The 72,089-nt window shown below is 35.6% G+C and overlaps 2 protein-coding genes, 1 non-coding gene and 1 pseudogene across 3 annotated transcripts; all 4 read left to right on the top strand.

Annotated features, from left to right (window-relative positions):
* The first annotated feature begins 19,675 nt into the window (after positions 1–19,675).
* On the top strand, positions 19,676–19,780 carry LOC114912934 (small nucleolar RNA R71). The gene has a single exon (XR_003798947.1). It is a non-coding gene; the product is annotated as a small nucleolar RNA R71 (small nucleolar RNA).
* Positions 19,781–28,858: 9,078 nt separating this feature from the next.
* Positions 28,859–32,337, top strand: LOC105033670 (probable LRR receptor-like serine/threonine-protein kinase At2g24230). The gene is made up of 2 exons (XM_073262305.1): positions 28,859–29,266; positions 29,348–32,337. The coding sequence occupies exon 2, from the start codon at positions 29,574–29,576 to the stop codon at positions 32,124–32,126; it is 2,553 nt and encodes an 850-aa protein (XP_073118406.1). The 5' UTR covers positions 28,859–29,266; positions 29,348–29,573; the 3' UTR covers positions 32,127–32,337.
* Positions 32,338–38,826: 6,489 nt separating this feature from the next.
* LOC105033671 (eukaryotic translation initiation factor 5A) lies at positions 38,827–48,674 on the top strand. Its single transcript, XM_010908562.4, has 5 exons — positions 38,827–39,046; positions 45,100–45,222; positions 45,314–45,370; positions 45,468–45,542; positions 48,278–48,674. The coding sequence occupies exons 1-5, from the start codon at positions 38,924–38,926 to the stop codon at positions 48,377–48,379; spliced, it is 480 nt and encodes a 159-aa protein (XP_010906864.1). The 5' UTR covers positions 38,827–38,923; the 3' UTR covers positions 48,380–48,674.
* Positions 48,675–63,009: 14,335 nt separating this feature from the next.
* LOC105033679 (chorismate mutase 2, cytosolic-like) lies at positions 63,010–66,306 on the top strand (annotated as a pseudogene).
* Positions 66,307–72,089: the final 5,783 nt, after the last annotated feature.

Genomic DNA, 72,089 nt, shown 5'->3' with positions numbered 1-72,089 from the left:
TGTTATTTCAACTAGTATGAATCTGATCCAATTCAATGACTTAGTGAAGTCAGTGGGAGAATTATGGTTTACTGGTTGATCTCTTCTCATCTCTTCTCTAAATTGATTCTTAAATCCTCAAAATTATTAGATCCATAAAATGAGCTAATTATGGAGATAACTAGATCATAGCCTTCCATTAAGATGAATGATAATGGGTCCATTATTTTTTATTAACATTGCAGGTGCCATCCGTCTGGTATTTTCTCTGAATGATGAAATTATCATTCATCATATGATGACTCTATTGTACTATCTGATGATGGTTGGATTGACTGAGCCATCTTCGAACCTGATCATTCATTAGTTAAAAATACTGAGTAAGTTCATATTAATGGTTTGACCTAATCGAAACTTTCAGCAGAGACCCATCGTATACTGAAATAAAATTTGGGATAAAATTAATTATTAAAAATTATTTGAAAAAATAATTGGTTGAGAACCTATCTTTAGATATATATGGGTTGATCGAGCCATCCTCGGACTTATATGCAGTCTATGTGGATTCTAGTACCCACTAAAAAATTAAGTAATACCTCAGATTGGAGATAGAGGCTACCAATTCGACTAAAATAGTGGGAGAACCTTTAGACTAAAGTCCAAATCTTTAGGTTTAATCAATTCATAAACATAGAGGTCTTGTGTTTTTTTTTTCAGTTATGGCTAGATGTACGTTGCTCCATTCACTGTTTGACAGTGACTGATTTATAAGATCCAAACTTTGATAATTAGTATCAGAAATTGTGAATAGTTCTAGAGCATGAATAGATCCTACATATGATTATGGATCCAACATCTGAAGTTCTCACATCCAATCCATATGATGCGATCAAAGACACTTATCAGAAATGGCCAAATGATCATATCACCGTATGGTGTTATTGAGAGTAGCAAAGAACACAAATTTAGTTGTAAATTCGATGATGCTTAGTGAAAAATTTTTTTTTAAATATTGAAGGAGTTCTTTCGCACCTCTGAAGATGTATTTTCAGTGGGGTAATAAATCTTTGAGAAAGAAAAAGAAAAAAAAGGTGCAAAAGAGTCGTACTTGGGCTAATGAGCTCGAACTGATAAAAGAGTCTAAGATTAACCTAGTCTGGCAGAGTCTCTTGATTCGAACAGGCAAAGGAAGTGAAATCGACAAAGGATTGCTGAACAAGGTACTTATATGATAACACCTTATGATTTTTCTATCTGTGACTCTACTACCTGGATATTGGATATCAGAAGTCTATGCAAATTATTGTAATGACTTCATGATAGTAGAAAGTTTGAAAACAGCAAGAGTTTCCTGAATATTGGAGATGGAAGTTATGTTCCAATCTTAGTTTTAGGAATCGTCGAGCCTATTTTCAATTCTAAAAATATCATTTTAGTGATTGTCACTATTGTCTAATGATTTTATGATATTATTATGAATGATGTCAAAATCATGTGGATAAATGAGAAATGACATTTATAAATAAACACAGTCTGTTAGTGTATTATACACAATCAAACAAACTCTCTAAAGTAGATAATGTCATGGAAGCCTATCTTTGACAATTTAAGCTTGATCATATAAATAAAAATAAGATCAATAGAAGATAATTTTTGAGGTTAATGATTATGAATTATTGTCAATCTGTCAATCCTATCTCCTTAGTAAAATGAGCAAGTCACTTTTTATTGAAAAAGGTAAATGAGCCAATGACATTCTGAATCTGATACATATTGATGTATTGGATCCACGAACATATTTATCATAAATTTAAATTATTTAAAATATTTAAATAAATCTATAATAAGGTAGAGAATCAAACTTGAAAAAACATTAAAATTTTTCGATCGGACCGAAGAGGAGATTGCATATCAAGTAAGTTTTGACATATCTAAAAGAGAATAAGATTCTCTCCTGTTGTAATCGACTTTGTTAGACATAATTCGATCTATGATAGAGTTTACAAGTCTACCAATCTCTATTTAAGGTTATGCTCTTAAGACTACTTGTTATGTTCTGAACTGGATTCCAAATTAATCAGTCGCAATAACTCTATATAAAATATGGACTAGGCGTAAGCCGATATTCTCTTACCTTAAGGTTTAAGAGTGTTTGGTTTATGTCAAGCAATTACAAACCAATTAGGTTGTATCTCGATCCTATATATATTATTCTATAAGGTATCCCAAAGAATCTTGGGGATATAACTTCTATCTTGCTAAAGAATAAAAGTTGTTCGATATTTCTTTCAGAAAAAGAGTACCTTGGTGAAGGTACAGATACTTTTAATATAGAACTTATGAAGTTTGACAGATAGAAGAACCAACACAATCTGATAAATCCATAGAATCAGATTTGATTAGATCAAACCTGAAATCCATTGTAGAGGCACCATTAAGGAGATCCGATAGAGTATCGCATCCGTCGAACAGATACTTTGGTATCTAGATTTTGAAATCTGATCCTATTGAACTTGATGAGAACAACAAAGATTTGATCACCTACATCGATGTCATGCAGAGGTTCGACTTCGATTAGTGGCTTGGAGCCATAGGTCCGAAATGGAGTCCATGAAGGTCAACAGTGTATGGACACTCGTTGATCCACTTGAAGGGATAAAATCTATAGAGTGTAGGTGCAACGCCAATAGGATTAGAGTAACACAGACGAGAAGGTGGAATGTAGAACTTATGAAGTTCGACAGATAGAAGAACTAACACAATCTGGTAAATCCATAGAACCAGATTTGATTAGATCAAACCTGGAATCCATTGTAGAGGCACCATTAAGGAGATCCGGTAGAGTATCGCGTCCGTCGGACAAATATTTTGGTATCTAGATTTTGAAATGTGATCCTATCGAACTCGATGAGAACAACAAAGATTTGATCACCTGCATCGATGCCATGTAGAGGTTCGACTTCGATTAGTGGCTTGGAGCCATAGGTCCGAAATGGAGTCCATGAAGGTCAACGGTGTATGGACACTCGTTGATCCACTTGAAGGGGTAAAATCTATAGAGTGTAAGTGGATCTCCAATAGGATTAGAGTAACGCAAACGAGAAGGTGGAGACCTACAAAGCTTGTCTAGTTGCCTAAGAATATTGTGAACATTATGGTATTGATCATAACGAGATATTTTCTCTTGTGGTAATGTTAAATATTTCAAAGTTAAAACGTGCATTTTGATAAGTGATCAAAATGCATGGCTTCGTTGAAAACGAAGAAGAACCCTGCAAATACAAATGGGTTAATAGTTCTATGAGTGTATTTCTTGTCTTATATGTGAATAAAATTTTCTTAATCGAAAATGACATTCCTTATATTACAGAGAATAAAGATTTCGCTATTATCATAGTTCTCCATAAAGGACTTAGAAAAAGTATCTCTCATCCTAGAAATGAAGATCTACAGAGATAGATCTAAGAGGCTGCTTAAGTTTTTTCAGTACAACATATATAGGATGTTTATGAATAGAATTTGTTCTATCATTACACCATGTATGAGATCGAATATGGTATACTCATCCTAGGATAGTGAGTGGATACTTACAAGGTTTGGGTGAGAATCACTGGAAGGTCATCTTTAAGTATTTGAGAAATACTAATGATCGGTGACTCGGTTATGGAGAATCTGACTTAAAACTTATGAAGTATGTCTTCAGTTTTCAGTTGGACATAATAATAACAAGAATATGTCAGAATACATCCTTACCTTAAATAATAGAGTAATCTGCTGGAAAGGTTTCAAGTAGAAAAATATAGCCAAATTCAAATTGCGAGGTAGAATGTATTGCAGCATTCGATGTTTGCAAAGAAGCTATGTGATTGTACAGGTTCACTAGTAAGCTAGGAGTGGCACCCTCCAATGATAGTCCTGCTATATTGTACAGCACCGGAGTCATAGCTCATGCCAAGGAGCCAAAGTCTCATTAGCTTACTAGGTATTTTGTATTGCTATCACCTTATTCGAAAAATCTGTTTAGGTGACGTCAATCTTTAGAAGATCGATGGAAAGAAAAATATGATCAATCCATTTACTAAAATCTTGGTATTTAAGAGTTTTGAGATGATAAATCGAAGATGGATATATAATACTATACTGATTGGCTTTAGTCCAATTGGGAGTTGTTGAAAATTATGTCCTAAAATCAATCATTTGACGATTGTGCTGATTATAAATGTATATGAATTGATAAATAATAAAAATTATATGATATTTTTTATCACAAGATTACATCTTCTAACGAACTCCTATATTGTGATGAAGTTCTTAGGACTACTTTAATCGATAAAGGAGGATTTATCATGTAGTCCTTAAATTGGTTCGTGACCAAATGATATGCTATTACTAGGACAATAGCGATATCAAGTGTAGGTTATTGTGTGCCATATGCATTGGTTGTCCTCGTAACCAAATGGTATGAAGACACTGGTGTGACATGCAGGTGAGATGTAGGAGTACATCGTCACTGAACATGACCAATTACGAAGCACTCTGCTATCAAAAGTAGCTTGCGAAAGGTATGGATATAAGTGTCCCTCCGACCTAAGATCACCATGATGACTTGCAAGCAACTCACTGTACTTTGGTGCCGGACTAACTGAGTTTTTAATTCAGTGATGAAAGATTTTTGGGTGCAGTCAAGTACTTGTCAAGTCAGTGCGGGAGTCAAGATGGGATTGATCCCTCCGAATTAATAGGAGATATGCGTCAGTGTATTTCAATTTAGCAAAATCTGGACCCGGATAATCAATGTGATGGATTTGAAAAAGATTGAAATATAATGTGCATGACTTATCTAGGATTGATAGTAAAATCCTAGGTCATCCTCGAGTATTAGGATCAAAGAGATGAATTATATGGTAATCATATGCCAATAGGTTCTTGAATGTTGCTTTGCCATCATTCGACCTATCCAAATGTCGGGTCATCATTGCAAGATGGTTACATCAATTGATTTAGAAAGGTGTTCCTGTGCTACTGGCTTAAGTTCGAATCTATCGGGTCATACTCAAAAGAAATTTTTGACTGATTATGTGGCTGATCAACGATTGAGAATCGTTCAAGGGCTTAATTATCAATTTGATTGATGATTAACTTTATGCAAAAATTATAATAAATTAATTTATCAAGTGTTAGTGAATTAATGAAGGATTAATTAGTAATTAGATTATTGATTAGCTCAATTTGATTGAACAAAGAGGATTAAATAAAATCTAATTGAATTGGATTCAATTAGGTTTGACCCGATTAGGTTATGAGATGATCTAATCGCTAAGAAAGAATTATCTCTGATTTGATTAGGACTTTAGTTCAATCGATTCCTAATTTGATTAGAATTTGATTAAAAATTTATAAACCTAATTAGATTGAGTTTCATATATTTTATTTGGGCTAAACCAGATATGATTTGGTCTGGATTCCAATAAGAAAACTTAGGGTCCTTATTGGAATAGGACTCTTCTCCCTACGCCAATTCAGTTTGCAAGTCATATATCTCTATATATAAAATTATTTTATGTGAGATTTTTTCACACCAAAGAATTATTTTTCTTATCTATCTCACATCCAAATCTAATTTGGTTTTGATAAAAGAAAGGTTCTAAAATTAGATTTCAAAATATTCCTTATCAAGAGAATCTATTCTCATCTAGATTAACCTCTCTACATTAATAAATTTCTTTCTCCTTATATATATAATATTTTGAGAATATTTTTTATATAAGATCAGCTAGAGAATTGAGTTATTGTAAAAAAATATGAAAATAGGCATCTCATATTTTTTTGATATGTTTTGGGATATAGAATTGTAAAGAGAAGCAGAATCCTGTATGAGTCCAGGATCACTAGGACTCTTCACCCCACCTCTTTACATGCCTATAAAAGGGGCTTTTATGGTTTTTTTTATGTGTGTGAGATACCAAAAGAGAGCTCTTCATGTGGTAGAAGTTTGGGCATGGTTCATGATGTGAAAAATAGAGAGGAGGATCTTCTCTCTTGAGGTGTGCGTAAAAATCTGAATTTCAGATTTTTGATCCTTTGGGTTTGGGAAGAGAGAATAAATTAGAAAAATATTATTTTATTCTCCATCTTTCTTTCACCTCTTTATCTCCTCTAAAAATCTATCTTTAACTTCTAAAAAAATTTTAAAAATTTGAAGAAAGAATCCAGATCGATCAAGAAGAAGGTCTTCATGCGAGCTAGCACTCCCAAGAAGACCGATCAAATCGGAGCTTCGAGTGAATTTTTCGTAGAGGTCGGATGCATGTGTGGCTGTGAACAACCAGTAAAGATTCTCTCCACCATATCTCTCAGCAATGAAGATCGTCGACCTGTGATCAAGTATGGAGTTTTGAACTCAGATTAGAAGTAGATATAATTTACTGCTCATATGCATGTATGCTGATTTTATCTTCATATTATTTTAGATTTTATATGCAACATAACATGTCATAGATCCTAGAGTAGGTTGATTTGATGATTAGATCATATGCATATTAGATTAATTTGATTAATCAAGTTGTCTTCCGCTGTAATTTTTTTTCGAAAAAATTTTGAAATACATGCATGAAATCACCTACACATCCAAGCAAAAAGTATATCTGATTATATTTTTACCTTATATAGTGGAGTGATATGTTGAAAGAATTTCAAACAACACATAATAGCTGATTCTGTATGCGAAGTGGAATACATTGCGGCATCCGATGCTGCCAAAAAGGCAGTTTGGTTGAAGAAATTCATCAATGAGCTTGAGGTGGTTCTCTCTGTTGATGGTCTAATTCTACTGTATTATGATAGTACTTGTGCCATAGCTCAAGCTAAGGAACTCAAGTCCCATCAAAGAATCAAATATATTCTGTGTCGCTATCATCTTATTCAAGAGATCATTGACCGAGGTGACGTTGAATTACAGAAGATCAATGAAAAGAAAAATTTAACCGACCCCTTTACTAAAGCCCTCGAGATCAAGAAGTTCGATGATCACAAGTAGAAGATGGATATTAGTTACAGATCTGATTGGCTTTAGTACAAATGAAAGTTATTGGGACTATGTCCTAAAGTCAATTATCTAAGTATAGACAGTTATATATTTGTATATTAATCATAAATAAATTAATAAATATTATTTGGCAGTTCATCATATTTTGTATCTTCCTTATAGAACTCTTATTATGATGAAGTTCTTAGAACTATTAACAATCGATAAAGGTGATGAGGATTTATCGAGTAGTTCTTAAATTTTATTCGTGATCAAATGATATGTTATTAAGAGAATGATAATTCTTATCAAGAATAGGTCATTGTGTGCCATATGGGTTGGTTGTTCTCACAACCAAAGAGTGTGAAGATACTGGTATGGTATGTAGGTGAAATATAGGAGTATATTTTTACTAAATATGACTCAGCTGCGGAGCACTCTACTGTCAAGAGCTGATCATAAAGGATATGAGTATAAGTGTCCCTCCTACTTGAGATCACTATGATGACTTACAAATCACTCACTATACTTTGGTGCTGGACTGTCTATATTTATAATACAGTGATGAAAGATTTCTGGACACAGTCAAGTACTTGTGACATCTGTGTGTGAGTCAAGATGGAATTGATCGCTTTAAATTTTAGGAGATAATACTTCACTATATTTTAATTCAGTAAAATCTTGATCGAAATAATTCATGTGATCAGTCACAAGATTTATAAGGTTAAAACACAATATAGATGACTGATTAAGGATTTGACAGTTTAATCTGAAGTCATCCTAAGCACTGAGGGTCAAAGAGATGAATTATATAGTAACCATATGCCAAGGTTCTTGAATGTTGCTTTACAATAATTCGATCTATCCAGACATCAGATATCACTGCTAGATGGTTACTTTGATTAATATAAAAATTAATTCATATACTACCGACTTAGTATTCAAACCTATGGAGTCATGCACATTGACAAGCGACGTGGAAAAGGATTTGATCTAAAATCTATATGTTCAATTTGAAAGTAGGTGATTTGATTAAACAAATAGACTTACTTAATTAAGAATTAAATTTTGGATCATACAGGATTAAATAATGATTATGTCTAGCTAGCACTAGGCATTAGCTGCAGGATTAATTCTGGGGATGAACTTAAATGAATTTGAATCTAAGGATATGAAGGGATTGAGTTTGAGTCCTAATTTGGTTAGGACCCGAACTTATGATCAGTGTTTGATCTGTAAAGAGAATGGATTTGAATCTTAATTAATTTAAATCAGATTTAATTTAATTAGGCTTGATTTGATTTAAGACTAATTGGATTTAATTAGTCAAGTTGGACTTGGATCTCAACCCTAATTAGATTAGAATTGACAATCTTTTTGAATTAGATTCGAATCGAATTCGAATTAGATTCGAATCAGATTCGAATTAAATTTGAATCAAACTCAAATTGAAACCAAATTAGATTTGGTCATCTAAGCCTAAATCCCTAAATTTCTCTCTCCATGTTGGCCGACCAAGAGAGAGGAGGGGCATTGAAAATCATGTCCCCTTTCCTTCATGTCCGTGAATGGATGAGAAGGCGCCTCCCCTTATCTCCATGGGTTTCAAATTTTGAATTAGAACTAATTTAAAATTAAATTCAAATTTGATTTAGAATTATTTAGAATTGTGTTCTTATCAGCTTGGGGCATTGGAACTGAATTTGTGTGACAAAAATAAAAAGGGGGCGTGAGGTTTGGCATTGAGGATCTTTTCTGTGCATGGGTTTTGGAAAGTCTTCTTCCCGTGTATCCTCAACTCCATGCCCCTTTTGCTTCCTTTCTAAATCAGTGATGTCCCGAGGTCTTTGTCCCACCTTTTCTTTAAAGCATGGCGTGCATGCAAAATAGAGGAGCCACACCAGTAGCTCTCGCGAAGCAGCTTCTTGCAATCTGAATCAGTTTCTTCCACTACAAATGAAGGTATACTAATACCTTAGTTAATTAAATTTTAATATGGAACCCATTTATTTTTTTTGGTAATTTGATAAATTTAGATTCAGATCAGATCTTATCCTTCAGACTCCTCATTGATCAAATGGCTAAGGTATCGAAATCGTTGTAAGGTGACTTGATAGAAGTCTTTGAATATTGACAAATCTTTGACATTGGTCGTACTTCTGTACTAAATCGACAGCAAGCTTTTGCATGGTTGGCCAATAATATTCTTATCGGAGAATCTTGTAGGATAACGATTTGCTTCCCAAGTGGTTATCATAAATACCTTCATGTATCATCTGAAAAGTATAGTCAGCTTCAGAATGTCGAAAACACTTGAGCAAGGGTAGAGATGCCGATCTTATATAAAGCTGATCATCGATGATCACATACTGAGCTGCTAATCTCTTCATTCGACGTGCATCAATAGGATCAGCTAGCAATATTTTTTTAGTCAAAAATTTGACGAATGGGTTGACCCAGCTCGGCTCATGACCGACTTGGATTTGGTGCACTTCTTCTTCGAAGTCAATATTTGGATACTTAAGATGTTCGATGAAGATTTTTTTCAACTCATCGCAATCAGGAGTAGCAAGTCGAGACAAAGAATCAGCTCGAACATTCTCGAAGTGGAGAATGTGAAAGATCTCAAAGTAGTCAAAATTTGTTTGTAGAGATCTAAGCTTCTATAAATACTTGAGAAGAATAAGATCTCGGGCCTAATATTCTTCTCAAGATTAGCCGACAATCAGCTGAGAGTCAGTGAACATCTTTAGGTATTTTACATCGAGATCTCTTGCGATCTTCAGTCTAGCTATCAGAGCTTCATACTCAGCTTGATTGTTTGACGTTTTGAAATCAAATCGAAGAGCATACTCGATCACCATCCCATCAATGTTGGTTAAAATGAGACTCACACCGTATCCTTGAGCATTTGAAGCTCCATCCACACGAAGGATTCATGCTAGCTCTGAAGTCTCTTCGTAGGGTTGTTGGCGTACATTCGATAATAAAGTCGGTAAGTATCTGAGCCTTCATCGAGGATTGTGGAATATAAGAAAGATGAAACTCACTGAGTTCGACTGCCCATTTGGCTATTCTTCCTAAAGTGTCTGACTGTTGGAGTAGAGTTCTTAAAGGAAGATCAGTCAGGATCTTTATCAAATAGACTTAGAAATAAGGGTGCAGTTGTCGAATAGTCATAATGATTATGAAGATGACTTTTTCAATTCGAGAATATCTTATTTCAGCCCTGTGTAAGACTTAACTTATGTAGTAGATGGGTCTTTGCACTTTATTTTCTTCTCACCAGTACCGAGCTAACAGCTTCAGAAGTCGTAGCCAAATATATAAAAATCTCTTCGCCTATATTTGGCTTTGTCAGTGGTGGAGGAGAGCTTAAGTACTGCTTCAAGTTGTCGAAAGCCTTTTAGCACTCTTCTGTCCAAGTAAAGTCTTTCATCTACCTGAGAATTTTGAAGAAGGGGAGGCACCGCTTTGCAGATTAGGAGATAAATTGGCTTAAAGATGAAATACGTCCGACCAATTTTTAAATATCCCATCGAGAAGTTGGAGGCTTTATGTCAAGAACTGTCTTGATTTTCTCTGAGTTGGCCTCAACACCCTGCCTTGTTACTATGAAATTGAGAAACTTTTTCGAAATGACGTCGAAGGCGCATATAGTCTAGTTCAGTTTTATTTGATGTCTCTTCAAGGCGTCGAAAGCTTTTGCTAGGTCATCAATATAGAGAGAAGCTTCATTACTCTTTATGAGCATGTCGTCGACATGAACTTTCATGTTGCAACCGATTTGATTCTTGAAGACTTTGTTGACCATCCTTTGATATGTTGTTCTGACATTTTTGAGACTGAAAGGCATAACTTTGTAATAATATAAGCCTTTATCAATAATAAATATCATCTTCTTCTCATCCTCGAGCACCATTCGGATTTGATTATATCTAGAGAAGACATCCATAAAGCTTAGCAGCTGATGGTCTGAAGTCGCGTCGATTAGTTGATTGATCCGTGGAAGTGAAAATCTATCTTTTGGATAAGCTTTATTCAAATCAATGTAGTCGATGCATATCCTCTATTTGTCATTAGCCTTCTTGACCATGACGATGTTCGCAAGCCAATCAGGATAAGTTGCCTCATGAATGAAGTCGGCTACAAATAACTTATCAACTTCTTTGTCGATGGCCTTCTATCGCTCGAGAATGAAACTTCTTTTCTTTTATCTCACCGATTTGTGCTTTGTGTCGATGTTTAATCAATAGACAATCACATCAGAAAGGATGCCCAGCATATCTGAGGCAGACCAGACGAAAACATCAATATTCTTCCTCAGAAAGGTCACAAGTTTCTCCCATAGATCGTCGCTTAAAAAAGATCTGACTTGAATAGTTTTAGTCGGATCTTCGTCATTAAGGGATATAGAGGTGAGTTATTCCATGGGTTCTCTCCGACTTTCTTCTTCTCTCTGGTCCAATCCATCAATAGGAAGAGCTTCAATTGGCTTCTTTTCTTTGATCACAGTTAAGTAGCAATATCAGACCAATTATTGATTTTTCCTCATTTCACCAGTCCCATTCCTTGTCAGGAAGTGCACGAGTAAGTGATATGTTGAAATAATTGCTCGAAGAGCATTTAGTCCAGATCGTCTCAAGATAACATTATAGGCAGAAGAAACTTGAACCATGAGAAAGTTTAGTTGCACGGTCGATTGCCAAGGTTGTTGCCCGACAGTAATAGGGAGTTCCATCTCTCTTTCTATTTTGATCGAGTCACCAGTGAACCTAATTAAAGGAATGTTGACTGATTTTAGTTGGTTAGTAGAAAGTCATATTTAGAAGAAGCATCATAAAAAATTACATCAGTGGAGCTTTCATTATCAACAAGACACCGTTTTACATCATAATTAGCTATTATAATAGATACAACCATAGTGTCGTTATAAGGAGTTTGGACTCTTTATAAATTTTCTTTGAAGAAAATGATGTCGTTGTTTGTCCGCTGATATTCAAAAGAGCTTTTCGAGTCGTCTGCCCCCATAGTCTCGATCCTGTCGAGATCATGTTGATCACATCTATCATAGGTTAAGTGTGAGTTTCTTCCTCGGGATGCGGCTGTGATGGTGGATCATAGGCAACTGCACAGATCGATCCTGTAGGTAATTTTTGAGATATCCTTGCCTAATTTGAGCTTTGATCTCATTCGTCAACTAGATGTACTATTCAGTATCGTGATCGTGGTCATGATGGAACCGACAGTAGTGCTTTCTATTGCGAGATGACGGCTGCGACTTCATCGACTGAGATCGTTGAAGGTAACTCTCCCCCTCTATCTCTATAAAAATCTACGCACGAGAGGTAGTTAAAGGAGTGTAAGAGTTATACCTACTGTCCAAGTTTTGAGACTTCGAACTTGATCGAAAAGGTGGAGCCTCTCTCAATGCGGGTTCGATTGGGCTCCATGGAGATTCCTTTCTTCTTCATCTTCTTCTTTTGACCTTTGCCCTCGGATTGGCATCGGTCAATTGCACATTCCTCAGCATGAATGTACTTTTACGTGCACTTGAGGAGCTCGACGTATGTTTGGAGAAGTATTTTATCCAGAAAAAAAGTGAATTTGGAGCTTCACAATCCCTGCTTCATGGCTGCTATGGCCATTGACTTGTTGAGGTCTCGAACTTTGATGCGTGTCGTAGCACATCAAAATTAATTCTATTCACTACTATATAGATAGGATGAGTCGAGATCGTATCCGCAGAGATCTTAGATCGATTATTTTAAAAATATAAATAAAAAAAATAATAGACTGTAAGAAACTAAGAAAGAAACAAAAAGATTGCAATAAAAATATTTTTCATTGATTAAATAAAAAAATATACAATGGAAAAGAAACAAAAGTTCGATATAAGAATAATGAAATCAAGTTGATCTTTTAGCTGTGCCTGACAGTGGATATATCTCCTTGAATCCTTCATCTTCCTCCGTACAGACAACGGCAGGATGGCTGGAAGGCTTGGTTTAGGAACTCCAAGGAAGAAAGGTAGATGAAAAAGGATATATAGAAGAGAAAAGATAGCGGCACTAGGATTAGGACCTCTTCTAAATTTTTTTAAAATATAAAAAAGAGATCTGTGAAGGAATATGGTATCGTGCTAGGGTTAGTACCTCCCCTAAACTTATAGAGAAGAGAAAGAAGGTGAGAGAGAGAGAAGCTTGAAGAGAACTTAGGGTTGGCTTGATTCGAGAAGATAGAGGCTTTGGGGTTCTATTTATAGTGGGGAGGCTAGGGTTTAATGAAAAAAGAGGTGGGAGCGTGAATAAGAACCCTTGGATCTTCATGAAGAGTGATCTTTTAATCTGAGCCTTTGAAATTTAAGTCGTGTTCATACTTAGTTCCATTTATCTTCTAATCTAGACTTTTGATTGGAGAGGCTGCTTCTTGATCCTTGATCTTTAAGTTACGTTCACACTGGAATGAGAGCTGGTTGCCTGGTTCACTCAAATCTGATCCGATTTGAGTCTAAATTGAATTATATAAATCCAAACTCTCTATCACCTGCAAAATAGACTAGAGAGCATCAAATTCTTAATAAATAAAGTATAATTAAATAGAATTATATGCTTCTAGTGGCTTAATAATTCTTCTAGTGGCTTAATTCAAATATTCATCACACCCCCCCCAACTTGAACTTTACTCATTCTCGAGTAAAATAGATACATTAGCATTGTGCATCAAATTATTCTTGAATCAAAAGTTATCCTAGACATTTCTAACTGTAGTAAATATCTGACTAGATCATTACAAAAGTACTTTATTAGATTATCAATTCGATCCAATTAGTGGTTGAGTATTAGCCATAGTAATTTTTAGAGATCTCCTTTCACTAACTTTTCACTCTACTCTTTAAGTCCTCTAACTTGATGTGAGTAGAATTTATTATCTTCTTACAATTTAGTCCTCTTATTATCTATTTTTTTTTTTTTTTCAAAAAGAATGTAATGCAATATCTTAGCCTCTTGATCTTTCTAGCTGACCTTTGTAGCAAGCTTTCAGCCAATGACTCTCAAACCAGTTGGCTTTAGGGCATTAGGTGTAAAACATCCCTCAAGCTTGCTGACTCGAGTCCAAAAAAAGCTATAAGGTGAGACAGACTCTATAACAATCTTTTAGCATCTCCACCTTTTGACGTGAACTATAATGCTTAGATGAAGAAGCTCGATTACTCAGTGAGATAATGTTAATTTTTTTTTTTATTTTATCTTTTTTTATAATAAAAAAAATTGCATACCTTGATCCTTTTACCCATACCCCCATGAAGCAGATTCTTTATTGAGATGATAAAAAAATCATTCTAGAATCACTCCAAAATTTAATCTGATCTAAATTCTTCAATTAATTGGGTGTCCTTAATAATTTCTTCCTTGATATCTCTAAAATTATCTAGACCGTATCACTCATTGATTAAGATGCCTAGTTAACTTCAAATCGAGACAGAATTCAGATACACAAAATTAATTATTTCTGACCATACTCAAAGACTTAATTAAATTAGTTATTCTCCCCCAACTTAATTTTCATTGTCTCTAATAGAAGAAAAGGAAAAAAAATACAAAAGGAGGGATACCACCCGATTTACTGTTGTTTGCAGGTTCTTTCATATTTTTCAAGAGCCCTCATCAACTGTTTATGATTTTCTCCCCTCAACTTAGCTAGTTATCTTTATTAGATTCCTAAAAAATTAAAAAAAATAGATAACTAAAAAATAAAAAATTGGGTTGCCTCCCAACAAGCACTAAGTTTAAGGTCTTCAGTCAGATCAAGTCAAAGTTTCATTGTAGATTGGATACTGCAATTTAATTGAGTCAACTTGCTCACCATCTCTGATTTCATTCACATAATGTTTCAATCATTGGCCATTTACTTTGAAGATATTTTTTGGTTTAGGATCTTTGATTTTAATTGCTCCATGAGAGAATACCTGAGTTATGACATATGGTCCATCCCAACATGAATGGAGTTTTCTAGGGAATAGTCGCAACCTCGAATTATAAAGCTATAGTTTTTTATTAGATTCAAATATTTTTTGTGAAATGTATTTATCATGGTAAGCCTTAGTTCGAGCCTTATAAATTGGCAAACTCTCATATACTTCATTGCGTAGCTCTTCTAATTTATTCAATTATAGTCGACTATTACTATCCATATTTTTCATGTCAAAATTGAATTGCTTTATAGCCCAAAATGCGTGGTGTTCTAGCTCTACGGACAGATGGCAGATTTTTTCAAAAATGAGCAGGTAAAGAGACATTCTTATCGAGGTCCTGTATGCAGTATAGTAGGCCCATAATGTATTGTCTAATCATTCAGACCGATCTTTTCGATCAGACCTAACCATCTTCTCGAGAATTCATTTGATCTCCCTATTGGAGATTTCTACTTGGCCAATAGTTTGGGGATGGTATGGTGTGGCAACTTTGTGAGTAATTCTATATTTCTTCATTAAGCTTTCAAAGTACCTATTCATGAAGTGTGCACCTCCGTCATTAATAATGGCTCCTGGGCAATCAAATCGACTTAAGATATGCTGTTGGTGAATTTGATTACCACCTTATGATTATTTGTTCTGGTTACTGTAGCCTCAACCCATTTAGATACGTAATCTACCACAACCAAAATGTATTCGTATCCATAGGATGGAGGAAAGAGGTCCATAAAATCGATTCTCCAAACATAAAAAACTTTCATGACTAAAATGGGGGATAGGGGCATCATGTTTTTTCTAGAAATATTCTCTGTTTGCTGATAGCACAAGCACTCAAGGTAAAATTTATGTGCATCCTTAAATAACATCAACCAGTAAAACTCACTTTGTAACACTTTCGCGATCGTTCTCTTTCCACTGAAATATCCCCTGCATGCATGAGAATGGCAAAAGGTAAGTATACTTTGATACTTACTCTCAGGGACACAGTGTCGAATCACTTGGTCAGGACAATGTTTGAACAATTCAAGTTTCTCTCAATAATAATATTTGACCTGTGAGAAGAATCGATCCTTTTCATATTTTGTCCAATGAAGAAAAACTTGCCTTATTGCCAAATAGTTAATGATATGGGCAAACCATGAGATTTGGTCAGAGGAGGTTGTAAAAAGTTGTTCGTCAGAAATTTTTTTCTTGACTTCATTTGTACCCATCGAATGATCAATAAGATTCTAGAAATGTGATCAGCAATCATATTTTTGAAACCCTTCTTGTCTCAAATTTTTAGATCAAATTCTTGAGGCAGAAGGATCCATCTGATCAATCGTGGTTTAGTATCTTTCTTTGAGAGTAGATGTTTCAAAACTGCGTGATCAGAATACACTAGAACCTTAGATCCTAACAAATATGAACGAAATTTATCAAGGATAAATACCACCGCTAGTAGCTCTTTCTATCGTGGTGTAGTTCAATTGGACATCGGATAGAGTTTTGCTAGTGTAATAGATCATATGTGGCTCCTTGTTGATTCTTTGACATAAGACGGCCCCTATTGCAAAATCAAAAGCATCCCACATAATTTCAAATAGGAAGGACCAATTGGGGGTTTTATTATGGGTGCTGTTGTCAGAACTATTCGTAACGTGTGGAAGGCTTGTAGATATTCTTCATTAAAGACACATTGCGTGTCCTTGACTAGCAGATTGCACAAGGGTCTCAATATTTTGCTAAAATCTTTGATGAAGCATCTGTAAAATCCAGCATGATCTAAAAAGGATCGTATTTGTCAAATCGAAGTGGGAGGTGGTAGTTTTGAAATGATCTTGATTTAGTTTTGTCTATCTCAATCCTCCTTTTGAAAACAATATGTCTTAATATGATTCCTTTTTGAACCATGAAATAGCTCTTTTCTCAATTTAAAACTAAATTTATCTCTATACAATGCTTAAGGACTTTGAAAAGGTTATGAAGACAATCCTTAAAAATAGTTTCAAATATGAAAAAATCATCCATAAATACTTCAAGATATTTATCCATCATATCCGAAAAAATGATCAAAATACACCGTTGAAATATAACGGATGCATTGTAGAGCCCAAACGGCATATGCCGAAAAGCGAAAGTGCCATAAGGGCAAGTGAAGTTGGTCTTCTCTTGATCATCCGAAAATACAGATATCTGATTGTACCCCGAATAATCATCTAAAAAATAAAAAAAATATTGACCTGCTAGCTGTTCTAAAATTTGATCTATAAAGGGTAATGGAAAATGGCCATTCCTAGTTACAGTATTTAGTTTCCCACAATCAATGCATACTTGCCAACCAGATGGTGTGCGAGTGGGAAGTAATTCACCTTCTTCATTCTCTACTACAGTAATATCTGATTTTTTAGGTACTACTTGGATAGGGCTAACCCATTTACTATCGGATATGGGGTAGATTATTCTAGCATCTAATCATTTTACCACCTCTTTCTTCACTATTTTCTGCATATTTAGGTTCAGTCTCCTCTGCATGTCTCGATGGGATTTGGCATCTGCCTCGCAATGAATATGGTGCATACAGATGAAAGGATCAATTTTTTTAAAATCGATAATGGACCAGTCGATAGCCTCTTTATTTTCTTTCAGAACACCAACTAATTATGCTTTTTGATCCAAGGTCAAGTCTGATGCAATGATCACCGAGAGGGTGTCATTAGGTCCTAAGAATGCATACTTGAGTACGACCGAAAGTAGTTTTAATTCTAGTGCAGGTGGTGATTCTAATGACGGGCCTGTGGGTGTATTGGCTAATACAGGCAATGGCTCATACTGGATTGTCCAAAGGAGAGTAGTTTCAGCATTTGAGGTATCAACTAGAATGTTTACTTCTTCGCTACTTCCCTCCATATCACAATCATCCACCCCAAAGTACGTCAAGTGGGTGTCTCATAAATTATGTGCAAAAATTATTGATGTTGCTTCCTCTATAATGTCCTCGATGTATCTATCTTGAAGCAACTATCCGTTGATGGTCCCTGGGATGTACTAAACACATTCAATCTCAATTTTTTATTCTCAAATGATACGTCCATGACTTCTGTCCTACAATTGATGCACGTGCTTGCCATAGCTAGGAAGGGTCTGCCTAAGATAATGAAAATTTATCTTAGATTGTCACTCAGTTCCATGTCAAGGACTAGAAAATCAACTGAAAAATAGAACTCATCTATCTTGACCAAAATATCCTCGATCATCCCACGTGGTGTCTTAATTGATCTATCAACTAACCGTAAAGTGACCGACGTAGATTTCAATTCTTTGAACCTAAAAAGTTCATATACCGAGCTAAGTAAAAGATTCACACTGGCCCTTAGGTCCAAAAGAGCTTGTTCTATGTGAAAGTTCCCTATAATGCAAGAAATGGTAGGGACACCTGGATCTTTAAGCTTTGGAGGGGTAGCATGCTGGAAGACAGAGCTAGCTTGTTCGGTTAGGCATACTTTCTTTAAAAGTTTTGATCGAAATTTACGTTTCTGGATGCACAATTCTTTCAAAAATTTTGCATAAGCTGAGACCTATTTGATTGCGTCTAGAAGAGGGAGATTAATTTAAACTTGCTTAAATAATTTCAATATCTCATCGAGTCTTTCTCCCTTCTTATCTGCAGGAGTAGGGGCTTTTAGGACACTCGAAAATGGAGCTTTAGGCAAGGAGATTCTAATGCAATTGGTTCATTCTCTACTTTTGGATCCTTCTTATTCTTGGGTGATTTGGGCTTGGTCTGAGGTCTAGGGTTGGTCTCATTAGTTTTACTCATGTGTTCAATGACCTTCTCACTTTTGAGAGTCATGATTGATTTGGAGTGTTCAGAAAAGATTTTTGGAGCATTAGAGCTCTCAGCCATGAATTACCCTCTCGGATTGCTCTCAGGTTGGCTAGGTAATTTTTCTCCTTCCCTCCTACTGAATGTAGTTGCTAGTTGACCTATTTGGATCTCTAGCTTAGCAATGGATTGCGTGTGGAAGTTAAGGGTCTGGGTGTTTACTTCTAATCGTTCTAGTACTTTTAAAATCTTCTCCTCAAAAGTTGAGCTGTGACCAATGGTAGACGGTTGATAAGTATTTTGGAACTGATGGTATGGTTCATGCCTATATGTCAGGTCCTGATAATTGAGTCTAGGTATAGTAGGGCCAACTACTGACTGTGATCTCTAGAAAAAATTTGGATGGTTTCTCCAGTCGGGATTATAAGTATTCGAGTATGGATCATTTTCTGATCTACGAGCTTGTTGGGTTTGAACTTGCTAGACCTGCTCGAGCACAAACTCAAGAAATTGAGGTGCGGTTGGGCATTCACTAACAAAATAGGTTGGGCTTTCACACAATGCACAAACATCTTGGATTGGATTAGGTAGAATCAGAGAGTACCCAATATTCGAAAGATGGTCTAATTTTTGGGATAACTCATCTATCTTACTGTGGATATCCATAACGTTTTCAATCTGATAGATTCTACCTCTTTTTTGTTAAGACATGGGTTGTTCTTTAGAGGTGGTAGACATGTGATGCAGGGAGTTCTCACTAAGTATTTCAAAGAACTGTCAAGCTTCATCCTCACTCTTTAGCATGAATGTCCCACCACACGATGCATCGATCATTTCTCGATGTTTCTCCGATAGACCATCGTAGAAATACTGAACAAGTTATCATTTAAGGATAGTATGGTAGGGGCATTTACAAATAAGGTCTCTTAACCTTTCTCATGTCTCATGAAAAAGTTCACCATCCAATTGAAAAAAACTAGTAATGACTTTTTAATTTGATTTATTTTTTTAATTAAAAAATATTTCTTAAGAAATTCTCTCTAAAGATGATCCCAAGTTGAAATGATTATGGAATCTAGAGAGTTTAACCAATGCTTGGCTTTGTCCTTAAGTGAAAAAAAGAATAGTTTCAACCTGAGGGCATCATCGAAGAAGTTTTGGATTTTTACTATAAAATATATCTTAAGAAATTCATCCAAATATTTGTACGGATCCTCGTTCGTCAATCCATAGAATGATAGTAGCATTTGAATAATGCTGGACTTGATTTCATATTGTGCCACCTCCACAGGAGGCTGGATACATGACGAATAGATGTAAGAGGAGGGAGTAAAATACTCCCTCAATTATCATGGTGGGTCAGTCTCTTGTTTTGGATTCATAATTTTGATTCAATATGTTTGAATCGTTCATTCTAGTTCTTGGTCTAATAGGTATAAATCAGGTTATAATATCGACGTCCTAGTATGCACCCAAAAGATCTCATCGAGTTTTAATTTTAGCATTTTTTTTTTTTGAAAGAGAAGAGAAGAAAAGAAGGAGGGGGAGAGAAAAGAGTTCTAAAGAAGAGAACCTAAGGAGTTTTAATGCTAAGAAGAGAGAGAAGAATTAATTAGGTTTGATATTTTTAGTTAACAATCAAGTGGTTCGATCAATCCTGACTATGGGTTACCCTAGATCTAGACAGCCGCTAACTATCCAGGTCACCTTCAAGCACTCTAAGTAGCAGACTAGCCGCTCAACTGATCAGATAAGTGTAAGGTTGGTGGAGGTTCTCCTGTTGCTTTTCTTAGACACCAACTGTATTGGTCAGCTAAGCGAACGAAATCAATTAATAAACCACATTCTTTCAGGACGTAATCCCTGAACTATTTTTTTAGACACCAGTTAAACTGACTAATCTGAATCTGATCCAACTTTTAGGATTTCTTGTCCTACTGAGCTCGAGGATCCTTAGGGGTCAATGTCTAATCGATTTTAAATTAGAGATTTATATCAATGTAATTGCAAGATGGTGGTTTGTAGACTAAGAAAGGGTGATAAAATTCTCACCTTATATTGATTAAGATTTTGTCCTTAAGATTTTTTATGAAAATATGCAATGCAAAAAGAAAAAATATCCAAACATGTTAAATAGCTTTTAAGATTTAATTGATTTATTTATATTAGTCAAATGTTATGCAGTGTCTTTGTATTCTTTTTATATTTGTTATCTTTAAGCAAGAAAGAATAAGAGATAAGTTTTAAATTACATTAATTAGGTATGAAAAGATCTAGTGAATCTAACTAAATGAAAAGTAAATAATACTAAGATTAAAAGGCAAGTAGATAACCTACAAATAAAGCAACAAATCAAATCTACTTTTAGGATACTAAATTATTCTAAACTATGGAAAGCCATAAATTACTAGGTTATAGAAAGCAAAAAAATTTTTATGCATGCAAATAAAGTAATCTAGTTAGAGAGCAGTAAATCTATCATATATGAAAAGCAATATAAGATAAAAATTTTAAATAATAATAATAATAATTAAGTAATTAAAATAAATTAATTAATAATAAAAAATAAATTATCAATTAGCAAAATAAAGTATAAAAAGCAAGAGTACAAGAGAAGAAAATAATCAACTAGAAATATAAAACAGTAAAGCATATAAGGCAGTCAAGCAATCCAAAGTAAGAAATAAAAATCTAAAAAGCTATAAAATATTTTTTTATTATTTTATAGATTTTTTTTATTTTTTTTCAAAAATTGCACCAAGATCTCCGACAATGATGTCAAAATTTGATGCATGTCGTAGCATACCAAAATTAATCTTACTCACTACTATGTAGATGGGATGAGTCAAGATCGTATCCACAGAGATCTTAGATCAATTATTTTGAAAATATAAATAAAAAAATAATAGATTGTAAGAAACTAAGAAAGAAACAAAAAGATTGCAATAAAAATATTTTTTATTGATTAAATAAAAAAATATACAATAAAAAAAAATAAAAATTCGATATAAGAACAATGAAACTAAGTTGATCTTCTAGCTGCGTCCGATAGTAGATATGTCTCCTTGAATCATTCGTCTTCTTCCGTGCAGACAGTGGTAGGATGACTAGAAGGCTTGGTTTAGAAACTTCAAGGAAGAAAGATAGATAGAAGAGGGTATGTAGAAGAGAGAGGGGAGCGGCACTAGGAGTAGGACCTCTCCTAAAATTTTTGAGATGTGAAAAAGAGATCTGTGAAGGAATATAGTATCGTACTAGGGTTAGTACCTCTCCTAGACTTATGAAGAAAAGAAATAGGAGGAGAGAGAGAGAAAAGCTTGAAGAAAATTTAGGATTGGCTTGATTCGAGAAGATAGAGGTCTTGAGATTCTATTTATAGAGTGGAGAGGCTAGGGTTTCATGAAAAAAGAGGTGGGAGCGTAAATAAGGATCCTTGGATCTTTATGAAGAGTGATCTTTTAATATGAGCTTTTGAGATTTAAATCGTGTTCACATTTAGTTCCATTTATCTTCTAATCTGAACTTTTAATTGGAGAGGCTGCTTCTTGACCCTTGATTTTTAAGTCGCGTTCACATTGAAATGAGAGCTGGTTGCCTGGTTCACTCAAATCTGATCCGATTTGAGTTCAATTTGAATCGTATGAATCCAAACTCTCCGTCACCTGTAAAATAGATTAGAGGACATCAAATTCTTAATAAATAAAGTATAATTAAAAAGAATTATATACTTCTAGTGGCTTAATTCAAATATTCATCAGACCTTTAAGGGGGAGGCATTGAAACGTGCCACAAAATCATGTAGAGATTCTCCGTCTTGCTGTCTGACGGAGAAAAGACTGTCGAAAGTTCGTGACATCATTCTGTTAGTACTGAAATACGCTATAAAAAGCTATTTGATCTACTTGAATGAATGGATACTTTCTGATTGAAGTCCGGAGTACCAGATCTGAGCAGTTTTTCGGAGAATAATCAAAAATACAATGCAGAGGAGGACGTCGGATGCCTCTTGAAGAAGCATGAGAACCTTGTAGCTCTCAAGATAGTCGAGTGGATTGATAGAGCCATTGTACGCCTCAATCTGCAACATCTTAAATTGACTGAAAATTGGTTTGTTGAAAATTCATCGAGAGAAGGGCGGACAAGTGTTGACGTCGAGTTCGCCAAGTAGGATCCCGATTATTTATCTGGAGCTGATTCAGTCGGCAGTTTAGCTCCCTTAGTTTATAATCGTATTCATCCAACCGCCTCTGAAATTTTTCAGAATGCTGAGAATTTCTTGGGGTTCAGCCTTTCCCAGAAGAACTTGATAAAGACCGTGACCTCTTCTTTTTTTATGAAACTCATCGAGGGGAAGGAGACCGATGATCACCGAAGTTGGCACATGGGGCGTGTCGGGAGTCAGAACGAGGCAAGTGTCGGATAGGTCAATGACTCATCTGATGGAAGTGTCGAGTCGAGTGGCAGGACAGAGAATGAGGTCGGCGACTGTGCTGAGAGGGCACATCCTGCAGTGCCGTCTCCTTTGACCGCTGCTGCTGCTGATATTATTGCTTCTACTATTTTGCAGTCTGTTGGAGACTATAAACAGCCTCTGTTAGGGTCTCACTTACTACATTAGGACAACAAATTGCTATTGATCCGTAGTCACCACCGATCATGAAGCACTGGGCTCCTCGAGGATTGCCGGAGGTACATCACGCCGCGATAAGCGTCAAGCAGAACTCGTAGAAGCATTTTGCACTCTCATTTTGGCCATTGTGATTCTTAGAAGAATGTTTTCTTTTGCCCCCCTATCTACCATGCCAAACTGTTGCAGCCTATCTCCGACGAGTTAGTCGGCTGGAAGATGAGTTGTTACGCTCGAACGGTGAATGACAGGAAACCCGAAAGCAAGTCCTCTTGCCAGAAGTTGTCCGGCAAGAGACCCTATGATGATTAAGTTAGCTGAAAAAATGGTACAACCAAGAGCCAAAATAATAGCTCAAAAGCTTATAATTAGCCAAATATTGCTTATCTGATCCTCCATAACTTACTGCTTTATATAGAGCTAGAAAAGTCTGATAACCCTTGTCCCTAAATACTCGGAACGTGGGAGTTATAGAATTTAGTGGGCGGTTACCTCATTAACTGCCATTGAGGTTGAATAATGGATCGCTCGTGAACGACAATTGTATTCCACATTTTCGTGTAGTTAATACTCGTGCCGAATAACTGACGTTTGATCCCCAAATGTATGGGATTTAGATTGTCGGTATGGTGCCGAGCAAGTTGTGGGTCAGGTGCCGATTTGTTGTAGTCCCATATAGAATCAAGTCGGTTAAATACCAACTATATATCGATCGTCGACCAGCCGTTGATTATATGTCAGACCAAGTCGGTTAGACACCGACTTGATTAGGTTTGTCACCCTTAGCCAGTGGTTAAATCCCGTCAATCTTAATCGATCAAATGCTGATTAGAATAAAATTCGTTAATCCAAACCGAATTGAATCCTAGCAACTCAGTCAGTATAAAGATGAGAAAGAATCAATTGTCGTGCACTTAGTTGATTGAGAAGTGAAAAAGAGAGCTAGTCGGTTAAGTAACGAAGATCTACCCCAACAATATCAATTTCTTTGTCAAGATGCAACGTCTAAGAGTAGAACCCCAAAACCACCACGGTTGACTTGTCCCAATCGTCAGGTCAAGTTGGATATAATACAATTTAAATTTTCGGACAATAGCTGTCCTACATATTGAAACTGGATGTAGATGGTGCACCTTCTAAAGAATCAAACCTAAAACCTGGCCAAGCATCGATTGACCGGTTCCAATGGTCCGGATCTAATAGAATTTAAATTCTCGGGCAAGGCCTATCCACGCTTGAAACAGGACCTAGATCTTGGGCTTTGATGCCCTTGCATCATGTTACCCCCATTCTGCAAAGAACCTGAATTTTGAGACTGGAATCTGGCACGCACAAATCTAGATCAGGTCTTAGGAAGGCCTGAGCCCATAGACCATTATCCAATAAAAGGGTGCAGACATGGCCTAAGACACTAATATTTGTGCAAGTGAACAGCTCAGCCTGTGGGCTGAGATACGATACCAACTAGAATATCAATCAGGGAAGGCAAATCTCCCAAAGAGAAATTTTTGATGCACCGTAGGCAATGTAGAAAATCCGAGATGGGACACACCACCTTATCTCATTAGTCCACATAGCCATCACTTTTTAATACGCATTTAATACCTGCAGTTTTACTTTTTCGTTTAAAATTTTGAATAACGAAAATATCTATATTTTTTGAAAAAATTATGACATCCTATATCCATATTATGACATTCTGCATCCAGAAAATCATAATTTTTATCCACAGGATGTCATAATATAATGCAGAATGTCATAATATGCACAAGATATCATAATTTTTCTAAAGAACAGGAATATTTTCGTCATTCAAAATTTTCAAACGAAAAAATAAAGTTGCAGATATTAAATACGTATTAAAAAATGATCGGACAAAAATATTTCTTCCATATTATGACATTCTGGGCCAAATTATAATTTTCTATACACGCAAAAACATAATATGCCATAAGATGTCATAATTTGCTACAGGATGTCATAATTTTTTTGCATAGGATGTCATAATATGATGCAGGATGTCATAATTTTTTCAAAGAACAGAGATATTTTTATCATTCAAAATTTTTAAATAAAAAAGATGAACTGTAGGTATTAAATGTATATTAAAAAGTGATAACTATATAGATCAATTAGATAAGATGGTGTGCTCCATATCGAATTGTTTATGCCACCCGTGGTGTATAAAAAATTTTCCATCTCTCAAAAATCTCGATGCATGGAGAAGAGAAACCGATAAGCAAAGGTTAAAGAACAATGGTGTAACAATAAGTAACTCCTACAAACAGCCCTTAGGACACGGGATTGCCACCAAAGTCATCATGATTCGTGGTGGAGGCCTCATGCCCATGCAAATGTCAAGTGGGGTAGGGTAACCCTCTTTCATAGTTGTTTGCTGTAGAGTTTCTAGGATTAGACAATCAGCCTCAGCTACCCCACTAAGTGTTGCTCTCACTTGTCTGAGAGGAAGAAGACTCAAAACTTTGGATTTATTTTTACGTGTGACGTTCTAGTTTGGTACACCAGAAACAAAGGTAGACTTCTACTGCAAATGGGACAGAAGAGGCAGCTCCTCAGACATTGACCTTTTTCCTTCGAAGTTTCTGTGATATATCTTGCAGGAGGTTCCTATATTAACAGGGAACATGCTTCCTATATGTATTAATAATGGCGACTGAGTCATCCTTTCTTTCTTATTCTTCTTATTGATTTCAATCATTGCTTTAAATAAAAATTGCTATGACGATAAGAATATACCAGAGTTGCGAGTATCTGAGTCTACTGGTGTGACCTGCTTTCTTCTTCTTCTTTTTCTTTTTTTTTTTTTTCTTTTTTCTCTTTTGGTTTTTTTAGGGTTAGGGAGGCTGTAAGAAAGCAGCCACCCGTATATCACGTGCTTTCTTTTCCCACGTGGTGACCAGCTGTATCCCTACTGTTACAGCGAACCTTTTCTGATGCCTTAGGATCGCTTGTATGTGACCAGCTGTATCTTTACATTGATGAGGTTCTTTTTGAGCTGCCCGTTTCGAAGTTATATTTGTAGGAAAGCAGCAGATGCTTATTATCCATGAGACTTCTTTTCACTTGTGTGTAGCACTTAAAGCTGCAAATAAATCAGATTGGTCCATAATCTGATCCGATTCGATTATATCTCATTTAAAAAATTTATGAAGCTAAATCGGGTTCAAAAATTAGATCTATTTTTTTTTCTAGATTGGATCTGAATTTTCTGAATTTAGATCCGATCCGATCTGTAAAAACTTTTGGATTAATTTAGATCTTAAGATACATGATCTGATCCGATCCGAACTTAAACATAGGACCCAAATCCAGTTAGAATGACTCACCCAAATAGAGGTTTGGATTTGGGCCAAAGTTTTTCAAACCCTTCGATCTTCCCTATGTGATTCCCAAACTAAAAATCTTCAAAACTAAAAATTTTTCAAATCCTTCGGTTCGTTTATTATGACTGTTGTAACATCTATAAAAACCCGAAGAGGAAAGATTGGATGGATTCTTGATAATTTAAATGAAGGATATCTCAATTACTTCTTCTGGTTTCTTGCTAGACTCAGTTTTTTAAACCTTCTAGTTTATATTTACTGTGCCATGAGGTACAAAAGCAAAAAGGCTTCTTGAATTCTAATTCGTTTTGTTGACTTTAAGAAATTTCAGAGCATGCTCTAATGTACATAGATGTTGTGTCATCAATAGTATATGCAGTCTTATTTTTAATCATATATAAGTATTCCTCTTGTATGATGTTTTAAATTAGAACAATTATATTACAATATAAAATTCATATTTTTTTTTTTACTCTATGTGAACTTCTGGAATTTTGACTCTTCTCAAAAATCGCTTGTTTTCATCTGCTATCCAATACAATTAATTATTAGAAATTACAGTTGGAGGATTTGAGGAAAAAAAAAAGAAAAGAGATCTTTCTTAGTTGTCATCCAGCATTAGTATTCATTGATGGTAGGTTTTAAATAAATTAAACTCATGATCCGACCCGATCCGAACCGGATCCGAACCGAACCCGTATTTCATGGATTGGAACCGGGTTATATATGGATCCGATCTGACCCAAATAATCCAATAGGTCAATAAATTTGACTATGGATCCGATCTGATCTGATCCGATATTTTATCGGGATGTGTATAGGTCCAATATCAAGATCCGATCAAGAAATCGGATCGGGTCGGGATCACTCAAAATTTGGTCCGATCCGACCCATTTGCAGGCCTAGTAGCACTATCTACAACTTTTCACACGCATCTACACTTATGCGAAAAAAGCAAAAGGATCGCTTCTTCTTTCTTTTTGTGCCTAAAATAGGTTTTAAAAATTATCAAATTTTATAAAATAAATTTTCACAAAACCCTAAAGTATAAATTCATAAAACACACCAATTTATGTTAAATTGAGTAAACTTGTTTTTCAAACGACAAATGCTTCGTTAGATGTTTCACAATAATATTAACCATACTCAACACACCGCTAGACATGCATCTTGATGTGTGCATGTGTGATCGAAAAGACAATAATATACAGGTAAGTCATCCAACATTATAAATCATCAGTAATATCCATCCTCCCTCTTTCTCCTTTATTCAGGGCCTCCAGACCTTTTACGATTGTCTCTAAAGTCAATAGGTCGAATTGGGATTTGGATTGTATTTTTTACACGAAAGACTGATTTTTTTTTTTTTCGTGACATCAACTATTGGACTGCATCTTGCACCACTTTCAAAACATAATGAGACCTGTGTTGCGGATGGAAGGCACGGATAGAATTGCTTTGAAAGCTATGCAATATATCATCTAATGGTTGATATGGTGAAAGAAAATCAACCATTCTTTCGTGCCAAGGATACAACCCAAACCCATCGTGTTGGGCCCTATCTGATCTATTATATTTTTCTTGTCCAGGCCCAGGTGAGTGGTTACGCGCACTCCCTTCGCTTTCATTGTTCCTTTTTCTCCAAGGAAATAGGTAGCCAAAGCCACTTCCAACCGTTCCCAAATTGCAACGAGTCAAAAATTCCTGCCTCTATTCTATGCACTCCAAACCTCCACGTAGGCCCCAGCGTGCCATGCCAGATCACGACCATCCATCATTTCTCGGACGCAATTCCAACTCCTCGCTGCATAAAAAATAGAGATACACCTACCCCGTTCCCCACCGTTCTCATATGTGTCCCAACCCTCAGTCAGCCTGGCTTTAGACCTTCGCTCCATGACACATGGGACCCACAATCCCAATTTAAACATTTGGACACATCAGTTGTTGCATCTATTAGTCAAGATCCACCGTCCAATGAACATCTAACTCCATGAATCCCCCATCAGGGACCACCATTCGCAAAGGTATATCAAATGATCATCACCATCCGATGAACAGCCCCTGATGGTCCTCCATTATGAGATTCGGCAGCCAGCCAACACCACAATCTTTAGAACTTACTAAGTACAGCTTTTCTAGCTATCCTCTCGCAAAAAAAGAAATTCCCAAATTTGGACTTCTTAAATTCTGCAAGAAATTACTCCCCCTACCAAACCCGATTGTATCCCACCATTACCACCCTTCCTTTAATCCCACTCCCGGCATTTATTCCCCCCACCATCTCCGCCTCCTTTCAATCCGAGATTTCCAGAGAAAAGAAGGTGCCATTTTCTCTCTCTTGAAGGATATCCATAGAGAGAGAAATAGAGAGTAGAAGACCGTTCTCTCTCTAGTATGAAAGAGAGGTGGAACTTGGAAGGAGGCCAGAGTCTTCTCGCACCCGCCACCACAAGCCAGAGAGCTTCAGCTGCGCTGTCCTTGCTTTCTCGCGTGAGCCAAACGGGACAAGGTGAGTTCACGTTCTCTTGCCCTCCAAAAATTGCATCTTTCTTTGTTTTGCCAAGCCCAAAGCCTCGCCATGGTGGCTCAGGACTCTTCGAGATGTTCTGAATATGGAGTCTTTTGATGCCTGAGCTGCTCCCCTCCACGGATCCTCTCCTCTCCAAGCGACTCTTTTCGTATCTGTGGTTTTCTCAAGAGAAAACGGGGAGAGAAAGGGAGTAAAAAGATCGTCTTTTATGGGGTCACCTCAACCCATCATCCATCTCTTATGATCTCCTTTCCCTTCTTCTAAGTCTTCTGAGGCTTTTCTCCCAATGGGTGTTGGGTTCTTCACTTGCTTCCTTGTTGTGGTGGCGTCGTTGAGGTGCTCTGCATCTCCGCAGCTCAATACGGATGAGTTCTTCGTCTCTGAATTTTTCTGGAAGATGGGAGTGAAGTTCGTTAGCTCTTCTTCGGTTTGCTCATGGAAAGGTGTCGCCTGTGACAAAAGGGAGGAGAAAGTCATCACCTTGGTGGCTTCCGGCTTCCGGCTCTCTGGCCGCATACCGGAGAACACCATTGGAAAGCTCAGCAAGCTTCGAACTTTGGATCTCAGTGTTAATAATATCACTGGGCTTTCTTCTGATATTTGGGAACTCGGTAGCTCTCTTAGGAGCCTCAACCTTTCTTCGAACCAGATTAACGGGTCTCTTCTTAACAACCTTGCGAATTTTGGGGAATTGGAAAGCCTTGACCTTTCTTACAATAGCTTCTCCGGTGAGATCCCAACCGCGTTGGGTTCACTCAGGAGCTTGAAAGTTCTCCGTTTTAATGGCAATGGGTTCGAAGGGAATATCCCGGGTTCGATTCTCGGCTGTAAATCCTTGGTTTCGATCGATCTCTCGGGCAATAGACTGAATGGTACTGTGCCGGATGGTCTCAATGATGCATTCAAAAATTTGACGTTCCTGGATCTTTCTGGGAATGAGATTAATGGAAGGCTGCCAGAGTTATCAGGGCTAAACTCCATCACCTATCTCAATCTCTCAGGCAATTTGTTTGAGGGTTCGGTTGTTGGGGTGTTTCATGAGCCATTGCAGGACATAGACCTCAGTAACAACCAGTTACAAGGACACATCTCTCAGGTAAACCTCAGCTCCAGCTACACTTGGTCTTCGTTAGTTTATCTTGATTTGTCTGAGAATGAACTCAGTGGAGAATTCTTTGGTGATTTGGGCCGAGCCCGGTCGCTTAGACACCTTAATCTTGCATTCAATAGGTTTTCTTATCAGAATTTTCCTCAGCTAGAGCAGCTCTCTGGTCTGGAATATCTCAATTTGTCAAAAACTTGCCTAACTGGCCAAATTCCAACTGAATTCTCTAAATTGGTTAGATTGAAGATGGTAGACCTTTCACACAATCACATAACTGGCTATATTCCTGATTTGAGCATGGATAATCTACAAGTTCTAGATCTTTCAATGAACAGTCTCACAGGTGGAATCCCCAAGCCTCTGCTAGACAAGTTACCCAACATGACAAGGTTCAACTTCTCCTACAACCACCTTAAATTTTGTGCTGCTAAACTCTCACCCCAAACATTCAACACGTCATTTGTTGGATCTGTCAATGACTGCCCAATCGCAGTTGACCCAAATGTTATTAAGTCGAAGGGGACGAAGCATAGGGTCCTCATGTTAGCATTGGCCATATCTCTGTCGCTCTTCTTTTTGATAGCCGGGTTGGTGTGCCTTGCCATTAGATTCCGAAAGAGAACCAGATCATGGGTAGTTAAGCAGCTCCCATCCAAGGAGGAACCAAATGTTTCGGGCCCGTTCTCCTTTCAGACAGATTCAGCAACCTGGGTCGCCGATGTCAAGAGTGCTACCTCAGTCCCTGTTGTCATATTTGAGAAGCCATTGCTGAACTTTACCTTTGCCGACCTCTTGACTGCGACCTCACATTTTGATAGGGGAACTTTGTTAGCTGAAGGGAAGTTCGGTCCGGTGTATAGAGGCATTCTACCTGGAGGAATTCATGTAGCAGTGAAGGTTTTGGTTCATGGGTCTGCAGTGACAGACCAGGAAGCTGCCAGAGAGCTTGAGAGACTTGGCCGGATCAAGCACCCTAATTTAGTCCCTTTGACAGGCTATTGCTTGGCAGGGGATCAGAGGATTGCTATATATGATTACATGGAGAATGGGAATCTACAGAATTTGCTTCATGACCTACCATTAGGAGTGCAGGCACCTGAGGATTGGAGTACCGATACATGGGAAGAAGATGCTGGCATTGTCCAAAACATCAGAACCGAAGGGACGACTACTTGGAGATTTAGGCATAAAATTGCACTTGGTGCAGCAAGGGCATTGGCTTTTCTCCACCATGGATGCTACCCCCAGATAGTTCACAGAGATGTGAAGGCAAATAGCATCTATCTTGATTCAGCATTGGAGCCTAGATTATCTGACTTTGGATTGTCAAAGATAGTTGGAGCTAGCTTGGAGGATGAGATCTCTCGGGGATCACCAGGCTATGCTCCTCCAGAGTTCTCCGAGTCGGAAAATGTCTCAGCAACCACAAGATCTGATGTATATGGCTTTGGGGTTGTGCTGTTTGAGCTCATTACGGGGAAGAAACCGATTGGAGATGACTATCCTGAAGAGAGGGAGACTACTCTTGTCAGTTGGGCTAGAACATTGGTAAAGAAGAATCATGCATCGCGAATAATTGACCCTAAGATTCGGGAGACTGGATCGGAGAAACAAATGGAGGAAGCACTAAGGATTGCTTATCTGTGCACTGCTGACCTACCATCAAAGAGGCCTTCTATGCAGCAGATTGTTGGTCTGTTGAAGGACATCGAGCCCACAGCCGCTGATCACTGAAATGGAGAAGCGTGAGTTGGGTCTTCCTGTCTCTCAATATTGCTGCTCTTCCAGTAGAATGAGATGTACAGCAGTTTTAAACTGCTTCTGAATTGAAGGCCTTGCCTTCTTCATATTTTCATTTGAGTTTCAGTAGAAGATTTCCATGAAAGTGATACCCACAAAATGCTTAAACTATTAAATGCTCCAATAGCTTCTTTGCTTTGCTTCATTGCTTTTGTTTATCACAAAACAACCATGATACCCTTTTTTGTGACTTCTGAAGTCCATTTTCCTGGATGTCAGTTAAGCAAAGTGGCTTTTGATGTTTTTCACTCATGTGGTTCTCAACCGATGAGGAAAACCTCTTAAAGTACTTGGTAAGTTAGCTTCTGGTTTTTGTTTCAAAGTGGGTTTGTAGCAGGTATAAAGAAATCCTCTTATAGTCATGTACATACTCAAATTTTATATCAGCTCATCAGCTTCCGCTTCTATCCAGATTAAACGGCTTAGCAACCCTTAATAGTTTATTGACATCATTGCCAGTGATCACGCCGCCTGTTCCTTTCTTAGATATTTCCACCTCATTTTCTTTCACCCTGCTGTTTTCTAGACCCATGATGGTGCCAACCTCTAAGATGCACGCCGACAAGTCAGAACTGCCCTATTCCGTTGGGAAAACAATTGCTAGTATGAACTGGGACCGGGTAGACTCTTTCCTCCCACTCCTCTCTGATGTCTGAATTATGATACATTATTATGTTATCCCTTGGAAAATAGATTAGATGGGGACATTCATGATGGTCACCCCAGTGCCATTATTTATCTGAGTGCCTTCGTTGGTATGCATGTTTGTTGTCTTTTGACTTGACTTCCCGTATTTAGGAGGTTGTCATTATACTTTCTTAAGAAATGGCAGTGCCCCTGTCTCTTGTTTAATGTTGCATGTTCTTTCTACTATTTCCAAAAAACTAGAACAGCGGCATATGATACTGACTAGAGATAATGGTTCAGATCTACAAATGAATAGCCTTCCATTCTGGTGGATATATATTTCTACCTCCATAGGTTGAGTCACTGGTGGCATGGAGACTTCTGAAATAACTAATGTCATCAGAGCCAGCGTCCTCGAGAGCATCAGATGTTCGTGTTGTTTCATTATGTGGCACAATTGTCAAAGCAAATATAAAGGGAGCAAGGGAGTACAGCACATCGGTTGAGTGATTTTTTGAGTTTTTACTGAAGCATTTTCCTTGGAGTTAGGAGAATGAGCAAGTGATTGACACGAATTAAATTGATAATCGTCTAAGGTTTTGAGAGGCAAGAGAAAATTTGTTGGGAACCAACCATTGTTGATAAATTGATGAAGAACAGTAACTCTTGAACCTATTTTAGTCTATTGCCAGGTGGATAGAAGGCAACAACTCAGCTTCTCACCATGTGATGGTGGTATAGTATTGGTCATAGCTAGACTCGCTGATGCTTGAATAAAAGAAGAGGGCATTTCTTTTATTGGTGAATTTGGTTCTCCTGCTTGAGTTTGGATCCTCTACGGTGCATCTTTTGCTCCAAAGATCTATGCATGCTTGGACAGCCATGGAGGGCTCTCACTCATGGTGGAAAGGGAAAGCATCGGGTTAGAATGCCAAACATGCAGAATAGTTGCCAATGGATGCCATATGAAGGTGGCTTAAGGTTGTAGCCGTCTTTAATAGAAGGGCCCAGACAATTTTTTTAATTATAACAAAAACATGGAAATGGAGATTGTTGTTGGTTCAGGTGCCATGGCCGGAACCAATAAAGGCTGCGGGACCGTCATCCTGCTTCCCTTTCCACTCAAAAAAAAAAAAAAAAAAAACATGGCCAAGAGGCTCAAATTCTGTACATTATAATGGACAAGACTGGAGGCTTGCTGAGTTGTATGGTGATAAAAATTTTCTCACTGCAATCCCTTAAATGGTCTTATAACTCCTATTTATAGGTTTCAAAATAACCACAATCCAAGAGATCCGATATTGAAGCATCTCTACATGAAGGAACATACCTACAAAAGTTGCCTTAGGAAGAAAATATGCTTCTCTTGATAGCATAACTACCATCTACCATGACAAACATTTTTTTTGAGATGTCCAAAAATAAATAAATATAAAAATATTAAAAAATTAAAAGTTCGAAACACCAAAAAAATAAAAATATAAGTACAAAATTTCAACGGCTTGCATGAGCAACAAATCCAACATAGCATGCCCATAGAGAGGGGAAGCATGGGAAGATAGATTTCTTGCCGATGAATGATGATTCCATCAGTTTTTTTATTTTTTTTTAAAAAAAATCATTAAAAAAAAATCATTTTATGATGATTTGCAGGTGCGGGGGCCACGTCCAGCCATCTGAGTGGACGGCCGTGATAATAGATGGAAAATATAAACGATGATCTGTATTTTCGTACACGTCACATCATTCATAAAGTGGACACCTTGTTTTATGCATTTTTATTTTGGATGGATGAGGACAAAACATGATTGGAAAGCAACAAAAACGACATTCTGGGGAGCGTTCGACATGATTTGGCTCGGCCTTGGACCGTTCCACGCTGTTAGATTGGTTGTCGGGCAAGCATGGAGACCCAGATTATCCCGTCAGGCGGTGCTGGGCTTCCATGTCACGCCTTGATCAATCTTTGGGCTTGTTGTTTCGGGCCTACCTAAAATTCGGCCACCCAGGATTTTAGGGTAAGGGAAGCCCCTCACATTGTATTGGACTACTCATTTTGGTTTTTCGCCAAAAAATGAAATTATTTCAAAATTCTAATTTGGTTTGGTGGCACAAGCATTAGAGACATGATATTTTTTACTAGAGAAGGTTTTCATCTCGGTTGAGATCAAGTATATGGAAAAAAATCCCGAATTGATACAGATTCACAAATTTCAACATATCAATAACGCTATATAAGCATATTAGTTAATTTTTCATCGTTTCTTAAATTAATTTTTTATTAAAATTGTATTATAGACTATGATTGGTGTTTTTGGACTTATCATATTGGTCGATGTCTAACTACAAATCTCTTTTTTTTTTTTTCAAAATTTTCACTTAGTTGTACCATAGAGCATAATGAATGTTAGTGACTACCTTTTTAATAATGAAAATGCTTATTTAGAATAAATGTATGTCTAGTCCAATGGACAAATCAATGGGAAATGTTATTTGATTCTTAAGAAGCTATAAATGAAACAGTTTCCATATCACCGAAAATAGAAAAAAAAGAAAGTGTTATCAAAAGATTTTCTTCTACTCTTCCTAAAATGGAAGAAGTAAAGAAAAATTATATTATCTCGATTTATACGAAAGTATAATTGATTTTTCTTTTTTAATTCATAAGAAAAGAGTAAGAATTCTCACAACAATAAGATTTATTGGATATGGATTGAAGATGAACGAAATATCTGATGAAAAGTTCAACAAGTCTAGAGCTAGTGATTTGGTGAATTCATAATCAAGTAATCCTCCTTGTATTTGGCAACATATCTTACAAGTTATACCAATCTTTTCTTGTCTCATAGTATCATAATTGTTCATACACACATAACAAGAGTCGTGGAGGATTACTATTTGATAATTTTAGTCTTAACTTAAATATTATCAAGCATCAATAATTTCTCTCTAGAGCCAATCTGGACCATTAAATCCATTAGATAAAATCATGCCCATCTAAGCTAATAAAGTTTAGATCCATGTAGAGCCTTTATCGTTTTAGTTTTAGGTTGGAAACCTCGATTCTGATAGTTCCAAAGAACTCCATACAAGAATGAGAAATTACATCCTACACTCACTAGTGTACCAACTTAGTAACATATCGGGCTTAAAAAATATTGCTATGTGGATATTCTAGCTACATCAAAAAAAAGAAGAGATGGTAGAAGGTCAAGCCCTTTTTTGTAGACGACCATATAGAGTTTGAAGAAGATTTTAGAAGTGAGTGGACATAGATATCGAGTAAAAAGATATTAAAACTAAGAATATCTTAGAAATAAGAGACCTAGGTGGCGATGAAGTAGGTGGCAATGGAGGAACGAAGATAGGAGATAACAACACTAGTGCGGTGCTAATGAGGGTGTTAGAGGTTGGGAGGAAGTAAGGGCAGGTAGTGTAGATATTGACGGTGGTGGCATCAAAGTGGAAGATGGATTTGAATCAGAGTGAGGGAGGTAGGGGGAGAAGTAGATAGTAAGGGTTGGCAGCAAAGGTGGCAAGGGAGAGGGATTTGGGGTTTTTAGGGATACAGGGAGATATGCCTAAGGAAAAAAGATGGTGGAGGGGTTGAGGGGAGCAAAGAATCAGTGGGTAGTGAAAGAAGATGGGGATAGGGAGGTAGAGGAGAAGAGAAAGGCAAAGATAGAGAACGATGGTAGATTGGATGGCTCTCCAATGAAGATCTGATTGTCAGATCTAACGGAGATGAGGAGAGGCACAATCATTTCTGTGAATGTAAAGGATCTCTCGCTCTTCTCTTTATTTTGTTTCTTTATATATTTTTATTATTTCACGGCAATCTCAATTGATGCGATAGGATTTTATTGATCTGGTTGTGTTGGTAAAATAAGTATAAGATATAATTTCTAGTACAAAAGAAAGATTTGGATTACTTCTATGGTAAGAGCCTAATATCAACCCAAACTTCCACCGCCACTCCCTTGGTGCACCTCTTGTTTTTTTGGTAAGATTTTTTTTTTTTTTTGGTGGGGGTGGTTGAGAGGGGGGGGGGGAGACCTTCGTGCACCTCTTTATCACAGTTACTATACTACACATCCCTTTTATTCCCCATTCTGGGACACGTGAAGGCTATTCTGTCCTAAAATACATATAGCATTAGAACCTTGGAGAGGTATAGAAGAACTAAATCAAAAGATCAGACACCTAAGTAGGTCACTTTGAAACTTGCTTTTCATGCTTACAAGTCTCAGTTTTTTATTTTTGTTTTTCTCCCCTACCAAACCTGAACCAGCGTTGTTGTTCTCTTCCGTCAGCAAGTTCTTTACAAGAATTTTAGTAGTCTCAATTATCACTTGCCCTTGCAGAGAGTTTTATATGACGGTGGTCAGTAGAAGGAAAATGACCAAATAAAACAATGGAAAGAAAAGGGATATAACCAAAAGCACCGTGGACAATGGGGCGAAGAATCCTTCACTGTAACTAGTAGCTACCTTTCAACTAAACTTCGGTGTAGCATGAATACAGCAGTCTTTTCTTTATTCATATCACTTTTACCCTGCATTGAGGACAACAGAAGACTATCTATCATTAAACTAACTTCAAGATAAGTAGCGATTTAAAACGATAATTACATTAATGTCGTTTTAGATTTGTTTAGTATTTTTTTATTATTAAAAAAATTGTTAATATTTTATTTTTTAATTTTTCTCACAAGTATATTTTTTATTGCACAATATACACCTCATCTCATAGTATTATTAAACTTTTATAAATACATTCTTAATGTCCATTGTACCGGGATTCAGAACATCAAGGTTCAAAATCACTGTTTAACTATAAATTTAACTAGGGCTGGTAATTTATGATTGCCAACCCCAACTGCAGGTTCAAGTTCGATACAAGCAAAATTAGATAAGAAATAAATATATCAATTTAATTTATTTATTAAATAGATTGAATTTAAATTTTTGAATCCCCATCTGTTTAACATATTTAATTGTTAGATAGGATCATTATCTAGTCCATTTAATTTATTTAAATTTTATAATAGTACATTTATGGTTGTAGGGCATCTTTGCTTTCTTGTTTTTTTTTTTTCTATCATTAAAAATATCTTTATAATGATTTAGCAGCATGGTAGAAGGCCAAATCATTTATCAAAAATAAAAAAAAAATTGATATCTATCCAATAAAAATAAAAAATCATCGTCATAGCATGTATCATAAAAAAAAATTCCTACACTCATCAACCCACCAATCAGGTTCTATCTAGGGGTGGCAATCGATCGAATTGAATCATAAACGGATCGGATCAGAAAATCATTAACCCAAACCTGAACTATTTATTAAATGGATCAAAAATTCAATCATGAATCCGATCTGTTTATTAAACAGATAATCTGATTCGATCTATTTAATTTATTTATTAAATAGATCAAATTAGGTTAAACGGATTAAACAGGTTAAACGTGTCGGATTAAATGGATCAGAAATAGGTTAAACAGATTAAACGATTTTTAAAAGAGTTAAATTGGGTTAAATAGACCAAAAATAGGTTAAACAGGTTAAGCAGGTTAAATGGATTATCTGACTCAATTCGATCTGAATATTAAATAAATTAAATAGATCAGATATTTAAAATTTAAATCTAATTTACTTATTAAACGGATTAGATGGATTGATCCGTTTATGATCCAAATCAATTTAGTCTAAATCAAAATTTATTTATGACGGATCGAATATAAATTGGATTGGTGGATCAGATCATATTTTGTCAGTCTCAATTCTATCTACAACCACCACCACCAAAAAATTATTATTTTAAATCATTTTATATATATTAAATAATATCAAATATACTACATTTTGCGGGTACAGGTTTTACCCGTAGAAGAAAGAAGGATAGATATTAAATTACGACCCACGATCACATCGAGATGAAGCCCACCCATCAGATGGTGAAGATTCTCCGTCTTTGTTAGAGAGTATATCAGCAGCAAAAACCCTAGCGCGGGTACATGTAAAGCGGTCCGGGTCTCCATCCCCATTTCTTATAGAGCGACCTCGGGAGACAGCGAGCCAGCAAGACACACAGAGAGGAGAAGATGTCGGACGAGGAGCATCATTTCGAGTCGAAGGCCGACGCCGGCGCGTCGAAGACGTTCCCACAGCAGGCCGGGACCATCAGGAAGAACGGTTACATCGTCATCAAAGGCAGACCCTGCAAGGTAATCGATAGCCCCATCTCATCTCCCTCTATTTGCCCAAATTTTCCTCAATTTTTCTTTGGGTTTTTTCGTTGAATTTTAAGGCTATTCTGCTTTCTCGGTGCGTGTTCATCGTGTTTTTATCTTTTGATGGTGGAAATCTGTTTTTCCTGTTTCAGTTGATTAAAATTGTCGTGGTTGTGGTTGGATTCTTGACGGGGATTTGGTTTGGAGTTTGTTTGCCTTTTGCCTCGTTTTATGAGATTCTTCGCGGGTTTGATTTGGATTTTGTGCTGTGGTTTTAGTCTGATGGTTGCTGTGCAAATGGATGAGATGATCGGGAGAAGGAAAAATTATGAGCATGCATGATCTGGAAGGTAAAGATCACTAAGTGATTCTTTTGAGGTGATATGTAGGCGGATGAGTCCACAAATGATGGTGTATCAAAAGAAAGTGTTATCAAATGAAGAAACTCATGCACGTTATGTGGATTTTGTTGGGCTTTGTATAATAATCCGTTGTTAAAAACCATCATCTTTTTCTTGTCAAGAAAAATTAGTGATTTGATAAATGATAAATTGGAATAGAAGAAGCGTGCTTGTAAAAAAAGAAGAAACAAGAGTAAAAAGATAGTGAATCATAATAGTTTGCACGGGTATTACATTGTAGTAAGTAGTAGTCTGTTCATGTTATCGCAGACCGGTCACTCATGTTAATCTTGTTTTATTGTAAGAAATGATGAACAGATAAGTATGGATCTTTTAATAAAATTGATGTGGGATCTACATGCTTAAAGTTTTGTTGCATTTTTGCTATAATGTTTTTCATATAAGCTAATTTGTGGGAACTAGAAAAGGTAGGTTCTGGCATGTTGTATGGATTGGATTGTCTTGGAATCAAATAGTTTTAGGCTACTGGTGATGAGGATATTGTTACAAATCTATGGCAAACCTGACGGCAAATGTGGAAACTTATATATTTTAGGAAGTAAGGTTAACTTGAAACCCAATGATGATTTGATTAGTACATTCACATAAAACAAATCATGAAATGGTCTTGATAATTACATTCTGCATCGCATGTAATTATCATTTTAAATTTCAATCTCGTTGACATGATGACTTTTAGATATTCATACCTATAGAAAGTGGGAGACCGAAAAATAGTTGAATAAGATTCTTGTACGATGCCTATGTGGTTGATTATTTGAATAACTGTTACTCGAGTTCCATGCCTAATGCCAATAAGGCATATTATCTGTCTGTTGTGATGAGCCTAAAGCTAGCATTCCTCTCTCTCTGTCTCCCCCCTCCCCGCATGCCTAATTAGAGTCAGTATACACAATGGAGGTATTTATATGTTCATCTTTGCTCGTCTGTGGTTGCAAAATTTGTCTGAATATTAGTGTACTTTTAATGTACCCAATTAAGCCTCAGTTACTGTTCAAAGTACTCAATTAAGGTTTATGGATGTTCAGATTACCTTTAGGTGATAGTACTGTTTGTTTGGTCTTTGCCCGACTTACAATATGCAAACTAGTCTGGAACATTTATTCATGGGTATTTGCCCAGAATCATATTGAGCGGTTCCAAATTTATTATTTGTTACACCAGGAATTATTCTAAAGATAGTTGCAATATTTAATAATTTGAAGTATTAAGCACATTTTGCATCATAGAGAGATGCGGTTTTTCATTATGAAGATTTCAACATATAATAGCAAAGCTTTTACAATTGCTCCTTGTTTTGTTTCTAAATCAAACAATCAATTTAAAGTAAGTTCCTCAATGAGGTTTCATTTCTTTATGAGGTAGAACTAAACTTCTATCTAGACCCATCATCAACATATTTAAACAACTCTCTGATTTTGTCCTTGCCATCATTTCTGCATGAAGTAGTTTGTTGTAGAGCTATTTGTGTGGGTGGAGATTTGAGGTTCTTAGATAACATTTTTCTTTGTTGAATCTGAATTTTGTGTCTTGCTTTACGACATAAGTTTCATAAAGTTGTTATTAAGAGTTATTTTTATGGTCTATTCTCTCTCAAGGCTCTTCAATAATGGATTCCTTTCTTGAGAGAGTGAAATTATGCACAAGCGATCATATGCTTTCTCCATATAAGAAAATAAGTATATATATATATATATATATATATATATATATTTATCTATCTATTTGTAACTATTATTAAGACCTTACAGGTGTTGACAGAGGGGCAAATAGGGACAAATACTATTGGATATAAGAGAGTAAATGGAGCAAAGTGGATTGTAAATTTCAAATTAAGATTTAGTTGACGATGTCATGCTGGAAGCTGTTTCTGCTATTGCAAACACTTTTAGTGTAACATGTAGTGATTCTGTGGATAATCAATGTTTGATAATGCATCCTTTTTAATAAATTATGACATTTTATTTTGTGTATAAATTATTCATCCATGTGGCAAAGAAGAAGAGAAAGGAAAATAAGAAATGAAATAAAAAAAAAAGAAGCAAAGGAAAGAAAGGAAGGAAAGGAGAAGAAAAGAGAAGATAGAAATGTAGGGAAGTAGAAGAAAAAGGAAAGAAAGGAAGGAAGAAGGAAAATAGGGGAAAAAAAGGGTAAGAGACTTGAATCGCTGAGAATCCCCGAATTGACCCCATACCATGCCAGTACGTCCCAAACTTGAACAAGGTGGTTTTGGGTTGGTTCAGCGTACCTCAGTGGTTCCTAAATAGAAATAGTTGGGTTACATTACAAATCTTGGATTTACCATTTTAGATGCTGTATACCCCTTTGCTTCGCAGAGCAATAAGATATATATGGACAATTTGATCATTAGAAGATTTTGAGGCAATTTTAGTTCTAGTAAGCAAAATACTATTTAATTTACAATGCAGTTGTGTAATATGAGCTTAGACTAAGATTGTAAAAACTTGTTTTTCCTTCATGGATTCTCTTTTTCTTTCTTTGTGGACTTGATGTTTTCTCAAGATGTAGGTGTCAGTTCTTTCTTTGTAGCACTGCTTGGTTTGGTTAATTTTTAGTTTGATTAAGTTTCAAAGTTAAGCAACCATTTTAATCTAAGCTGATGAAAGGATATTTTTCTCACCTATTATGTTTTTCATATTATTGGTTCGTGCATCAGGAGGAACTTATGCAATTTATTTTGACTTTATTGTAATTTATGGGTTAATTTTTTTTAATTTTTCTTGTCTGTTGTGAGTAGCATTATGGATGCAACTTTTGATGTAAATTAGGTTAAAAATGTCATAAAGTCATTAGACTTGTTGCTTGAAGTAGTTTTGATGTTTATTCATATTGCTTGGGTGGATTCAAATTTTGGAACTTGTCAGAAAAAGACATCTATTTTGAATGAAATATGTGATTTTGTGCTCCTCCGAATTGTGATTCCAGATATTGGAAATTTGAGATTTTAATCTGTAATACTGATTATCATGTCCAGAGTGATTCTAAGCATTCCTATTATAATGGATCTTTTATGGTCACAAAACTGACATGAATGTCCTAATGTTTGATATCTGTGCATCCTTGTCGGCTTTGGTCAAGCTTGCCTTAATATTTGCCTTCTATATATATAAATGGAGGCCTCTCAATAAAGAAGCCTCTGTTTGACACGTGGAGTAGTCAGAAAGCGAGAGGGAGCCATGTGGACAACGCAGCGCCTAACCTTCCCTGTTCATCCGTAGCTTCCCTGTTCACAGCCTCTTCGCCTGAACAGCGCTCCACCGATGATGCCTATGGTCTTTTGTGACTTGCGGGGGCGGAGGAAAATACGATGCAGACGGCGGCCGTCTGGAGGTGAAGCAACAGGCGATGATGCAGGAGGTGATGGGGTGGGGGTTGAGGACACAGAGGTTGTCGGTCTGGTCGGAGACTTGCACGGTGCCTAACTTGGTGGCACAGGTGGAGCCGACGTGCACCTCGAGGCCCTCGATACAGAGCGAGGCGGCGGTCTCGAGGATGAAGGCGCCACTGGTGATGAGGTCTCGGCGCGAAGGGTGTCAGTCTGGTCGGAGACTTGCACGGTGTCTAGGTCGACGTTGAAGGTGGAGCCGATGCGCACCTCGAGGCCCTTGGTGTGGAGCGAGGCGGCAGTCTTGAGGATGGAGGCACCACTGGTGATGAGGTCTTGGCATGAAGGGTCGATTTGATCAGAGACTTGCATAGTGCCTAGCTCGGTGGTGAAGGCGGAGCTGATGTGCACCTTGAGGCCCTTGGTGTGGAGTGAGGCAGCAGTCTCGAGAACGAAGGTGCTGCTGGTGATGAGGTCCTCGACGACAGAGTACAAGGCCATGGGGGCAAGATCTCTGCAAGGCAAAGCAGTCGGCAAGATCGGGTCTCAAGAGGGCCTAGCAGTGCCTCAGCCCCTCCGACCTCTAGGACTTGGTCAAGAGATGGCGGTCCTCGAACTCTAGGCGAAGCCTCACCGGTTCCACCATGGCATGAGGGGGAAGCGGAAGGGGATGGAATGAGAGGAGATGGGGGAGGAGAGGACACCAATGGTGGCAAAGTTGTTTTGTAGGCAAGTGCAATGGCCTCGGGTTGCTACTAAATGCACGGGGGTTTTAACAATCTATGGGGTTTGGTGCAAGCCTCAGGCAGAATGCCAATTTTTAAGTCCTTTTAGGGAACAAATTTGGGTGGATCAGTTGGGTTTGGGAAGACAGAAGAATATGATGGTATAGTCCATCAATTCACACTTGTCTTTTTTACAAAAAAGAAAAGAAAAGAAAAGAAAAGAAAAGAAAAGAAAGTCTTGACTTTTCTGATGGTTTGCCGAATTAAATTCCATGAAGAGATTTTTAGGGATAAAATATCTATTAAATGAAATAATTTAAATAAAAGAAATTGCTTAGAATAGTCCACTAACAAGATTGATTTCATGGTGATACTAAACACAGAGAAGCATCTGAGTTGTCCCAAGAGTGCATGTGAGCATTGATGTATTATTAATTTTCCACAAGTAGAACCGATCATTGAAGTTACGTAATTTTTCAATCTTATTTCGGAAAAAAATGATGGAAGAAGAATAAGTTCGATCAGAACTTATCTTTCTCCTCAACAGATCCAGTTTGAGAGGGATCTGGATGCAAATAGAACTTTTAAACTCTGATTTAAATAAATAAACTCACTAATCTTAAAAAGATATAATAGAATAGATAAATAAAATAAAATATTTTTTTTTAAAAAAATATATTCCATGCATCGCACAGAGTTATAAGCTAGTGTACTTTATGAAGCTGAAATTTCCTGGTCAACTGAAAATCTCTTCAACCTCTTTTAGCACAGAAGCTAATTGATCTAAAGCATCAAAGTTGATCTTCTGATATGTCCGTGGTTGTTATTTCAAGGTAAAAAGAGATTATTCAGAAATATCTGTACTTATGAAAGCAGAATGAACTCATTGAATATGGACCATCCCATTTTGTTGAATTAGGGCGTACCACATTTCCTTATGAAGCATCTTTTGCTAGGTCTCACGCATATGGATTGGCTTTATATTTTCGAAAGTAGTTCTTATTGTTAAGAGACTGAATCTTTCTGCATTGTTGATCGTTATGCGCCTAGACTGATTGCATTTAGAACATTTATTTGGTTAATAGGTCAGTCCCGCTTATAATTAATTCCATTTGATGTGAATTGTATGCTTCACGTCAAGCGTGTGTGCTGTATACAATTCACCTATGTTATGGTAGCATACTTTCATATTTATGGCGGTAGCATATCCACCTCATCAAGTGAATGCTCATTTGTTGCATTTATTGCAGATTGGTTGGAGATCATCTGATGCCGTGACACTTTCTGTTTGATATTACCATCTCTTTATTATTGATTGCAGATAGTGTTTGACTTTCCTACTATCATGCTTGATGTGCTTTTCTTAATTCAGAATATAATTAATTGCAGTGTTTCTTTCATGCTTACATGTTGCTCAAGTCTTAGTTTACTGACAAACAAAAAGCTTCAACCCTCACTTCCCCAACTCTCAAAGGAAGAAAGAGAATTTTTTTCTTAAACTACTCTAAAACTTTAGGAGTTCTGTTTGATTTTTTATGGGCTCCATAATCACAGGTTGTTGAGGTTTCAACCTCTAAAACTGGCAAGCATGGTCATGCCAAGTGTCACTTCGTGGGGATTGATATTTTCACTGCTAAGAAGCTTGAAGATATTGTGCCTTCATCCCATAACTGTGATGTAGGATTCTACTCCATGGTAGATTATGGATTTTTCCTTTTTATATATTTTAGGATTTTGATTATCAGACTCATGTTTTTATATTTTTCAGGTTCCCCATGTTACTCGCACTGACTATCAACTCATTGATATATCTGAAGATGGCTTTGTATGTCCCTGTTTTGACTTATTTAGCATTTCTTTTGCGTTTTGATGCTAGAAGCTGTTTTTTCATAATACCAATCTGTATGAATCTGGTCCTTCAGGTTAGTCTTCTGACTGAGAGTGGAAACACGAAAGATGATCTGAGACTCCCCACTGATGAAAATCTGCTTGCCCAGGTTAGTGCCTCCACCTTTCACTTTAAATGAATTGCAACTTTTTATGGGAAGTTCAATATTTAACAGGAACTCTGTGTTGGTGCAATGTATCTAGTTTGGGAGTTTGTGGAAGACCGAAATGGGCCCTGTAATGTTTGACCTGACTTGAATTAGTGGCTTGAAAGTTTTGAACCCAAAGCCTTGTTCAGTGGTTCTAAATAATTTTGCCAAGCCTATCCAAGCTCTGGGTGGACTTAGAAAGTTGTCCTGCTGGCTCAACCCATCAGCCATCAGTTCCTCTATATGTAGTTTGGAACCACCCCATTGAGATCTCTAGGGGCTCATTTCAGTAGCTAATTGCCTTTGTATGGTCATTTTATGGTTTACAAGACTTTTCAAACCTAAGTGTGTTGTTTAGATTATTATGTTTGGTTTGGACCTAGGTCATTCTTTATATGGGAAAGGGGGAGTGCGGGTGTTGTTGATGGCATTTTTTACCAGTGAAGAAAAGGGGCAAAATAAGGAAAAGATGAAAATTAAAGAAGGTTTTTTCTTTTTTTTAATACCATATATTTTGCCACTTCAAATCTACTAAAGTGATAGCTACAAGCACCCAACTATCATACACATTATGCTTATGCACCCACATGCACTCTATTTGTTATGTTTTTCACGTGAGTATAATTATTCTAGCCCTACTACCTGTCCTTGTTTGTTTTCATAGTGGGGTCCCTTTGGAAATGACTAACTTTAGCGCATGCATAGTAAAATTTAGACTAGTTCAGTCTCAAAGGTTTCATTGCTTAGGTATTTGGAAAGAGAGAATTTAAGTGCTTAAGAAGTTTTGAAATGATGATTTTGTGTTGGGTCTTAGGTTTGCAAATGTTGAGAAATACTTTTCTCTCTCCTGGTTATTTTTCCTCGAATTGGGATGACCTTCCCACCACCTGTCTTTCTTGTCGTTTTGCGATTTTTGATTTCCAGAAAGATGAAGTTATATACTTCTATCTGTAATATTATCTCTTTTTATTGCACGATCTTTTTGTTGCCACTTGTTAAAATGGTTGGTAAATATCTGTATTCTGGTAGCTATTTGACTTTTCTTGTTTTCATAATTATTTGTTACTGGTGACATCTTTAGCTTTGCAGATGTTGATCATATTCCCCTTAATGCTCATTTACTATTGGTTATTCCCCTTAAGAATGATATATACTTGACTGAACTTTGTATAAACCAATCTCTTGTAGGTGTTGGTCATATTATTGCCTTAGGAGTGCTTGATGATTTTCCTACTCTAACCATACTGAAATCTTTAGTATGCGGTATGTGATACTAGTTGGTTTTTGAGATATGCTCTCTGCCTCCCTCACCCCAAAAAGAAAAGAGGAAAAAAAGGGAAAAAAAAAGAGCTTGTGGTGCACTCTATGGGATGTAGAAAATTTTGGCTTATGCCATCTGATCTTTGTAGTGTTAGTGGTCCAACCATTCCTACCAGACTTGGAATTTCATGGAAGAAGCATGAATTAAAATTCTAAATGTTGTTAGAGAACTGATCTAGGTCTCAAGGTTTAAGTTTGGGGTCTATTAGGTCATATGAATGTGGCAAGCTTTCGTCACAGATGCTTCTAAACTCGGGTCTGGGTTGTATCTTTCATGCGAAAGAATGATTGATTGTCTTTTGCAACCTTAGTTGTTGGATTGCATTTGGGACAACCTTCAAAGTGTGATGGAGATTTCGTTCCATCCACAACCTAGATCACAAAGGTGACAACATGCTTGAAAAGCTGTGCAAAGCACAATCCAACATCTGAGGTCGTGAAAGAAGATCAATCATTCTTTCGCATGAAAGATACAACCCAAACCCTTTAAATTAGCACATCACTGGGGTGATATACTCTATTATGAATCAAGATATGCTTGGAAAACTTTGGGATCAGTTGGGATGTTTATGTACTTAAGATATCACAGATGAACTCACATTTATTTTGCTATAGCTTTATGTCGTCAGCTTATTTTGGTGCGTCATCATCATCAATGATAGGAAAAAGTTTTTTTTTTTTTATACATAAGAATCATTATTGAGATGAACGACTTGTGTGAGATTTTGATAATATCTTGAAGGATTAGTGACTTAACAGTGTTGAGGGATAGCTCTTTTCATGAATGGCTTTACCAAAGCCCACTTGTTTTTTTATTTCTTTTAAATTGATTACTTATTATTTATGAAAATTAGAATGGCTACAATTATGGCAAATATTTGGGGAGTCAATAACCTGCACTTTTGGGACCCTATGGTACCTGAATTTTGGCCTTTGACCCTAAACTTGGTGTCCATGTTGGTTAGTTACTACCTTTGTAAAAATAGACCTGCTGCTAATAGATTTCACCCATCTGACCCATGTCATCTCTGTATGTTGTATTAGCCCAAACCAACTCATTCCAGTATAGAAGTTAACCTGACTTGTGCTGAACCCATTGGCTTAACGGGCCAAAGTATGGTTCAGCATTCTAGCTTTATAACCAACTTTTGGTTGGATCTAGGTGCTGGATGTGTACTTATTTTCTTCAGAATCTTTGTTTATGTTTGTATATTTTTTTGGTTTGTGAAACCAAAATAAAACGCATGTATAACAAGCTGTAGACTAATTGACACTGGGTTAAGCTGGTTAAGTTTTCTTGAGAAGCTTGTGAAACCAGGGAAACTTACCTTGATAACTGCTTTGATTTTAAGCTATTTCATTATTTTATTCTGCAGATTAAAGATGGGTTTGCTGAAGGCAAGGATCTGGTGGTGAGTGTCATGAATGCAATGGGAGAAGAACAGATCTGTGCTTTGAAGGACATTGGTCCCAAATAAGTTTCATTGGAACTCAGGTTCTAGCTATGTGCAACAGTACCAATCTTTTTGGTGATGCCTTCAGAAACCGAGTTTGCATGATTGAGATGACTAAGTTTATTGAGCTAAAAAACAGTCCTGCCTCAGGGAAGTAAGAAGGCTAGGTTCTTTCCATGACATATTGTGTTGTCCCTTTTATCTGTATGTCCCTCTTCCATTTGCAAAGTCTATTTGGTTTACATGGAGTTATTCTTTGTTTCTAGCTATGAAGACTGCATAATCTGTCTCTTTAATCGAACACCTTTTATGAGCATCATATATGCATGTATGTGAAAGGTGGGTCAGATCTCTGGAGAGGCAAGTTAGGGAATGAACACACAACCAAATCCAAGAGGATCAAGAGAAGGTCATTCATGAAGGTTAGCATACTAATTATCTCAGTTTCACAAGAGAAGAGAGATCTATGACATCTACCACTATTTGCTACAGTAGACTAATATTCTTTTTGGCAGAAGATAACCGTCACTGATCTTTCTGCACCCCTATGGTATGGGATAAGACGCAACCAACCATGTTATTGTCTACTCAAGGTCTTTCTCCGGTGCTGCTTGTTTTTTTGGTTGAGACATATGAGAATGGGTATGACCATCTGGCTGGCCCTAAGTGGATTTTACTGATAAGATCCAGAGCGGGACCTTAGCCGGGTATTGGAGTGGAGGAACGCACCATGTTTTCTGCATGGCATTCGGTTATTAGAATATCGAACAAGGGGCTTTCAATCATGCTTTGATTGATATCAGACAATTTTCCAACAGGAGAAATCTGAAGTACTGTTGACAGACATCTATATTCCAGTCAAGAAGCTTATCTTTAGGGTTGTGCCCTGTTGATTCCATATAGTTTTTGTTGAAGATCGATCATGGTACCGTGCTTGTCCGACTAGTTTGAGAGATCGTTCTTGTTTGTTTAAAGGTGATCTGGTTAGGTAGACAATATCCTTCAACCTGGGGAGGAAAAAGGAAATGGAGAGTAAGAATACCTCACAAATTAGCCAAGTGCTGTCTTTACATGGTAAGATGAGATGCCTTCTAAGCAGGCTGCAAAGCTTGTAAGTTTATCTTGGGGTAGGCTTGGTTGTGACTAAGCCCAAAAAAACTTCTCCATATGATTCGGTGGATGGTCTGTCCATTTGCTGAAGCCACTAGGGAAGTTCGAAGTCGTGATATAGAAAAAATATATTATTTCATCTGATTGGACTATATAGTCATCACTTTCTAATGCGCATTTAATATTTTTATTTTTTTTGTTTGAAATTTTACATGATAAAAATGTTCCTCTTCTAAAAAGATTATAATATCCTGTGGCATATTATGACATCCTACGATTAAATTATAACTTCTTGCATAAGATGTCATAATTTTTTGCAGATGTTATAATTTTTTTTGCAGAAGTTATAAAGAAATAGGACATTTTCGTCATTGAAAATTTATGATGCTTTCCAATGCATATTTAATGTCTGCAGTTTCATTTTTTTCATTTGATATTTTGAACGATAAAAATGTTTCTTTTCTTCTGAAAAATTATAATATTTTAAAAAAATTATAACATCTTGTGATTATATTATGACATCCTACAGTCAAATTATAACTTTCTGCATAGAATGTTACAATTTTTCTTTCAAAAATCATAAAGAAGAATGAGCATTTTCATTATTTAAAATTTATAAAATTTTTAAATGATGAAAATATCTTTAAATGATGAAAATGGTCCTTCTTTCCTTATGATATTCTACGATCAAATTATGATTTTATATATAGAAAGTCATAATTTGATCGCAGGATATCGCTACAGAATATCATAATCTTTTTAGAAAAAAAGAGATATTTTTATTATTTAAAATTTTAAATAAAAAAATAAAATTATAAATATTAATATATATTATAAAATTATGACTACGTGATTCAATTAGATGGAATGATATTTTTTTTTTACGTTAGATACGGATACAAAGAATTTCTCATACGTCATACTATTGCTACTTTGTGCGTGCTATTCCGTGATCTTTATTTTTTCAGGATAACATAAAACAAGGTAGGAATAGTTAGTTTATTGAAGTGGATGCAGCTTAGGGGATGGCACTAGCATCTAGGAGACAAAAAGAATTCTGGCATCTTAGGCAAAGGAGTGGGGAGATGGGGGCATGATTGGGTGCAAACGTGGTTGGAGCAGCAGAAGTATGAGATGGAGGAATGCATGACGTAAGAAGTAAAACAAAGGACAGAGAGCAATGATAATTACATGGGGACAAGTGTAACGCAGATTGTAGGAAGTAAGAGAAGGGTAGGCCTATTTTTGTAGATTCTCTTGTCAGATGTTGTGCATTGTTTAATTTCTAATGTTGCTTATACTACTACAAAATATATCACTTTCTAATAACCATGCCAAGATACCTGATAAATCCTATTTTTTAATGGAGATTTTTCTTTGCTGTGATTGTTTTCTTTTTTGATGCCCAGCTGGTTCTTGTGTTTAAGCTTTTCCTTTTATTTTCTCCTCGAGTTTTAGTTGATTTGATTTACTTGTCATTCTGCAATTTTTAATGATCCATTATGTTTGCACCTAGCCATTGTTGACCCATATAAAAAGGCGAATTTAATGCTTACATAGGTATCAACTCTGCTTAAGAAGATGTTACAACACGTAATGTTTAGCAGTTTAGGTCATCTTTGCAACCAAACCAATTTGCTAGGAATTTTGTCAATACTAAAAAAATGAAATGATGTTTTATAAGGATTATTAGCAGAAAATTTTATTTTAATTTCCTCAAGCCAGGCCTTCTATTGTATTGAGAACTGACTTTCAGAAAAAAGAAAAAAGTTCCTATAATTTTATTATTTTTTTGATTAAAAAAGGGAGGCTTTGAACCACTCAGAATGTTTGATTGAAAGAAAAAAATATGCACAGTGTAAAAAGATAGGAAAAAAAAAGAAGTTAGTACAATGAAAAGGAGAATTATTTTAAACTTTTTTGTGGCTAGAGTCGGCTATTAATCCTTGCTATCAGTGCCTTTTGCCGATGAGAAAATACGTGTTGTTCGTTTGTCCCTTCATCAGTTTTTTCTCCTTTTTTTTTTTTTTTTTCTCTTGAATTATAATCACCTCCCAGCATCCAACTTTTTATCTCAACCTTTGTTCAATCAACTCTATCACGTGCTGTTTGTGCTTTCCCTTTGTAAAAAAAAATATTGCTGGCTTAAAGATGACACCTGGTGACGTGGCTTTTAAGCAAAATATTTTATTATTTTGCTCCTTCCATATGCTACATCCCACCACGACAACCAGCGAGTCCCATGCTGTTCTTCTTTTTTTTTTGTTTTTTTAATTTTTTTTTCTCCATTCGTTCCATAACTTCATAATGGAATTTGGAAGAGGGGGAAGAAATAATTATGAGATAATAGCCTTCCAAATCTTGCTGGTGAAATCACAATTAAGAAACAAACGATCTGTTGTCTCTTCTGCATTGCCACAGAGAATACATTTAAAGATAGCTTGTCCATTTCTCCTCCGAAGATTTTCTACAGTGAGAAGCTTTTTATGATATACAAGCTAGTTAAAAGTTTTGACTTTCTTTGAAATCGGTAGCTTCCAATTGAATTTTCCAAAGTGTGACACCACTCATCCATGCATGAAAAAAGAGTAACCATGTTTTGCTTTAAAATCTTTTGAACTATCCTATTTCCACTTTACTTTGTCTTCTCCGTTTGTAAGAACTATTCCATCAAGAAGTGCTTTTAAATGCTGAAGCTCATCCTTATCTCTTGAGTTTAGAGTGGTAATAAAGTGCGAATTTTCTTATACCTCCCAAAGAGTCTCTGCTACTGATGCACATGACTTTTATAGCGTTGGGAAGCAAACTTTTAGCGGTTCCTCCAACAACCAGCAGTCGTTCCAGAAGGCTGTTTCTTTTTCCACTTTTAACTTTAAAATTTACACTTGCAACAAACCAGCCTTTTACTTTCAACGCGCTCCTCCACACCAAAGATGCTCTCTTTACCTCATTGTCCTGCTGCTGGCTTGGGGTTCTATTTCTATAGTGAAATATTTTAATCAAAGTATTCCATGGCCTGTTGTGTTCTCTGAACATTATCTGCCACCACTTCATCGATAAATATTTAGGGTGCATTTGGTTAGCCATTAAAAAAATAATTTTTTTTTATTTTTTAATTTTTTAAAAAAAATCAAAAAATAATGTTTGATAACACTATAAAAAATAAAAAATCAAAATCAAAATAACCAAAATAATTGCTTCACATGCAAAATAAAAATTTTTTGCTTTTCAAAACTTGCTTTTCTGTTTTTTTTTTTTTTTGCTTCTCCATGTCTGAAACGCCGAACCAAAAAATAAAGAGCCCGAATCCTTCTCCCTCGGTGAGCTTTTCACCTCTCCACCCCCTTCTCTCTCCCTTCCTAAATTCTTTTTCCTCATTGAGCTCTTCACATGCCGTCCCTAAACGTTACTTTTTGCTTTATAGCAACATATTTATCAAACATATTTTTTATTTTTTATTTTTAGTCAATAATAAAAATAAAAAAAAAATAAAAAAATATTTTTAAAAAATCAAAAATCAAAAAAATATAATCAAATGCATCCTTGCTGAATAAAGTTAAATTTACAACTCCTGGACGTCCCAATTGCCGTGAGCGACATACCTGCGTCCAACATGCTAAGCAATGTCCATTTGCAAAAGATTTGTCTCCTCTCTATGGAAATCTTCTCCTCTCTGTTATGCTCAGTGTAGACATCGAGTATGTTGGTATCGACCCAAGCACTGCATTCACTAATATTGGTCTTCCATCATGTTAGTCTTTTGTCAATTTTTTCGTCCAAGAATCTCCAGTTCGTTACTCTAAGCTGCTTGTAGTGTAATGGGAAACCTAGATATTTAATCGGTAGATCAATTTTCTTGCATCCCATTAGTTTAGCAAACCACTCAAGTGTTTCTTGCTTTAAACCAATTCCAACTAGAGAACTTTTTTTAAAATTGATCTTGAGGCCTGAAATAAGTTCCAAAGAGTATAATAGGAACTTGAGATGACACACATATTCCTTCTTCACGTCACAGAAAATAATTGTCATCAGCAAATTGAAAACAGAGATTCTTACCGATGTTTTTCGGAAAGCCTATACCATTGATTTTATTATTGGAACACAAAAAATTATTAGCATAGAAATTGTACATAATAAAAAAAAAATAACTTTCTTATTGATTCTCGTGCCTACCTACTTATAATTTGCACAAATTCATTCCAAATTAATAGAAAAGCTCCCTAACTGGTTTTGCATGCTTATTTATATGTGCCACCAAGGGAGGATTTGCCATATCATCTCTAGATATTGTATTTGATCTTGAATTACAAAACCACAACTATATGATGCATGGTCATGTTGAAAGTGTCTACACCTCTCTCCTCCTACCTTGTCAAAAGAAAAAGCTGAAGCTTCCATTTCAATTTTCTACTTCTGAATAAGTACTGATGTTGTGCTCCAGGATGGTCAAAGCCCAAATGAGTTTAATCCGCCATCTACCTTTGGTGTATTGAGGAGCTGCTTGGATACTCACAGTGCCATGTTAGAAATTTTCCTGTGTAAAGCGAGAAAGAGGAGGGAGTATGAAGGATTAGGGCGCCTTTAGTCTTCGCATCATGATATATTTTATATTATCCCTTAAAACCTCGTGAATTATTCCATCTAGAATTCCTTTCACTTCTTTCTTGTTTTCTTTTCTTAACTACAGAAATCTCCTTCCAAGTTACGTTTATCCCGTGGCCGGAAGAATTTTTAGTCTTAAGATCCTCGAGCATTAAAAAAAGCTAATTTGCCGGAAGAATAAGTGAAGGATATCTTCTAATGTGGAGGGACATCCTTCCAACTTCTTATCAAATACCAAAGAATTAGGGCTTACGGGTAAGGGATATCCCCTGCCATGTCAAGAGACATCTATTTCGGCAAATGATGGAAAAAACTTATAACATGGAATAAACTTATTCCTCCTATTCCCTTTAATTACTGTTTTATTTTTATTTATTTTATAAATACTCAATTAAAGACAAAAAGTAAGAGAGTAATTTGATGTTGGGGACAAAATCTAAATTTCAGTGACTTAAATCCAGCTTATTTCCTCCTATTTTGCACACTTATTTCTCCATCAAACATCAAAAAACCTCTATTTCCTGAAATATATTTGTTCTTTTTATAAGAAATATCTCTTCTCAAAAGTTATACTGCAACCAAAATATTATCTAAGAGTGTAAGTGATGATCATTATTTGTACTTCAATACTAAGCAATGAATAGCCGGCATTCTTTAGATTGGGTAAAACTAGTCAAAGTGTCTTCAACTAATCCTTCATTAGCTCTCTTAGTTTTCATGATTCTCACAAAAAAATATTAGTTAGAACTATTCTACTAGGGGGTGCTTGGTTGAGAGTAATTAAGATCTAAAATAGAAATCAGAATGGATGACTCCCATTCCAATTGCTTGGTTGGGGAGAGTTCTATTCCGATTTCAATTCTAAAAAAAAATGAAAATGATCCATTCCTTTCGTAACCAAATCCGGACTTATTATTCATTTAACAAGTTAGTTTAGAGTTACCTCTTGTTTGAAGTTTGGATCGAAGATTTTACCACGATCAAATCACGTGCTTCCGCAGGATAAGAGTGTGATTACACAATGAAAAAACACCCCCTTTTCACAACCCAAATGCTAAGTTATTCCAAGAATGAAAGAGATTTTCGGATGCTCTATTTAGGAGAATGTTAAGTCACCTTTTATATCTCAAAATGGGTAGTTTCTTTGGATAGTTTTGTTTTAACTCCTACCAAGAAACTGTTCCCGTCTATTATGGATGGATTTCTAACATCTCTCACTCGCACATGATTGATAGAGTATTTTCATTATGTTGATAACTTTCATATTAGCAAATGAGTCGTGCGACCCGCGAGCTCACCTGTAAGCCTAACTATGCACCTGTTAGGGATACATGATAGCTATTAGAAATCAGAGATTAAATTTAAATTATACTGTGACTCACTATGTCCTAGACATATTTAGTTACGTTGGATCAAGTATACTAATCCCTCAAAAGCCATACTTAATCCCTTTTGTCTCTTTACGTATTCACAATTATGTCTAACTTTTCTAAAAAAAATATAACTGATCGACCGGTGAATACATAAAATCAACGTAATCTAAATTATCTTTTTTTTTATTTTATTCTCATATTTATCAGTTTCAGATCAACTACTTTTCTAGACATGTCCCATAAGATTAATTATACCATCACCATCGAAAACATGCTAAAGTAGCAACACTGATCCGTTACATCAAAATATAGTCAAAAAGTTTTAAGGGCACTATTGAAGCCAATTTAAATATTTTAAGCCTAAAAAAACTCACACAGTGAGGATGCAGAGATTTCTGTATCATTTAATTAAATAATCACTTTCCTCATTAGTCGTTTTTGCATACGTAGTATGAAACACATGTTTCGATGTTATCTCTCTACTAAGAAGCGTATGTCATTAATCTTAAACACCATACAGATATTAGTCTAGGCAATCTTTACGTCAAACCCGAGTTCTCCATGTAGCCGTTCACCTTAACCCATCAGAGATCTCGTATCTAGCATTTATTTTGCTACAGGCTAACATGATTGTAAGATCATCATATTTGTTCCAAAATAATATGAGTCATATAAATATGGACCTCATCTTGACTTCAGTCAAGGCGACACTTTTATATATATATATATATAGACACACGCATACACACACTTTTAAACTCTTTTTCAAATATCTCTGGTTTAAACAAGTATATATGTGTCTCATCTCAGCATACTTTTCTAGCATCTGAGATGGTTGCTTGTGTGAGATAGCCAACCTCAGCCCGATGATATATCTTTTTTAAATTTTATATATGCTTGTGCTAGTATTATGATTATACTTTTCTTTCATGCAATCACACAGATATTGATAAATGGAATAGAGTAATATATTTCATCAATTGAAAATATTACAATGTAAGATTGTTAGTCTTTTGTCATATAATACATCATATTCTATACAAACCAATTGATTCCACATATGCTTTAAACACATCTCTTGGTATTAGTTTTGTAAATGAGTCAGCATACATCAGATGCATAGAAATGTATTGCAAGACTACTTCCTTTCTCGCCATAATGTCTCTCACAAAGTTATTCTTTATATCTATATGCTTGGTTCTTCCATGATACTTAGGATCTTTCACATAAGCAATCACTGCTTAGCTATCACAGTAAATAATTACTGATTAAGCAATATTCTCTATTATGTATAAACTTTGTAAGAACTTCCTTAACTAAACCGCATTTTATACTGCTGGCGAACATGTTATAAATTCAGCTTCCATCGTAGATAATGTAGTGCAATTTTGTTTCTTGCTACTCTATGATATAGCACTATTATTAAGCAAGAAAATATAGTCCGAAGTAGATTTACACCCATCCAGGTCTCCTATCCAATCTGCATCGGAATGTCCCATTAAGCACAAATCATTTTTTTGATAACACAAAGAATAATCTACAGTTCCTTTGAGGTACCTCAGGATCCTTTTGACTGCCTTCTAGTGCATCTTATCAGAATTTGACTGATAACAGCTTACCAAGCCCACGACATAATATATATTTGGTCTAGTGCATATAGCCGTATGCGTAAGACTTCTAACAGTACTAGAATAAGGAACCTTAACCATTTCTTTCTTTTCCTCTAGTGTTTTAGGACACATTTCAAGGCTGAGGCAATCGCCCTTTATAGTAGGAGTATCAATAGGATTGTAATTCTACATATTAAATTATTCTAGAACTCTTTTAATATAAGATTCTTGTGAAAGAGCCAATAATTTTCTAGAACGATCTCTATAGATTTTAACTCCAAATATATATGTAACTTTTTTCATATCTCTCATTTCAAAGTTTGAAGATAACTATCTTTTGATGCTATTAACAAATTCCTTATCATTTTCGGCTAATAATATGTCATCAACATAAAGAGATGAAATCAAAAATTTATCTTGTTAACATTTGACATAAACACAATGATCTTCATTGATCATGTCAAAGTCATTAGATGCTACAATTTTGTGAAAGCTCACATACCACTATCTGGATGATTACTTAAGATCGTAAATTAATTTTCTTGAGTTTACAAACTGTGTTCTTGATCTTTGATTACAAAACCTATAGGTTGTTTCATATATATTTTTTCATCCAATTCTCTATTAAGAAAAGCTGTCTTCACATCCATTTGATGTAACTCTAAGTCTAAATGTGCTCAATAGTCAGAATTACGTGAATTGATGAAAAATGCACTACTAGTAAAAATATTTCCTCGTAATCTATACCTTCTTGTTGGACATAGCTTTTCGCCACTAAACGCGCCTTATACCTTTCAATGGATCTATCAGTCTTATGTTTGATTTTGAGAACCCACTTATTCTCAATAGCTTTGCATTTTTATGGTAGATCAACCAAGTCCCAGACATGATTATTTTTCATTAATTTTATTTCTTCTTTCATTACAATTTTTCATTGTTCCTTTGCATGACATGACAGAGCCTCACTTACTGATTTAGGCTCTTCTTCATCACGTGAAGCTATCATAAAAATTTCTTCCTTGATCTCAAAACATCATTGAGGAATACTTTGACAAGTACCTTTTTGTAAATGTGGAGCTCGTTCATTCAGTAATGTACTGCTCCTACTCGAATCAAGAGATTGAGGTATTTCTTTTTGTGCCTCACTATTCTTTTCTGATATATGGTCAAGGTCTTCCATCTCATATAATTAGAATTCTTTATTAACCTCACCCTTGTTAGAAAAATCATCCTCTAAAAATGTAACATCGCTTGATTCTATTTCAATTACTCCTCCATCTGAATATTCACCAATGAATACATATCCTTTCGAGTATTCAAGATATCTTATAAAGATACATTTCTTCTCTCTAGGATCTAATTTTTCATACTTGTGGGAAAAATCATGAATATAAGCCGCCAACCCCCATGGTCGAAGATGAGTTAGATCAGATTTTCTTCCTATCCATAACTCATATGGAGTAAAATTAATCGATTTGGAGGGCACATAGTTTAATATATAAGCAGAAGTCAGCAATGCATCTCTTCAAAATGAAATAGGAAGATGTGCTTGAGCCATCATTGATCTGACCATTTCTAATAAAGTTCTATTTCTTCTTTCAGCCACACCATTTTGTTGTGAAGTTGCAGAAATGGTCAATTGCTTTTCTATACCCTTTTCATCACATAAATGTTTAAATTGTTGAGATAGATATTCCCTTCTCCGATCTGTTCTTAAAACTTTTATAGTTTTGTCTAATTGATTCTCAACAAGGGTCGTACAATGTTTGAAGCATTCCAATACTTTGGACTTATGAGAAATCACATAGACATGACTAAAATGGATAAAGTCATCTATAAATGTGATAAAATACGAAGCATCATGCCTCGCTCTCATATTCATAGGGCCACATATATCAGAATGAATTAATTATAATAGAAACTCGACTCTAATTTCTTTTCTAAATGATTTCTTAGTTGCTTTTCAGCCAAATAATATTCACATTTAGATAAGTCAATTTTATTTAATGGACCTAACAGGCCCTCTTTTGCTATCCTATTCATTCCACCTTGCCCAATGTGATCCAATCTTGCATACCAAGTTTTTACATCATATTAACATTGCTTGAAGAAGCAATTAAGAAAAAATAACTATTAGCATAACTGCTATCATAATAGTCACAATCCAGTACGAAGAAATCATCAAAGAGGTGTTCAGCATCATAGAAAATAGATCCATAACAAATATCTACACATATACCATAAAAATTTAAAATATATCCTAGACCTAGAAGAACAGATACGGAAACTAAATTTCATCGAATCTCTGGAGCATACAAGACATCATGTAGGAGTACGGATCAGCCACCGCACAATGTCAGCTTGCATGTGCCTATTCCTTTCACTTCTACTTTTGCATTATTTCCTACATATATCCATCTGGTCCCAGTGTAGACTTGACGGTATTCCACAAATACCGTTCGGTCTCCTGCTACATGGTCTGTGACTTCTGAGTCTACAATCTATAAAGGATAAAAATCAGTGAGCAAAATAGTACTAGAAATGCAAACAGTACTAAAAAAAATGGATTTAGGTGCTACCTTCTTTGGCTTGCCACATTCATGAGCAAAGTGACCCATTTTTCCACAATTATAGCACCTCATCTTGCTCTTATCCTTTTTCTTCCAAAACTACTTGCCTTTCTTATTCTGCTTGAACTTGTTCTTCCTAGATCCATAATCAGTCTCTTTTTCTTTCTTTTCTTTATTTTTGTACTTCTTATGCTAATGGCTTTTTTTCTTCTTTGAGCTAGATTTGGCTACATAAACCTGTCCAATAGCATTAGCAGCTCCAAGCTGCTCGTCTTCTAGCTTAACATGGTGCAACACAGCCTGGAAGGTCTTGATGCTATCGTTATAGGTCAAATTAACCTTCATGTGTTCTCAACTATCGAGAAGAGACTAGATCATTGTCTGAACCTGCTGCTCATCAGTGAAGGTATGACTAACTGTCTTCAGTTCTCTAATCATATTAGACATCTCTCTTAGATATTGCTTGATTGTATGACTGGGTCGCTTTTTGTAAGTATTGAATTGATAGTTAGCTACCTCAATTTGGTTATAGTTGTACCATCAAATTTATCTTTTAAATGAAGCCACATTGTCTGAGCAAAAGATAATGGTTCACATTCACCAATGAGATCATCAGTCATAGAGCTTATTAGAATTTCATAAGCAAGAGCATCCTAATGCTTCCATGCTCGATAAGCTTTCTGATTTTTTTTATTTTGAATAGTGTTTCCATTACCAAGATCAGTCATGGTATGGTGGCTTACCTCTAGTGCTTCTTATTCTTTAAGAACATACTAGATTTTTGTTTGTCAGATATTATAATTATCACCATCCAGCTTTTCACCCTTATTCAGGTCAGCAATTATATTCTTTGATGCCATTGATTTTCTAGAGACAATGCTGAGAATTAATACTAGCACCTTAACATTAATGCACATATATCACTTTACAAGAAAATAACATACTGAATTGATGATGATTTAACATAAGATATAGAATCGAAAGTTTACAATATGTTCCCAATCATCTTCCATATTCAAATGTCGAGGCATCATTAATGTAGTATGCATTTGGCAAAGTTCAAGTTCTAATAATTTTAGAACTCCCACTCAATTAAATACTTATCAAGACATGCATTAATTAACCATATCAAACATAACATATAATCATATCATTTATAAGAAATAAAGCATACTAACATGAACATTAGCATTCAAATATTCTTAAATATCTACATGTGCTTATATATGAATAACTAAGCAATTACACAATATACTATGAGTTTAAATACAACAATTAGATATTATTTAATCTTCTTTTCCATTCTTAGTGCACCATAGCTCTATAACAACATTATCATATTCAACTCGATGTGCAATGGCCATGGCCATCTTTTGCATCATTAGACTGCTGTCAGATTTGCCACATATGGTATGTCTGGCACTGCTGAGATTAGGATACAAAGACAAAGCAGTTATCTGTCTTATTGTTTTAGTCATATAATGATAGTTATATTCGTTCCTCAATCTCAATAGCAGGTCCTCATAGTCAAGTACAATATAATTTTCAGCATATATTTTTCAAAAAATTCAGACCGTGCTTCTGGTATTAACCTCCCGAGGGCTTCCGCTCTTTGAAACGGTTGAATAACATAGCCTTCATTTTTCAGTACCTTAAATTTATCATCCAAGATAAAAAGATGTTGTTCCATACTGTGTTTTGATTTTATTTTGTATTCCATAGTTGATTGCAACTTATCTCTGCCATGTTGACCTCTCATGCACATCTTTGTCCTTCTTGTTACAAGCATTTCTCTTTATGAAACAAACACATATATGTTAATTGTAGCAATCCATCCAATCTACACATATTGTCAAAGAGACAAACTCAACGGTTATTTCAAGTTACAAAATAATAAACATGTGATTATGTTCAAATAATTTCAATCACATTATTTCAAATTAAATTTAACTCAGTAACATGTCACTCCTCTAATTTGGCTAAATCCAAAATAACAAACATGTATTGATATTATTTACATGACACTGATGTTGAGCTCCATATTTGGGGTCTCTATCTTAAAAGGCTGCTGCCATATCAACAATGAATCTTGTATTCACATTAAAGTCGTAGACGGATGGTTTTTAAATACCCAGTTGACTGAGATCTTTGTGTGATATAGTGTAGAACTCATTCTTTCTTGCCATGATGTTTGGACCCTGTAGCAACTCTTTCTTGGCAACAGTGGCGAGGCCGCTTGGAAGGTCTGATGCTCTTCAGGCAACAACTGCGGCCACCAGCTGTTTAGAAGAGTGCAGAGATGAGGGACAAAATGGGATCTCCTTCTCTCTCTGTGCCATAATGACGGATCAAAGGCAGCTCTGAGCCTCTGGCCACTGTGGGAGGGTATGGGTTTGCATCCCACTGCTAACTGATTTTGTTTGCTTTGTTAACTCCAACCCTTTATAACTTTTTGTGTAGGTATCCAAATTTGACGTTCTTCATATCAATGGAAAGTTTCTTCATAGTACTTTCACATGATATAAGTTTCATTATTCATTTCATACTATGCACGGAGAAAAAATAATTCGAAATATATGGGTCCTAAAACGAAATTGAAGTTTCTTTGATTTATAACTTTACTTGCACCCAACCATTGGAGATGAAAATTTACACAATTAAATAACTAATCAAGGGCTACAACATATTTAAAAATCACAGCATTTGGATGACTCTGCATTGAGATGCCATTAGAGGGTTCTTTGAAGCTTTAAACCAAAACTTTACAAAACCATGGCAAACATGTACTTAATCTATCAACTAATATTAGAAAAGTCATTCATGGAAGCCACGGATTCAATCTCTAGGTTTTGATACCAATATTATTTATTTAACAAGTTAGTTTAGAGTTATCTCTTGTTTGAAGTTTGGATTGAAGATTTTATCACGATCAAATCACATGTTTCTGCAGGATAAAAGTGTGATTGCGTGTAGCAAAAAAATTATTTTTTTTCACAATTCAAATACCAAATTATTTCAAGATTGAAAGGGATTTTTGGATACTCTATTTAAAAAAATATTAAATTATTTTTTATATTTCAAAATAAATAATTTTTTAAATAATTTTGTTTTAACTTTTTTCATAAAATTATTTTCGCCTATCATGGCTTCTTATGATTTTCTCTGAACATATATAATTTTTCATGGATACATAGAAGTAATATATATTCACAAAAAATTATGTATATTTATTAAAAATTATATATATTTATAAAAAATTTATAGAAAGTGATATTTATCCGAAGAAAATTATATATATTTATAAAAAATTATTTATAAAAAATCATATAAAATATAAAAAAATATAAAAAATATTTTTATTATTAAAAAATTAAAAAAAATTTGAGCAACATTGAATATCCGTTCCATCTCAATACGCTACGTACGGTGCGTTTCACAAAGAATCACCCTATCTTCCATACCCCAATCACCCTTCTCCTCGTTCGAGCCGTACACTCGTCATTGGATCCCAATGGCCTCCTCAGGGAACTCCGATAGGGTCTCTCTCTCCACAACCATCGATTCTCCTACTCTGCTTCTTCTCATATTTACGTGCGCTTCTCCTTCCATCCATGTGTTGCAGAGGTTTGGTGGAGACCAGCAATGCTTCGTAGGAAATCACTCTGGCACCAGTGAGGAATGCTCTAATTTGGCAGGAGGATTCGTCCGAGAGTCTGAGGCTCTTCATGCCAAGGTGCGATTTTTACTATCTTTTCTCGTCCTTTTGCCTTTTCCCCAACTGGGTTTTGTTTTTTTCTTTTTCCTGTTTCATTGTATGCTTAGTGTGGAAAAAATGGAACGCTTTGCAGAATTTTGAAGAAGAAAGAAAAGGAGTTAAATTTGGAATTAGATTGGTTAACTCAGAAAAATCTGCTGTATTCGATTCTGGTACTCTATGAATTTTTTTAAGAGTTTAATTTGAACGGAAACCAAGAAGGCGCTCAAAGATTTTTATTATATCGTTAGGAAAGTAACTCTGTTTTCCTTTGCTAGATGAAGGTTTCTTCTTTATCCTTTTTGGCTTTTTCCTGTTAATCCCTTCTTTTATGAGCTTTTGGTTGCGGAATTCCGTTATTTCCGAAGGCAAATTCTTCATATCTTTATTTTTTCTTCACTTATCATGAATTATATTTTGTTGGGTCTGTTCCTTATTTTCTCTATTATGACCAAATCTTAACTTTGTGGGAAATTAAGTAGCTTTTCCTTGTTTAAGAAGAGTGCATTTCGATTTCTTTGGAGTAGAACAGAATGATCTATGGTAGGATTTGATCATACTTTTTAACATAACAACTTGTGGACATCAATCTTTGTCATGTCTTAATAACCTGTAAGTGTTTAGATTGCTTTAAGTATTGGCACTTGTCATCTTCCAACCACTAGAAAGGACAATGTTTGACTATATTCTAGTTATAAAGGATCGTTCATATGTGCAAAAATGTGACATAATTATAGCACATCTCGAGCATCAATAGCTTCATCCACCGCGGAGCAGCATGGCAGGTATTTTACTCAAGAGTAAGAGAGTAGGTTAGAGAAAAACGAGAGATTAGACAAATATAAAGCCCCAACCTTGAATACAGTAGATTCACGATGTAAATGCTATACCTGTTTGTATTGATGTTGAAACTTGAAAGGGAGTCCATCTCTGATGAAATGACTCATAGAGACTAGAGCCCCAGGCCTGAGCCTTTAGTGTTTGATGAGCTGCTCCAAGCACGAATTTCTTGAAAATGCTTCAGTGTTTATAATTACATCTCCATTCATTTGCTTTGTTTCCTCCATTGCTCCAAAATAAATGATCAGTTGTTGTCAATCTGCCATGGCATCTTGTTTTCTTTCCAGCAAGAAGTGCTATTTTCTTTTATGCAAAAATTTTGACTTTTGCATGTAGAATGGGTATTGCTTATCCACTAAGTACAAAAAAGGATTTATGTCATTTAAAGTCCATGGTTATAGTAGGACGAGATCCTTGCAGTTTGCAAAATGGAGGATATTTTTAATTCTTATTTATTTATTTTATATATTTCTTGTAGAACTTACTTTATCAAAAAGATGAGGTTGAATGACTCATCATGTAACAGATTCCAGTTTTCATATGTTCTTTGTGGGTTTTAAAATGTAGTATTATGCCTGCATATATACACATTCCATGTCACCTTTCCATCTCTTCCTGTGGACCTTGATGTTTACTGGAGCATTCATCTAATAAGTATACTGAACTGGCTCAGTGTTGATTTTCTTAATCTTACCTATATTGAGTCAGTTAATCGATCAAATTTTGAGATGAGCTATTTGCTTTCAATTGATTTATAAGTAATTTTTTTTTTCCAAGTGATAAAGTCAATGATCAATGAAGTTGGTGGATTTATCAACATAGTATATTACATGCAATTCTCACTCTTCAGGTCTATAAATTAGATTATAGGTATTAAGTTTCATGTCTCTCTAATGTCATAATCATTGTTGTTTTGCTCTTCATCTTTATCGATGGTGATGATTGCTTATTGCATCAAGTGACAGGGACATGTTCATCATGTTACAGGCTGGACTGTATCAAAACCCAGAAGAGGTTCCTTCTTCCCCGATGATCTACCATTGTCACTCATACTTCCTTATGGCCATCCACAGGCAAGTACCCAACTTTCACCTCTCAGGTTTAAGAACCACTGACTGTGAAAAGGATGTGTCTATGTTTGATGCAATTTTAGGTCTTGCGTCCGGCATCTGCATCTGTAAGTGTGAATCAGGCCATATGGAACATGTATTTCAATGATTTGCTTCCACTATTCATTGTCAAGGGAGATGATGGTAACTATGCATCAACAGCAGTGGCAGATCTTGCATGTGTGTAGGTAGTTCAGTCATGTCCAACTTGTGGTCATTGTGGACCTTTCATGGGTTTTATATAGTAAAAATAATTTTTTCTTTTTACCCCTCGTAGGCTCTCTCTGGAAGAATCCATTATGGTAAGTTTGAGGCGGAAGTGAAGTTCAGTGATGCTTCACAAGATCACAGTCCAGCAATCCGCACTAAGGTTGTCTCTTTTTCATTTTTATGTACCATTTCATACTAGTGAACTGCTTTTGCATAAATCATGATCTACTTTTACTCCTTTTCTTTCTTCTTTTTTTTTTTTTTTTTTACTGCAAAAGAAAAAAAGGTAAACTCTAGTGCTAGAGATATTAGCCATCATATTTCATCTTTTGCTTTATTAGGCTTTGTCAGGAAAGCGAAGAGCATACTATTGAAATTACTTTATCTTCTCTTTTAATATAGGATGGGGATGCTTTGATGCAATTGTTGACATTTTAGAGTGTTGAAGAGATGGCAAAGAGAAGGGTAGAGAAAAAGGCAATGGTGTTTGGGCAAGACATAACCTTACAGGACAAGCATAGTAAGGTAGAGATCAGTGATGGTGAGATCAAGCATAAGGTAGATCCCTCGGTGGTTTCTCACCTCTATGGTCAGTGGGTTATGCCCATGACAAAGCTTGTTCAAGTTGAGTATCTTCTTTGATGTCTTGATTGATTGTGTTGATGTTTGTGTTAGGATGGTTTCTTCCCCCCAATTTTAGTTCTCCAAAATAAGAAAATAAATACATTGTATTATGAATGAGTTCATCCCACAAAGCTTGATGATTCCTTTTTCTTTCTGTTCTTTCTTTTATTCAGGAAGTTGAACATCTAATGATCTGTTGATTTTTATTTAAAAAGACATCTAAAAACCAGCATTAGATTAGAAACATGGGTTTCAGCATAGACCAGCTTGTGGTTAGCAACATATAGCTGAATGGATAATCTAAATTGGTAAATGATAATTTCTTTACACCTGAATGGATGCTATTTGAATTGCAAACAGATCAAATCTCAAGTGAGCTATATAGATGGAGAACAAAATGGGATTCAATTACTATAACTGGTTCCGTTGTTGTTAACTGTTGGTGCTTTAGTAATTATAGATTTTGTCACATATTGCACTTAAAAAAAGATAAACAAAGAATGCCCCAGCATCCTGTCCTTGTATAGCAGAAAACAACATTCACATGGCTCCTTAGGAGCTGATCAGAAATGATAACTATGTACTGAGTTGGTAGTACCTAGATTCATAACAAGGTTCTCATCTTGGAAATGACCTAGAATGATTCCTTTTTTTTTTTTTTTCTGGTTGATATTTTCTAAGATATTGGTTGGTTAAGTTCTGACATTTTTAACTATGATGTTGTAGGTTTTTCCCCGTGTCATTAGCCTATTGTTGCTTTTAAAAACACTGGATAACAAAATCACTAAATTATGATTTAATTTTTGTTTATTGGTCAATATATTTGGCTTCACTGCTGTTATATTTTGTCTGGGATATCTGGTTGTCATAATGATTAAAAATTCTTCAACCTTTTGAGATTAGGTCTATCTTCTTATCCATTCTCCCTTGTGATTGCCTAGAGATTGGGGTTAAATCCTTGGTCTGCATCGCCGTGTAGGTGCCGAGTTGAAGCTAGGCTTCATCTTATCTTAGAGTTGACTGTAGTGGAACCATTTCAAGGCATTTAAATATGCAGTGATGGACATGGTGTGGCCAGGGAAGATCCTTGTTCCACCATGTGAAGCACTTAAATAGGAGGATGCAGCCGCTCCAAGCACTTAAATACCTAAAGGGATCTATGAGTTCATTTAATTTGATTTTTTTGCAGAAAGGATGGGGGTTTTCCATGGAGAGTTTTTTCACATTTAATTAAATTAGGTAATCTTTTGATAGCAAGAACTTGTTCACATGGAAATATAATTGACATGGCATGTGCAACCAAAGATGAGCATGATATGCTATGCGATGAACAACAGATTTTGGGCTTTCATATAATCTATTCAAATATTGCAGCAAACTAGCAACTAACCCTATACCTAAACAGAGTAATAACCTAATAAAAACACATACTGCTTCAAACAGTCATACTATGAAAAGGTCACCAAATTGAAAAATCTTCTTTCTGCTCAATTACGGCCAGGAGCTTTTCTACCAGTCTCAACCATATTCTCTGCCTTCTGATTTGCTCAGTGAGCACATTGGTGAAGGAGCCATTTAGTTTGTCCACAAAATCACTCACATTCATCTACTTAGTGCTCTTTTTTAGACATCAACACAACTGTGTAAATCATGGAAAAGATACTATTCTTGTCTCTCCAAGTATATCTCTGGAAGAAGAGGATGTCCAACACCAAAGAGATCATTAGAAGGCATCAAGACAGATGCTATGCTATGAGGCTTTGCTTGGTGATGAATGTCCAACAATGTAGGAACTAAATCCACAGAGTGATGATCAAGAATAGTCTTAAAACCACTCATGGGGTCATGTAACAGAATTACTGCTGCAATGCTGGTAAGCATCAGTGTATCACCCTCATTGCATTAAGAATACCAGTCAACACAGTCTGTGCCCCCTAAAATTCCCGACTGAAATATAATGGCTGCACATAATGGCTGCACGATGTTGATCGCATCCTTTGGAAGTTATTATTCACAATCAGTCCTATTGTGATGAACACAAATCCGGTCCAAAGTTATAATGACTAATGGCAATAGCATTTACAGAAGAGATGTTCAAGTTGTTCTTCGTGATATACAAACACAATAGAAAATACAAGAGAAGATGATGCATGGCAAGAAGAAATTAATGCTGGAAGATATGCAGATATATGGGAAAGATTAAGGGAAAAAGAAGCTGGTGAAATTTTTCACATAGATATACATAAGAATTAAAAAGGTAGTTACTGTAAGGATTTATCTGGAAATATATTTAATTCCATATTGGTTATTTGCTGGGAAGATCTTGGTTGCTTATGTAAAGTCAAAGAACTCAAATAATATCTTCCGTCCAAACTTTTAAAGTAAGGTCCTGAATTGTTATAAATAGTATCAAAATCAATTCAGTTCATAGTTTATGTGGACTAAGGGATACTATAGCACAAATTCATAAGGCTTACCATGAGTTGATTATGGTGTTTATGAACGGACGTATGAATTTGGATCTTTAGTCTGATCGAGATGCTCGGACTTAAACGGAAAGAATATGTGAGGATCTGTTTAGGTGTATATTTAGTTCTACATAAGTTATTCGCCGGAAAGATTTTGAATATTTATACGGAGTTAAAAAAATTCAAATAATATCTTCCGGCTAAGTTAGTGATATTTTACATATAGATGTATCTGTTACCGGGCATCTGCTGCCCAGCAAATTATCCATTTGTTCTTGCCATTGTCAGCATGATAGAGACAAGACTGAAGGCATGAAGCAGGGAATGCTACAAGCATTGTGCCAGTGCTAGGAATCTATTAAAGCCGATAAGGAAAAAGCTTCGTTTTATATGTTCCAAAACCAAGGAAGTAAGCTCAGCTGTTCTGTGTTGTATTGAGGAAGTGGATCCTGTTGCCTCCATTGTTGTTCCTAAGTGGAACCAAATTAAATTTTTTTGGAGCATTGAAACAACATAGATCAGCATATGCACCCCACAATGAACTTCCTCCTTGAGCTTAACAAACAATGTGTGCCGTCGATTGTTTGTGTATATAGAATGTATATGATAAGGCATGTGTATTGGGTGTTATACATGAATCATCTCACCCTAAAAAGACAAAAAGTCCATATTTCCATGAAGAGTAATTCTTTGTGCACCTCATGCAATGCAATAGTAGCGCACTACCCAATAATATTGGACAGTAGCGCATTTAGATGGGATGGACATTAAATGCCGCTCAGTTTTTTTTTTTCTAATTTTCAATGATGAAAATATCTTTTCCTCTATACAACAAAGAAAGAATAGTATTATTACTTCCTAATGCCTTATATAACTTTCCATGAATATATATCATGTCTTGAACTATATATATGACTTTCTGTATATTTATAATATCCTGAATAATATATATGACTTTCTAATACCTTGTGTGATTTCCTATGAATATATATGACATCCTGAACAATATATAAGACTTCCTAACGCCTTATATGATTTCTTTCTGTGAGCATATATGACATCCCGAACAATACATATGACTTCCTATGAATATATATAACATCCTGAACAATATATATAGCTTTCTAACGTCTTATATGACTTCTTGATGAATATATATGACATTAGGAAGTCATATATATTATTCGAGATGTCATATATATTCACAGGAAGACATATATATTATTCGAGATGTCATATATATTCAGAGAAAGTCATATATATTATTCGAGATGTCATATATATTCACAGAAAGTCATGTAAGGCATTAGGAAGTCATATATGTTATTCAGAATATCATATATATTTACAAAAAGTCATATATATTATTCGGGATGTTATATATACTCACAAAAATTTATCTATATTCACAGGATGTTATATATATTGTTTGGGATGTTATATGTATTTATAGAAAGTCATATAAAGCATCAAGAAGCCATATATATTATTCAGGATATCATAAATATACAAAAAGTCTAATATATGATTCAGAACGTCATATATATTCACAGAAAGTCATACAAGGCATTAGAATGTAATAATACTATTCCTTCTTTATTGTATAGAGAAAAGGGTATTTTCATCACTGAAAATTAGAGGAAGAAAAAGCTGGATGGTATTAAATTTATATCACATCATTAAGTACGTTACGTGCTTTAAGGTAATTGGGTGGTGTGCTCCATATCAAACTTAATGTACCGCACGTGGTGCACATAGACTTTCTCTTCCATGAAATGAGTTTGGCCAGCCTAAGCAACCTTTTATGTGGTGTCCGAGTCATGGTAATTTCATGTCAACTCAAAAGGTTGTCATTTTAGAAGAAAACCAATCAAGCCTATCCTCCACGAGACATTAGATAGTAACAACTTCATATATGATGATTTCATCCTGCACTTTCATGGCACACATCAGGATGGACAATTCTAAACCTGTGGCTGCAACCTCCAGGATAGCTTAGATTTAGCTACATAGCTACACTTGAGAAACTAAAGGGAATAAGGAAAGTAAATGATATAACATCAAAAGGAAAAATCATTTAATCACATCTAAATGGAAAACTACTACTTGCACAGGAAACTCCTCTCCACATGCAAGGTGAGGACAATAAAGAAACTTACAACAACATCAGTCTGTTCATGAAGTTTCAATAAGGTGAAGACAATAAAGAGACCAACAACAATTTCAATCAGATCAATCCTATGCCCCATTCATATCCAACAAGAATATTACCTTGAACTGCTTGTCTTTTGGCAGATAGACAAAGTGCTAAAATGAACTAGAGTTTGCTTTATGAGAAAAAACATAAAGCAGTCATCGTTGTGGAGGCAGACCTCGGACGGCAACCTTCCTTGATTCTTGATGCAGGAGATAAAAATACTGGAATTTGTAGTCACTATCACATGCCGTCAACAAACCCTTCTCTTACTAATCCTTCAGCAGTGCTTGTAAATGCCATTTGATTAATCCTATCCTCTCACAATTTTATATTACAGTTAAAACACCATAAGAATTAAGGAAGATAAAGATATGAAGGTTCAAGAAAGTTCAAACAAAAGCTTTAACTCAACTTCATGAAGCCTTCCACACTTCCAATGAGTTTTGGCCTTCGACAAATGCAATAGACAATCCCAACCATTTGTTTTCTTTAAGACTACTTAAATTACATTATTTATGTGATCAGACAAGAGGATCAGATCAAACTCATCAACTTCAATAATCCTGTGCAGCGGTGAATTTAAGAATTTTGCTTTGTATAGTCAATATAATAAAAGAAGTGAAGGAGCCACAGGGAAAAAGAAGAAAAAAAATAAAATTTATAAAAAATAATAATATATAATATTTTAAATATCTTTTATAATAAAATATTATAAAAATATATCATAGTAAAATTCAGATATTATTAAATGCTAAAATTATAATAGTTAATCAAACATTATTCTAATAATATATATTTAATATGAATAAAAAAAAGAAGATAAAGAAAAAAATAAAAGAGTATTAAAAAAAAAGAAGCTAAAAAAGACATATATAATTCAGATTAAAAAAAGAGATAAGGAGAACATATGATTTTCTATTGCATTTGAATTGATTAAGATATAAAAAATAAATTGACGTGGGGTTTAAATATAAAAAATGGACGGATGGAAACCATGGGATTGGAGCGGGATATTAAAAGATAAATAAAAAAGTAATAAATAAAGAAAGAGAAAAAATTAGAAAGAGAGGAAAAGAGGTTAAAGTGGCATGAGAGAGGGAGAGAGGTGTGATATGTGAGTTATTAAAAAGAAAAAATATAGGTCATAATTATTCTTTTCATCTTTTGATGTGATCCTTCTAAGGTATAAAAAATAAATTAATATAGAGTTTAAATATAAGAGATGGATGGATGGGGTTGGGGTGGGATATTAAAAGACAAGTAAAGA

This window comes from Elaeis guineensis, chromosome 8 (assembly GCF_000442705.2).
Source record: "Elaeis guineensis isolate ETL-2024a chromosome 8, EG11, whole genome shotgun sequence".
Taxonomy (NCBI): Eukaryota; Viridiplantae; Streptophyta; class Magnoliopsida; order Arecales; family Arecaceae; genus Elaeis; species Elaeis guineensis.
This window is presented reverse-complemented; position numbering and strand designations above follow the sequence as displayed.

Bases quoted from the DNA above. Each gene is read 5' to 3' on its own strand.
- LOC105033671 (XM_010908562.4), top strand. From the start codon at position 38,924: ATGTCGGACGAGGAGCATCATTTCGAGTCGAAGGCCGACGCCGGCGCG. The intron at 39,047-45,099 runs GTAATCGATAGC...CCATAATCACAG, and splicing joins TCAAAGGCAGACCCTGCAAG to GTTGTTGAGGTTTCAACCTC. The intron at 45,543-48,277 runs GTTAGTGCCTCC...TTTATTCTGCAG, and splicing joins ATGAAAATCTGCTTGCCCAG to ATTAAAGATGGGTTTGCTGA.
- LOC105033670 (XM_073262305.1), top strand. From the start codon at position 29,574: ATGGGTGTTGGGTTCTTCACTTGCTTCCTTGTTGTGGTGGCGTCGTTG.